Source organism: Ambystoma mexicanum, chromosome 10 (assembly GCF_040938575.1).
Source record: "Ambystoma mexicanum isolate Mex_15411 chromosome 10, UKY_AmexF1_1, whole genome shotgun sequence".
In the NCBI taxonomy this organism is placed as follows: domain Eukaryota; kingdom Metazoa; phylum Chordata; class Amphibia; order Caudata; family Ambystomatidae; genus Ambystoma; species Ambystoma mexicanum.
The window spans coordinates 1,662,622,057-1,662,694,145 of NC_090932.1; positions in this window are offsets into that span (position 1 = coordinate 1,662,622,057).

The window sequence follows — 72,089 nt, forward strand, 5'->3', positions numbered from 1 at the left end:
CTTTCACCAAAAGGATGCGAATTTCCACATGTTCCAACGGATTGTTAGAATCTCATGTTTACTCAGATCAGTTCTTGGTTATGAATTTCGATTGGGATTGGCCTTGTCAGGAAAGGGATACTGGAGTGATTTCTCATTATTTTAGTGGCTCACTCCATAGATTTTATTATGAGTTTTAACTCTCTCAGAGATCGTGGCATTGCTTGGAAGAATTAAGTTGCCCTCTATGTCCAATGTAAATGGATCAGTTGCTAGAACAAAACCCAAGGCAAAGACATCCATCCTTGCCTGCTACAAGGAGTTTCTTATGTAATGGGATTGCAAACATATTCTAGCAATCGAATTGTCACTGCTCTGAACAAAGCCAACTTGGTCGATATCCGCTGAGGTTATACCTTCCGGCGTGCTGATCTCGTCAAAAATCGCTAGAATATTCATTCTGTTCATTGTGTAAGCAATGAAAGGTGGAGGGCGACAATTGAGAATTAAGCGATAGATGTTAGCACGTTTCTTGTTAACCATATTGGTTTTGGCTTGTTTTGTGCTCATTCTCGTTGTCTCAGAGCCTCTTGGAATGTGACTTGCTTTTTGGGAATCAGAGTTAGAACCAAGTCTCAATTTGGTCAATTGTTTCTTGGCCAGTAAAGGGACCCGAGTCAAGGTATCAGAATGTGGCTGGTTGCGGTCAAAGTAACTTTGGACCGCTTTAGCGATTTGGTTGTCAATTTAGTGCCCCACATGTGACTGAACCTCCTGAATTTTGGGCTGGATTGCCCAATCAATATGCATGGAAGCGTGATGCTGCGAAGAGAGGGCTTCAAGATTTGAAGGGCACTCTCTCCTGCATATTACAGGCATGTTAACCTGACATGTCTTAGCTTGTGAGAATCGGTGGTCCACCACAGGTCTATGTACTTCTCTTGTCGCCTGTGCATGAGACACTGCATAAATTGGGATCAGTGTGTCTACTTCCTGATTATAGTGCACTGCAGATGAGTGCATCACATCATTTGTAATGGATGTTTTGACTGGAACTCCCAAAGTATCAACATCAGTGGTTTGTATGGCTTTTGCCGATGTATGGGGAACCTGACTTACCACAGGTATTTGAGGTTGTTTAAATGTGTTGTTCACATGTGTACGTTGGAAATCGATGTATTTCTGAATGGAACATTCAATTTGCTCTCGAATGTCTGTCAGGACGAAGCTACTACTGGCTTCCTGAATTGGTAGTAGCACTCCTTTGTGAAGTGGATTAGGTGTAGTACAATTGTCCACAAAACCAATGGCACCCACCTCCACGACCTTCGGCACTTCAACAGTGCTCAACAATGCAGCGACCAGAGTCTCAACAGTGCTCGCTTTGGTAGCATCTGGAGTGACAGTGGAGGTGAATTTTTGGTCAGAGATGGACATAATGAGCTCATTCAGTGGTTGGTAAACCTCAACTGTGGAGACAGTAGTTACAGTCTGCGTTGATTTGGCAGGTGGACTAGGCAATTTGTTGCAAACATTTGTTTTAAAAGTGGACCCAGTATTTACTTGCGGGATTAAGCGTTTCAACAATTGTTTGAAATTGGCTCTAGAACGCGAGGGGGGAATCGTTTGATTCTTCATTTTCTTAGTTAAACCTAGATTCCCACTCCTTTGCATCGTACCAGTTTTAGTTTGAAATTGTCTATAAGGTACCTTTTTGCTTTTGTCCAAATGCCCTTCTGTATCTCCAGGCAACTTCTGATTTTGATCCATCATAGAATCATCAGCTTCATAACAAATCACAGAATTATCAGGTAACACAATTTCAGAACACGGACTGGTCGCAGGTGGCGTTACCAGGTTGATGACAGACTTATTCCTGCTCATATTCGTTATATCAACAGACATGACCCTCTTATTGTTAATACCATCAACCCTTCATTTTTCACACGCCATAGGTTTATCCAGCTTGATTCCACAATCAACAGCAACAGACATTTGCACAAGAGCATCATGGGCTTTTATATGTTCCTTCATACATTTCATTGCTGTGTCTCTGCTTCAATGATTTACATCTCGGAACACCTTATCACTCATCCAGCTCGCGATTAGATCAATCTGTTTGGGCTGAGCTGAGATTTTGTAGTCTAGCGTTTCAAACAGTTTTACCAAAGTATTACTTGTCGGGTTCAAAGTTTGTTTGGTAATTTCATTCGGCTTGGAAGGTGGAGGCCTCGATGGAAATTGAATAGGAGTTAGTGGTTCACTTGGGTCCCTTGGTGTTTGACCCTCCATAGGAAGTGGTGCAAGTGACAAATTAACTGTTTTGCTAGAATTGTCAAATAAGTTTGGAGAATGATATAAGATGTTATCATGAGCTCTTATTGAAGAAGTAGCAATTACAGAAATATCACCAATACAGACACTGCAATGTCCTGGACATTTGGCTGGAGTGACGATAGATGGAGAGATAGAGACATTTGCACTAACATTGTGTACTGAAATTTCTAATCCGCCGGCAAGGTTTGACACAGGAGTGACGGCAGGGATGCTATCACCGTCTACCTTGTTTGCGGATCGCGGCTCCTCAGAGGGCACCGATTCTAAGTGACTTTGCCGTGACAGACCTGGCAATGGTTCTACCTCCAGTAATTGCGTGTCAGTGATCGAAATGCTGTTGGACACTGTTGTAGGGGCACCATCAAGAGGCGTTGTTCAATTAACAACAGCTGCTTTCATATCAAAGGAGGTCAAGCACATAGGTTTGCAAAAGTCTCGTATGTCCTCAGCACAGGGTTTCTTTTCCCCACAATCAAGCATAGAATCCACCATCTTGCATTTAAGTGCACTCGTCGACGAGTGGCGTACTGGAGTGGACTTTAAAGTGAGCGACATGCTAGTTGTTCTCAAAGTCGGGGCCATATTTGTTTTTAATGTGTAAATGTTGTACACAATGTATTATTATGAGTCCCCTTAGATCAAGCAGAGATTCCAGTAAACGTTGCTCCACTTGAACCGCAGATCACCGGCTAAAAGTGAGCAGAGACACATGGCATGTTGGACTTGGAAGGAAGTAGATATATACACTAATTGATTTATCAATCTAATTCACTGTTGTATTATAAGGTACCAACCGTGAACACAACCACTTTTTAGCACCCCAAGAGGAAGCAGGAAAGGGGGATTGGGAAGTGTAGGTGCTTGGAAACTTCAAAGCCTTAGAACATTCGGTAACACTTACATGCAAGTGAAGGGAGGGGATTGCGAGTAGTAAATCAAGAACATACAAGGAGAGACATAACTTTAAAAAAAACCTGCAGCAGGATAACGGTCTACATATGATAGGCTATTTATTTATATGATAGGTTATTTATAACGTGCTTAATACCCTGAGGTTTCTAAGCGCGGACCCGGGGATCGGACTGTGTTGCTCCGTGTCGTCTTGATTCCAAGGTGACCATGTTGCCACTGAGCTATCCTCCCGAAACATATATCATATATGACGGCAAGATCACAATCTCCGGACAAATGTATCTATAATGCATGGATATGAGTTGCAGGAGAGAGCAAAAGCTGCCAAGTGGGAGTGCAGATAATTGGTGATTTACAGGAAACATTTGGCAAACACACGAGTGCAAGAAAACACAGTTTAAATGCAAATTAATGCAAAAATAAAGAAGAGCGTGGTGTCAGTCTCGTAAGACATGAAGACTGAGAGGCACTTAACTTGCCCTAAATAGATTACAGTATTTAAGGACAAAAAAACACAAGATTAGCATACAATAGGAAATGTTGGTGTGTCACATTTTTTCATCCCCATTGGCTATCACCTATATGAGTAGCTAAACACAATGTTTGCTTTGACATTTCATTAGTTAGTGCAATCCTAGTGACGTGAGTGCATCCCGCACAGACGTGCTAATTGCACAATCAACAGAAAAGGTGAAACGACACAAGCCTTTCCTACCTGCCGCCAATTTCAGAGCAGATGTCCAAGCCACGCTCGTCTCACACCTGGACGGAGGCAGCACCCTAGTCAGAGGGGTCCCAGATGCCACCTTGGCCCCTCTGAAAGGCGTCCAGCCTGATACACCACTCCTCATCACAGGACTAAGAGAATTCAGCCACGTCACCACCACCCTCACAGACCTTACTTCATACATGAGTTCTGGGACGAGGGAGAGGGATGTGGAGGTAATACTGGGCCAAGGGGCTGAGTTTAGGGTTGGAGGAGGGGAGTTGGAGGGATAGGGACGTGTCAGGATGGTGGGGCAGGTGGGGGGTGCACTGTCACATATTGGGCATCCATGATAAATAAAGCCGGCATGATATGTGTTTTGGTACAATGAGTCTAGTTATTTTTTAATATGGTTTGACATTTTTACAGGGCAACTATGCAAAGTAAGCATGATAAGTGTTATTACCTGTCTAGACTGGCATTTGGCTTCGGCAAGTATAGTCATTTCATACTGTGGGGTGCCTGGTAAGATAAGACAGAAGGATGTTTACATGTTACGATATATCAGCCGTGGGAATCTCATCACAGAGGACTGCATCTCCTTATATGTCCCCAAGTGCGTGGTTAGCTCCCTTTCTAGTTTATACAATAACATATATTTCCCCATTGTATAATGTTCATTTTGTTGTACATCTTCACAGAGGTTTCCATCAATGTAAGTTTGGCTGATTCCGTTTCAGCAACAATCAGGTCACAGCACTCTCCAAAATTGCCCAAAGCTTTGTCATAATTAGTGCTTAAAGCTATATTCAAATCTTCAAATAGCAAACACGATGGTGGAACCAATATTGCCTCGGCTTGTGTTGTACTATTGGGTCTAACCCTATTATATCATGACCTCATCCATAGCACATGAGCGCAGCACCCTTGTCAACCTGTGTTTGGGATCTAAAATATTATTGTCTCTTTCAGTATTTGGTATTTTAAAATGTTTACATTTGTGTACTTTTCTTACTCCTGCAATCCACTGTCGATAACATCACCAGGGATAAATAGGAACTGATGCCATCTGGGTCAAATTTTAAGTGGCATCACTTCCTGTGATGTGATTAAGGTCTGCAATGCCACTTATGCTACCTCAGGTATTTTGGTAAATCGACGTCCCTGGTTCCACAGTGTGGTGGAAGTTTAGGGGTTCAAATACAAACCAAAAATCTGTTCAAGTACCCCAGCCTGGCTCACGAAGCACAAAGCACTAGACTGGAGCGCTATGCTCCGCGCCGCCATTCTCCATGTAGGCACACAGAGCAGGTGCGATATGAACACAATTTGAGGTGCAAACCCCTTAAAACCCGAACAGATGCTGTGGTCTTCCACCTTCCTCGTGTTTGATGGTCTAACTCTCAATTTGAGAGGATAGCTCAGGGGCAAGGTGCGCACCTTGGAAGCAAGACAACACGGAGCTACACGGGTTCGATCTCTTGGTAGCGGTTTGTCGGTATTAAGCGCGTTATAAATAACTAATCATATCATAACTGGGACAGTCAGTCCAGGCAGAAGCAGGGAACACAGCGCTATGAACCCAACATAGCGCCATACCTCCACGGCACTAGGTGCGTTTTTCTTGCAACAAAAACGCACAAAATGGTTCAGAAAAGGAATACAGGCACTTTCTCAGAACATTCGTGGCTATTGTGCTTCTGGAATTTTTGATCATGTCGGTAATTGGAGGCCGTGCTCCCCACCTGTAGACACCGCACTTTAATAGCGCCCACAGCCTTGTGGTGGGCACGGCTTGCCAGGAGGTCGCAGCTGAGTCGGTGGAGGTGATGGCTGCTGGACATGAGTGCTGCAGACCCGCGAAGCCCGAGTTGACTCATGCATGAGGTGCGAAGGTGACTCTTTTCGTCCGGGGAGCGACGGGCGTGTTCAGTGGCCAGGCGTGGGCGGGGTGAGGGGCAGCCACATCGCGCGGATGCGTTCTTCTTGGCCCCCTGCCTCCCACGCCGCCGCATCAGAGCCTTTGCCTCTCCGCTTTCCACTTTGCATTCGCTAGAAAACCGAGTTCACTATTGCTACAGATTAATATGCGGTGCTAGCCATGAGGTCAAAGTGCGTTAGTGCAAGCAGTAAACACGCATCATTAAAAAAATAATGATAGACGGCGTTCACGTGGCGAGCACCGGAAACTTGATTGGTGTATCATTGTCGAGCTGGTCAATAATGCGATGTAATGGACGTCAGCTACCGCACGTGGCAGATCATGGCAGATGTCGACGTTAAAGGCTACACATGTTATGTTGGCATTCACACGGACACCTTCTCCCTCGCCCTCGTCTAGTCTTGTCTTTTGGGAGCAAGATTCTGATCCGGGCCTATAGCAGTAGTTACAGACTGCATATAGAAGAACACAAAATACTGTATTTATTGATTGGAATTTTATAAACCACCAGCTACTCTTTCGATATTCCACTAATTTGTAATATTATTAAATAACCTAATGGTACTCAATGTATGAACTAAGGGCGACATTAAAGGTTGAGTGAAAATCAGCAAGTTTAAACTCTATTATGTCTGCAGCTGGGCCTCAAAACATCTGCTTTTGTACAAGAACTGAAAATGGGATTCTGGTTATGCTGTGGTCCTTCTTATGGAAGTAGCGCTATGATGGGAGGCAGCGGCCCTGCACCTGTCCGGAGGAATTACTGCCAAAACGCAAGATAGAGTGCAAATCCCAGCAGCTTTTGGTGACATTTCTGTGGCAGCCTGCTCGAATGGCGGAGTTACCGACTAGTAGATCCTTCAAAAATGGACAGACCTGCTGCTGAGCATAACCTGGGCATCTGTCCATCTTTGTAGCAACACCTTCGCTCATTCTCTTTTGTCCCTTCCGGTATCCCACCCAGTAAGGTGCAGAATGAGACAGGTCTTCTTTGTTGGGATACAAAAGGCTGCAGATTTATTTTCACAACATAATAAACTCAAAACACTGCAAACAAACTTGGTGAAAATAGTTCTGATGGTGCAGCCACTGCTCCATGTCCAAGACTTGCTTCTACCTTTCCCAACCAAGTCCACAGTAGGCCCAGCTCCCCCAAACCTTTTGTGTCTGAGCCACGCCTGCCCTTGTAGGTGTTCCTGGTCTGAGGGAGTGCCATTCATTCGGGGAAGCAGAGCCCTCATTGCTACCACCAGCGCCCCCGCTACTTAGGCCCCCAAGAAGCACTGGTCCAGAGAAGAGCGAAGACCTTTCCGGCTTTCCCACGGCTCATTCGGAGTCTGTATCTTGCCATCGGTCGCCAAAAGACTGCCTCGCCGTTCAGCGACATCAATGTCCAGGCATTGCCCGTCTGCCGCTCTCCAAGCAGGATGGGTGGGTGTAAAACTAAAACCAGGTCCTTCGGTGCGGCAGGCATCCTTCTCCTCACAATGGATTTTCCTGCGGCAGAAACACTGTTATGGGTTTGATGGTAAACAGCTGGTGGCACCGGCAGGTTACCACCAACCTCCTAATGAGGCCCATAAAATGAGACTGGAAGTGGTGGTCATACCCATTGATAAGATACCATTCCTCATAGGAACAAATTGCCTCAAAGCACTGTCACCTCTTACTGATGGGGGTATTGTGGCATTCAGAACAAAACAACCTGAAACCCTAAAAGGTTATGAGCCAGAGTAACAGTGCAAAATAATCTAACACCATTGCTAGATCAGAAAGTGCAGTGGAAATGTATCTTCAAAAAGCTTGTGTGCCCTGTGTCACTGGCATCCTCATGTGCCAGGGTGAAATGGAAGGCGAAAAGGAAAAGCAATATTTAGAGATTTTTCTGGACATCAAGAGAAATTGGAAGACACAGATAGATGACAACACATTGTGTTTTTATCTTAATGATAAAAATTGCAAACCAAACGTTGCTGCAGAGTCTGATCAGGAAACATATATTTCAACAATTGCAGAACTACACATGGAGGAAGGGCACATCTGGATCCTGTTGCATGAGAATGGGCATCGAGAAATGATTGAGGCACTGCTGGCCCTAAAGCAGGAAACCTTTCATTAACGAAAATATGTTTAAACAAATGCTTGACAGAGAAGAAATACCAAGTTTTAAAATTAAAAATCAACACATTTTGGTCTGGATGACTCTGTATTGGGCCAAAGAATTCTGAGAAGGTATATGTTGAGATTCACAATTAGCTCCAAAAGCATTCACCACAATCTTTGGTTGTAAGTGGAACCAAAAAGAAATTATATTTGGGAAATGACATCATGCATAGATTGTGTATGGTTTTAGATTTCTTGAATCAAAGGTTTTGGTCTAGGCTGTGTGGAGCAGCACCTACATTCGAAAACAAAAGACAAGCTTATGATTGTGCCCAGATGATGCCATATGCAGTTGATCTTCAGGTAAAGAAGGATGCCACTATTCCTGTTTTCACCAATTTGCAATAGCATTAAGAGTATGTTTGTCCTTTTTTGCATAGAATTACATAATAGCCTGGCACTTAAGGGGTTTTAAAGTACAGAAAGAAACAACAGATAAAAGGGCCTAATGCATTTGTGTGCCTAAAAGAATCCATGAGACAGCAAGGACTTAAAGTGTGAATATACACCATTAGTCGAGATTGGGGATGGCCCTATTGGAATACTGGTGAATAACAAGGGGTGCCAAAACATTAATTTGGAAGTAAATACAGCATTAGGGATGACAATGCAGGGATCCCACTACACTGCTGATCTAAACAACCAAGTGATCAGGAACATCTCTTAAAGCTAGGTAACTTAACATGGTGAATTGCCTGAGTCACTGGATTCTAAACCAAAGTGGATTTTCAGGGTAAAACCTGTTCCTAAGAAACAAAATATGCAATATGCTGTCATCGGGACAATTAAATCCTGTTCAAAACAGATGAATCTGAAAGAGAAGAACAGTGAGGTGAAATGTAGCATGTTGAAATGGAGGTTAATGTACCAAGATACTTGAGGGTGGCAGCTCTCCAAAGGGACACTGCCACACAACTAGAGGAAAGTACAAATGCCCCTTCTTTGGAGGACTTCCCATAATACACCTTAAATGGTAGAGGAGCACATTCAAGCTGCAGATGCTTGCACTAATGAAGAGGAAAAAGGCCAATTAAGAAAATTGTTACGGAATTCAAGGAGGTATTTGCTAAAGACTCCTATGAATGCAGGCTTAACGATTTGCATGTTGCCACACTACCAGAAGAGTATTGTAGGGAGCCAGTATGTGTGCAATAATATAGGTTACCCTTGGCTTGAATGGAGTCCCTAGCAGAAATAATAAAACATTTAGAATCCAGATGAATCATTAGGCTTATTCATAGTACATCAAATGCTCCCATGTTAGGTGTGCTAAAACCCAATGGCCAATGGCACTTGTGGGAGTCTTGAGAGAACTAAATGCTTCAGGAAGGCCTCTTCTATTTATTGATCAGGGCCTTGCACAGGATCAAGGGTCAAAGATACTTACCACTCTGGATCTTACAGCAGGTTACTGGGTTACTGGTGTGTGCCACTAGCTGAAGACATACACATCTATTTGCCTTCTCCTTTAACCGATTACAGTATGCATGTGTTTGTACCCCTTTGGCTATATCAATAGTGGTAGGGAGTTTGGGATATTCCTTAGAAAAACACTTCCAGATGCAGCAGTGATGTATGTGGATGATGTGCTTATCAAGAATTAAGACTTGAAAAGTTACTTCAATTAAATTATACATACGCTCAGTTTCTTAGAAAAGGCTGGGGCAAAGGTATCCTTACAAAAAGTGCAGTGGTGTAGAAAAAAGGTAAACTTTCTAGGGCATGAAGTAACAGAGGATGGATTAAATCCACAAAAGAAAAAGGTGGAATCTTTATAGGGTGTTTCAACCCCTCCCCCATCAACTGAATATAGATAACATGATAGGCAGATCAAATAAGTTCACTCTCCCATCCATCATTGCAGAAATCAGGATTAGAGTGCCTTTATTAAAGGTAAAAATTGCACATGGCACTGCGCCTAGTTGGGTGGGAGTGCCCCAGAAAATTAAGGGTACTTTTAATGTAACACACACTCCATAAGTGCACAAAAATACAAAGTGAGAGAGGCTTAATTAAATAAATAATAGCTCCCAAATGAAAATACAGTGTCAGACAAAAATATATTTCAAAATAGATAACTCAAGTACAAAATGGTTTCCAGGCCTAAGCTGGGTAGTCAACAGTTTTCAGACAAGCAACAGAGGCTGATACATTGAAGGTAGTCTTTGGTAGCATCTCACAGTGAGGTAATTAGGTTTGTTAGGTTAAAAATTGAAATTGGCATGAAAAGAAGACACACTTGAGATGAGGCCAGATAAGTAAGGGAAGTTTAGATACATTTATCTATGTTCTTATTGAAGAGGGCACAACGTGTGTCATGCACACAATTCTGAGATACCATCTGTATTATGTTGGCACCATATAATAGAGTATATATAGTTATCCAACAGTATAACTGCCACTAACTAACTTGGCACGACCTCACCAATCAGATAAGGATTAGATATCGGTATCTGGAAATGTTCTTGGCAAGAGTTGAGCACTGTCATAGTTGTGTCCAGCCATGTCTAAAATAAGCTTATCAGTTTCATGTGTCAGAGAAAATTGTGGTTGTCAGCTGTGCTAATGTGGGCTTGGTGTACACATAAGATAAGCTATCCAATGATATTGAAGGAATGTTTTTTCTCTGACTAAGGGGAGCTATCAGAAGCACACCATGTACAAGGTAGTCATTTGCATAAACACGATGCATCAGCTAAAAAAGACTAGACCACAGATTCAAGGAAAAATGTCAGCAAAATGTCAGCAAATAAAGGCCATGTTGAAAGGTTGTGTTGAAAGAACTCACAGGCGTCTGATTTTCTCTTGTATCCATCTAAGACATGTTCATAAATGTGTGCTTGATGGAAGATGGTGAGCAAAGCCCCCAGTCCAAAGCTATTCAGAAATTAAAATATCCCACCAACCTAAAAAGCCTGAAGAGTTTGTTAGGAATGACGAGTTACAACAGGAAATTCATTGAAGATTCTGCAGTGATCACACAACCTTTGACTACATTATTGAAGGAAGGGGTACCAGGGATATGGTGAAATAAACAACGTCAAGCGGTGACTAAACTCAAGAACTGTTTGATGAAAGTTCCATGTACAGCTTATCCAATAAAGAATCAGGATTTCGTCATTAACATAGGATTCACCAATCAATGCATGTCAGGGGTCCTGTTCCAAGAACACGTTGTAAATAACAAAATCATTGCATATGCCAGTGAAGCATTGTCACATGTAGAAACTAAATTTTGCAAATGTGAAAAAGCACTTTTGACCACTGTCTGGGCATTATATCATTACAACCCCATTATTCAGGGGGAGCGACTGTTGAAACAAATCATCATCATCTACAATTTTTACAGAACAAAAGAATCAGGTCAGGCAATTTGGCCTAGTCAAGAATCACATCATGGACATTGGCGCGCAGGGGTTCCCGGTAGAAGTGAGATATGAACAGAATACGAAGAGCCCAGATGATCAGGGGCTAGCAGATTTACATGACTGTGCAACTGCTTGTGCCCCTGATGACCCGTGACTAGAAACAAATTTAACCAAATTTGAACAATCTCTACATAAGGCATTCAATGAAGAAACATGCAGGGATCTCCCAACAGTGTACGTCGATGGATGTGCTTACCACATGGAAGGTGATTCTGATAAACGATTTGTGGCAGGAAAAAACAAATGTGTGGGTCAATTGTGGTGGCATCCCAAGGGTAAGCATGTGTTTGGGCCCCAAAAACAGTCAAGTTGCAGAATTGGCTGCCATTTATAAAGCAATATCCACAGCAGTAGTATATAAATAAAAAAAAATAGTTTTAGTCACTGATTATCATTATACACAAAATTGTTTTGTGGAATAGTTACTGGATGACAATTCATAGGAATGGTAACTTATGGAATCCAAGGATCCAAGCCATAGATAAACTTATTTCAGAAAACGAATGATTATTTTTTTGGAGGAAGATACTAGATCATTTGAAAAAACCAGGGGAAGACAAGGAAGGGAAGGACAAGGCAGAGCACTCATCCAAGATTGGGGCTGTGATGGTGGAGTAGTTTGCTATTGAGCACCAACTTGGTGAAATTCAAGTGGATGCTATAAGGTGCTCCAAAGTTCACAGAATAGCTCATCAGCCGGTGGCACAATGGAGTTTTTAAGCCCTTGATGAGGACTTGGTCAAGGCGCAATAAGAAAATCACATTTTAGTCTTATTATGTAATCATTTGCTAGATACAGAGATAAATCCTCTGACTGAAGAGGACTTTAAGGGGAAAGAAGAGCTGAGGGTGCTACTAAAGAACAAAAAGAGAATTTGCTTTTCAGGATGGATTGATGATTTGGGAATCCGTGTCAGGCCAGATTCAGTGGGTGGTACCATTGTCATTTCGGGGACTGAGACTTCATCATGCCATGATGCCATAACTGCGGATCATAGAGGTTCGCTGTAAACACTGGAAATCCTAAAAGAATTTGCTCATCGACCACAAATGTGTCAAGATGAAGAATTATGTACAAGAAGGTGCTTGGTGTGTGCACAGTTTCAACTAACTTAGCCATCACACAGAGCAACAGTAATGAAAAGAGATTTGACACTTCCATGGTCAGATATACATATTGATTTTATAGGTCTTATTGTCATGATCCCTGCTTCCAAGGGGTCAGGACTTGCCCCACGACCTTGGAAGCAGGCCCATAACTCTGATCCCAGGAACCAGCCAGTCCCGATTGGGACCTTTTGGACCTTGTCCTGGCGTCAGTGGCGCCAGGCTCATGATGGTGACCGGTCCCGGCACTGGAAGCGCCGGGCTCATATCTCATATTAGGTAAGAGTGCTTGGTGGACCTACCTGTAGCAGACCATGCTGCTTACTTACCAGCTAACTGGTCTCCTGATCCTTCTCTGCCTGGGACTACTTTTCTGTCTGGGTGGAGCAGGAGCCACTCCCTGGAAGCAGAACACAGGAACTCTTCTAGAAATCTGGAACTCTTTTCTTACCTGGGTGGGGCCGTGGAAGAAAACGTCTAAGCACTATGGAAGGCTATTTAAATCACACCCGATTGGTTTCACGTGCTTCGCGTTATTCTGCATCTGCAGCAGGACGCTCACCGTGTCAGCTCCAGGAAACCTCCAGCTCCAGATCCTGTGAATACGAAATAACCTGCTGGGATTCAACCTTCAGTCTTCTTCAGTCTTCTGCAGCTCCTGCAAGATAAGGGCACAGGTTAGGCTAAAGCAAAGGCAGCGAATCTACTTACCTAATCCAACGGCAGCATCCGAAGCGCCTTTTTCTGCCTTTCTCTTCCGGCATCCGACATCTGCAAAGAGAAAGAACATCGGTCAGTAATATTTAACTACAGAGCCTGCTTACCTGTGTTACGCTCATACCAACTCAGCTCGCGCTGCATTCCGGCACCTGCAAGGCAAGATACTTTGGTTAGTAACGCTTAGTTACAAGACTGCTCACCTGTGTTACGTTTGCTTCCAATCTGTTCGCGCGGCTCCTCGGCACCTGCAAAGACAAAAGAGACATTACGGTGCATTCTACAGCGCTAGAACAGTCTTTCTACTTACGTGCCATTAGAAGGATAATCTTCATCGCCACAGCATCTGAAAAGGGAAAAGACATAGACTTTAAAACTTAAGACTTTTGAAAGAGAAGAGAACAATCTAAAAGGAACTTTATTACTTACAAGGCACGCTCGTGCATTAACGGCGTCTTCACTCTCAGCAAATCCTCTGCTATCAAGAGGCAGAGCTCGCATCCAGTGAAGCAACTGGACCCAGCGCCCCTGCACAGGACGCAGGATGGAGAGCCCGGCAATTACCTATATAAGGTAAGGGCAATATCAACCCAGTTCCACGGGGAAAGAAAGGGCGAGAGGGGCAAGGAACTTTCCAAACCTTCCAAACACTAATACCTTGGTTTACCCTTGCAGACATCTTACTCTCCAGCTTAAACTGTCGGTGGGAAGGGGGCCCAGTCCGGGAGCAAAACGAACCCTGCGCCTAACACTGAAGACAGTATCCTCGCCAGATCAAGACCTGCGCCTCCGGGGGAACCAGGTGAGCGTTACAGAACGCGAAGCCTTACCACATAATTCCCGCCCAGGCGCAATGGAAACCTCAGACACAGACCAGTTGGCCCAATTACTCGGGGAGTTGAGGGCGGAAGTACACGCTGCACGTCAGGAAACAAATGCCCTAAGGAGGGAGTTAGTGGTCTCCAAAGAACGAAAAGACGATTTGGCTAGACAATTGCTGCAAGCCCAAGCTGGACAAACTCCTCTACCAACCCCAAGTGGGGGCCACGCTCCTCCAGCTTCCTCGAATCCGGTGCAAATCAATCTACCAGGAAATATACCTTTGGCTCCGCCCGAACGCTTTTCAGGTGATCCGAAAAGGTTTGCTGTGTTCTTCAATCAATGTCGCTTGCACTTTTTGTGCAGACCCGCCGCTTTTCCAACGGACCAGGCTAAAGTGGCCTTCGTGCTCTCTTATCTCAGTGGCAGTGCCGCAGATTGGTCTGTTCCTTTAGTGTCTCAAGATGACCCCATTCTCCACAACTTCCAGGACTTCCAAGCCAGTATGGAGAAACTGTTCGCAAGGCACTATCAGGGACAGGCCTTGGACAATGAACTTCTTTCACTACGACAGGGCAATCAAGATCTTCTGACTTATATTGCATCATTTAACAGACTAGTGGTGGAAACCTATTGGCCGGAGGATAAGAGGATCACACTGTTTTACAGAGGTCTGCGTGGGGAATTAAAAGACGTTCTGGCTCAAGTGGTAAATCCTCCACAAGACTGTTCCGAATATATCGATCTGGTAGTGCAATTGGATCATCGTCTACAGAATCGGAAAGCCGATCGATCCAGATTTGAAACCCGACTTTTTTCAAGGCCACAAATTTCTACGAAAGGAACTGATTCTGTGGAACCCATGCAAATAGGGGGTGTAAAAGGACCTTTAACCCAAAAGGAGAGAGAAAGGAGGAGACAACTGCAATTATGCCTCTATTGCGGAAACTCAGGGCACTTTCTTCGAGATTGTCCAGTGAAGCCCAAGAAGAAGATAGTAGGGGCGTCTGATAAAGGTACCGAGAATTCTGAGCCGGGAAACGACCTCGCCCGGCAAGTGTAGAGGTCCGCTTGCCGAGCGTGAAAACCAGTTCTTTGACCTCGCATTTCATCATGCCCATGGTCCTCGTGAGTCCTGAACAACCTAATCGTATGCATGCCATTAAAGCATACATTGATAGTGGCGCAATCGGGAATTACTTGGACTGTGAACTGGCCGCCAGGATGAATCTATCTCTTTGTCCAAAAACGGTGAAAGACGTCATTACCACCGTGGATGGGACGGAAATAGCTTCCGGACCCGTAACTCACACCACCATGGAAGTAACGTTAGTAAGCCAAGATGGGCATCAAGAAAAGATTGTGTTTGATGTGATCAAGGCCCCGCAGTTTCAAGTCATCTTGGGAGTTACTTGGTTGGAGAAACACAGTCCTCAAATTGATTGGCGAGCAAAGATAATCCGGTTTCCAGAATGCGCTTCTACCTGCTACCCTCAGCCCTCCACCAAACTAGCTACAACTGTTTCTGAGAGTCCACAACTGCCTCCTGAATACCAGGAATTCCAAGATGTCTTTCGGAAAGACCAAGCTAATTCTTTGCCTCCCCACAGATCATACGACTGTCAGATAGACCTGATTCCCGGATCCACTCCTCCGTGCAGTCGGATTTATGCCCTTACTGAACCTGAAAATCTCCACTTAAGGCAATATTTGGACCAGTACCTGGCTAATGGATTCATCCGTCCTTCGAAGTCCCCGGCCTCCTCAGCTCTGACTTAAGAACGTGTATAGACTACCGTGCCCTGAACCAGATTACAATTAAGAACAGGTATCCATTGCCATTGATCCCAGAACTACTTGACCAAGTCAAAAACGCCTGCATATATACTAAGTTGGACCTCAGAGGAGCCTACCATTTGGTGCGAATAAAGGAGGGCGATGAATGGAAGACGGCCTTTCGTACCAAGTATAGACTGTTCGAGTATCAAGTGATGCCTTTCGGGTTGTGTAACGCACCGGCCGCATTCCAGTTCTTTATGAATGACGTGCTCCGTGAACTCATTGATGTGTGTGTAGTTGTATATATTGACGACATTCTGGTTTATTCGTCCTCTGAGGCAGAACACCAAAAACACGTCACCGCAGTACTGGAGAGGCTCCGCAAACACAAACTTTTTGCAAAATTAGAGAAGTGCGTCTTTCATGTCACGGAGGTCGAATTTTTGGGATTTATTTTGTCACCTAACGGAGTTCACATGGACTCGAGGAAAGTAGACGCAATCATCAAGTGGCCCTCACCAACATCTGTAAAAGGGGTTCAAAGTATGTTGGGCTTCGCCAACTTCTATCGCAGGTTTATTCCAGACTTCTCTCGAGTAGTCCAACCCATTACAGCTCTCCTCAGAAAAAACAAACGTTTTGAATGGTCTACCGAGGCAGAACAAGCCTTTCAGGAGCTAAAGGCTAAATTTAACTCTGCCCCGATTTTAAAACATCCCCGCCCGGAACTACCTTACATCGTCGAGACCGATGCCTCCAGCCTTGCTATGGGAGCAGTGCTTTCACAAAGAGATCCAGAAACCAACCAGTTGCACCCCGTGGCGTTTTGGTCTCGCAAATTATCAGCCCCAGAAATCAACTACACCATTACCGATAAGGAACTGTTGGCTATTAAGTCCGCCTTTAAGGCCTGGCGGCATTATCTCCTAGGAGCCCGACACACAGTCACTGTCATTACTGACCATCGTAATCTACAGTATCTTAAATCAGCCAAAGCTCAATCCTCCAGACAACTTCGCTGGGCATTATTTTTTGCCGAATTTGATTTTATAATCACCTACCGACCAGGCAATAAGAATGGTAAAGCGGATGCCCTCTCTCGAATTGGAGTAGATGAACACATGGTTAACCCTGAGCTCGTACCTATTATTCCTGAACAAAGAATCCTGGGTCTGATCGGCATGCAATCCATTGAAGAAATTGAAGCCCAGGTTAAACAACTTGTAACTCCAACAGACAGACAAAAATGGCAGCTTCAGGGGGAAGACTTCACAGTAAAGAACGACTTATTATACTTCAAGGAACGACTTTATCTACCCTGTACCAGCTTACAAAATCAAGTCATCTCTTGTTATCACGACTCCTTAAAGGAAGGACACCCCGGTATGGCCAAGACCTCGGAAAAGGTCAAGCGTCACTTTTGGTGGCCATCTTGGAGAAAAGACATCAGAAACTTTGTCATGTCCTGTGGAGTGTGCGCCCAGAACAAGAGTCCTAAGGAAAAACCAGCAGGTCTCTTACAACCAATTGAAATCCCACCTCATCCCTGGCATACCCTTTCCATGGACTTCATCACCGACTTACCTCCCTGTTCCGGATACAATACAATCCTGGTAATCGTAGACTTATTTTCAAAAATGGCACATTTCATCCCACTAAAGGGGTTACCGTCAGCAGCAATCCTGGCTCGAAAATTTCTTGAAAACATTGTTCGGTTGCATGGCTTTCCTTCAGTTTTAATCTCAGACAGAGGAAGTCAATTCATCTCCCACTTCTGGCGGAGTTGCTGTCGGTTGGCTCAAATTGATGTGAGGCTTTCCACCAGTCACCACCCACAAACCGATGGTCAGACCGAAAGGACCAATCAGACTTTGGAACAGTACCTACGCTGCATGCTGCAACAGACAGGAGGAACTTGGAAGGACATCCTTTGGATAGCCGAGTATGCTTACAATAACTCAGTCCACTCTGGAACCGGAAAGACCCCGTTTTTTCTTTTGTATGGTAATCATCCTCGAACCTCTAACCTGGATCCACCTCAGGATCTTGGAACACCAGCAGTTGACCACCTAAATTCAACCATCACCCAAGCCTTCAAAGAAGCTACTACCCACCTTCAAAGGGCCAAGGAACAATACAAGAAAGGAGCAGATCAACATCGAAAGGAAGCCCCTCAATACCAAATAGGAGATCAAGTCTGGTTATCCACTAAATATTTACCTCTAAAGGGACCACGCACCTTTAACCCAAGATACCTAGGACCCTACTCTGTCACTGCCATAATAAATCCAGTAGCGGTCAAGTTGGATTTACCCCCTTGCATGAAAATGCACCCAGTCTTCCATGTTTCACTACTAAAACCTGTTCAACCAGAAACCCGATTGACTAAATCTCCTGAACCTATCCTAGTCGACGGAGAACTTGAGAGTTTGAAATCAAAAATATCCTGGATTCCAAGATCTCCAAATCAAAACTACACTACCTGATTGACTGGAAAGGCTACGGCCCCCAAGAAAGATCTTGGGAACCTGCAGAACATGTACATGCACCCCGACTAATCAAGAAATTTCATCGGACATTTCCTAACAAACCAAGACCTCCGGAGAAGTCAACCTTGGGAGGGGCCTTGAGGGGGGGTGCTGTCATGATCCCTGCTTCCAAGGGGTCAGGACTTGCCCCACGACCTTGGAAGCAGGCCCATAACTCTGATCCCAGGAACCAGCCAGTCCCGATTGGGACCTTTTGGACCTTGTCCTGGCGTCAGTGGCGCCAGGCTCATGATGGTGACCGGTCCCGGCACTGGAAGCGCCGGGCTCATATCTCATATTAGGTAAGAGTGCTTGGTGGACCTACCTGTAGCAGACCATGCTGCTTACTTACCAGCTAACTGGTCTCCTGATCCTTCTCTGCCTGGGACTACTTTTCTGTCTGGGTGGAGCAGGAGCCACTCCCTGGAAGCAGAACACAGGAACTCTTCTAGAAATCTCGAACTCTTTTCTTACCTGGGTGGGGCCGTGGAAGAAGACGCCTAAGCACTACGGAAGGCTATTTAAATCACACCCGATTGGTTTCACGTGCTTCGCGTTATTCTGCATCTGCAGCAGGACGCTCACCGTATCAGCTCCAGGAAACCTCCAGCTCCAGATCCTGTGAATACGAAATAACCTGCTGGGATCCAACCTTCAGTCTTCTTCAGTCTTCTGCAGCTCCTGCAAGATAAGGGCACAGGTTAGGCTAAAGCAAAGGCAGCGAATCTACTTACCTAATCCAACGGCAGCATCCGAAGCGCCTTTTTCTGCCTTTCTCTTCCGGCATCCGACATCTGCAAAGAGAAAAAACATCGGTCAGTAATATTTAACTACAGAGCCTGCTTACCTGTGTTACGCTCATACCAACTCAGCTCGCGCTGCATTCCGGCACCTGCAAGGCAAGATACTTCGGTTAGTAACGCTTAGTTACAAGACTGCTCACCTGTGTTACGTTTGCTTCCAATCTGTTCGCGCGGCTCCTCGGCACCTGCAAAGACAAAAGAGACATTACGGTGCATTCTACAGCGCTAGAACAGTCTTTCTACTTACGTGCCATTAGAAGGATAATCTTCATCGCCACAGCATCTGAAAAGGGAAAAGACATAGACTTTAAAACTTAAGACTTTTGAAAGAGAAGAGAACAATCTAAAAGGAACTTTATTACTTACAAGGCACGCTCGTGCATTAACGGCGTCTTCGCTCTCAGCAAATCCTCTGCTATCAAGAGGCAGAGCTCGCATCCAGTGAAGCAACTGGACCCAGCGCCCCTGCACAGGACGCAGGATGGAGAGCCCGGCAATTACCTATATAAGGTAAGCGCAATATCAACCCAGTTCCACGGGGAAAGAAAGGGCGAGAGGGGCAAGGAACTTTCCAAACCTTCCAAACACTAATACCTTGGTTTACCCTTGCAGACATCTTACTCTCCAGCTTAAACTGTCGGTGGGAAGGGGGCCCAGTCCGGGAGCAAAACGAACCCTGCGCCTAACACTGAAGACAGTATCCTCGCCAGATCAAGACCTGCGCCTCCGGGGGAACCAGGTGAGCGTTACACTTATGCACAGATCAGCATGGGGAAACAGATACCTGCTGATGGTCGCGTGTCTAATGTCCAAGTGGTTGGAATGCATTCCGGCACCTGATTGCAGTGCGCAAACAGCAGCCACATTTGTTAGTGAGCCATATTGTCTCTAGTTTTGGTTTGCCCCAAAGGATAGAATCAGACCGTGTGTAAAACCAGATATTATATGAAGAGGCCTGGTATGTTATCATTAGTAATTCATTACTCATTTAGGGATTCATTTATCCATCATTCATTCTGAGTAGTGATATTAGTTATCCATATTATTCAGCCATTTTGTTTGCTAGATTGTCATGACCACTGCCCCCAAGGTGTCAGACCTAGCCCAACATCCTTGGAAGCAGGGTCATGACCCTCATTCCAGGCACCAGCCGGCCCTCGTAGGGGCCTTTTGGACCTTGTCCTGGCGCCAGTGGCGCCAGGCTCATGCTCATAAAGGGACCCAGTCCCGGCACTGGAAGCGCCGGGCTCATATAAAAGGGATTGGTGCTTGGGTGGACTTACCTGCTGCAGACCATGCTCCCTTCCTACCTGCAGGATGAACTCTTCATCCGATCCTGCTGGGACTACTTTAACTGCTGGGTGGGGCCAGCACCACTCCCAAGAACCACATACTGGAACTCTTTTCTTACCTCTGGAGGCTGTGGAAGAAGACGCCTAAGCACTACTGAAGGCTATTTAAACCACACCCGATTGGTTTCACGTGCTTCGCGTTATTCTGCAATAGCAGCAGGACGCTCACCGTGTCGGCTCCAGCTGCCTTCTTCTTCTGCACCTGAAAACAGGACAATCTTCAACTTACCTTCCTGAAATCCAGCTCCAGCTTTCCGTGACATCTGAAAAGGAAAACGAGAACATTAGAGTTCACGAGAAAATACCAGAGCTGCTCTTACCACCCGTTGGCGCCTTCCAAGGCCTCGTGCCGCGATTCTTCGTTCTCCAGCCATCTGCAACAACAAAGAATACAGGTTAGCGATAACTCCATGATATCTGCTTACCTGTGCCACGGTCTCCGCGAGCTCCGTTCTGCGCTATTTGTCCGCACCTGTAAAATACAAGAAGGACATTATTAGAGCTCAGGACTCCATTTCTACTCACGTGCCTCAAGTGGTCCTCCGGCACGATCCTTCGGCATCAGTCTTCATCGCCGGTTGCACCGCGACCTGAAAGAAAAGGGGAAAAAGACATTTAAAAGTGCATTTAACTTCAGATGAACCTTTTGCTTGCCTGCAAAAAACTCCGGACTTTTCCACTTACCGGATCAACATACCGGACCTGCAAAGAGGCAAGATTCTGAAAGGACAATAAAAGACTCAAATAAGGCACTTACCGTTCGTGCAGCTAACGACGGTCTTGCCTTCTGGACTCTACCTCCGCAATAAAAGGCTGAACTATCGTCCAGTGAAGTAACTGGCTACAGCGCCCCTGCACAGACGCAGGATGGAGAGCGCCGCATTTATTTACCTAAGGTGAGCACGTGCGGCCTAGGGGAGTCGCAGGAGTGTCAGGAAGGGGAAAGGGCCGAAACCCCGTCAGGCAGACGTTAACCCCTGTTTCTTCTCTGCCCGCAGACATCTCACTCTCCAGATTAAGATCACAGTAAGGAGGGGGCCCTTCCAGGGTGGTGCCAAAGACCTGCGAGTGACTCTGAAAGGTTCGGAGAACGCCCAGACCAGACCCGCGCCTCCGAGGGATTCAGGTGAGCGTTACAGAACGCGAAGCCTACCACAAATATCCCACCCAGGCGCAATGGAAACCTCGGATACTGACCAATTGGCCCAATTGCTTGGGGAGCTGAGGGCCGAGGTACATGCATCTCGTCAAGAAACAAATGCCTTACGAAGGGAATTGATCGTTTCCAAAGAGCGAGCGGATGACCTGGCCAGGCAATTGCTACAAATTCAAGCTGGGCAAGCACCTTTGCCTACCTCGGGAGGGAATTATCCACATACAACCTCAAGCAATCCGGTGCAGATTAATCTGCCAGGGAACGTGCCTCTGGCTCCACCAGAACGTTTCTCAGGTGATCCTAGACGCTACGCAGTATTCATCAACCAATGCCGCTTGCACTTTTTGTGTAGACACGCTGCATACCCAACTGACCAAGCTAAAGTAGCGTTCGTACTTTCTTATCTTAGTGGCAATGCGGCTGATTGGTCCATTCCTTTAGTGACACAGGATGATCCGATCCTCCAAAACTTCCAAGACTTTCAGGCCAGTATGGAAAAGTTGTTCGCACGGCATTCACAAGGGCAGGCCTTAGACAATGAACTCCTATCGCTAAGACAAGGTAACCAAGATCTCCTGGCCTACATAGCATCTTTTAACAGACTGGTGGTTGAAACCAGGTGGCCTGAAGACAAGAGGATCACGCTTTTCCACAGAGGGCTACGTGGAGAACTTAAAGATGTCTTAGCACAGGTGGTGAATCCTCCGCAAGAGTGCTCCTATTATATCGACTTAGTAGTTCAATTAGAGTATCAACTACAGAATAGAAAGGCCGATCGCTCCAGATTTGAAACCAGGGCTCAAAGACTCAAAACCCTGCTAAAGGAAATGATTCCGTGGAACCCATGCAGATAGGCATTGTGAAAGGACCTTTAACTCAAAAGGAACGAGAAAGGCGAAGACAGTTACAGCTATGCCTCTACTGTGGGAAGTCTGGACACTTCCTTCGAGATTGTTCAGTGAAACCGGTCAAGAAAGCCTTGGGAGCTTCCGAAAAGGATGCAAAACAACAAGAATCGGGAAACGACCTCGCCCGGCAAGCGTAGAGGTCCGCTTGCCGAGCGTAAAAACCAGTTCCTTGACCTCGCATTTCGTACTGCCCATGGTCCTCATAAGCCCCGACCAACCAGATCGTATGCATGCTATTAAGGCATTCATTGATAGCGGATCAATCGGTAACTACGTGGATCAAGATATGGCAGCTAGGATGAATCTTTCTTTGTGTCCTAAATTGGTAAAAGATGTAATCACTACAGTGGATGGTACAGAAATAGTTTCCGGACCAGTCTCTCACACCACCGTGGAAGTGACGCTGCTCTGCCAGGACGGACATCGGGAAGGAATCGTGTTTGATGTAATCAAGGCCCCGCAGTTTCAAGTAATTCTAGGAGTTCCTTGGTTGGAAAAACACAATCCTCAGATCGACTGGCGAGCCAAGGTAATCCGGTTTCCAGAGTGCGCCCAAACTTGTTATTCTCGGCCCGACATCAGGCTGGCAGCCATCGCTTCCGAGAACCTCCAATTGCCTCCTGAATATCAAGAGTTTAGTGATGTCTTCCAGAAAGATCAGGCCAACACCTTGCCTCCGCACAGGTCATACGACTGCCAGATAGACCTGATACCCGGATCCACTCCACCGTGCAGTAGGATATATGCTCTTACTGAGCCAGAAAATCTTCACCTCAGACAATACTTGGACCAGTACCTGGCTAACAGATTTATTCGTCCCTCAAAGTCTCCAGCTTCTTCAGCTTTGTTCTTCGTCCTGAAAAAGGAAGGTGACCTGAGAACGTGTATAGATTATCGCGCCCTGAACCAGATTACAGTCAAAAACAGGTACCCGCTGCCTCTGATTCCCGAACTATTGGACCAAGTAAAGGGCGCCTGCATTTACACAAAACTAGATCTCAGAGGAGCCTACCACTTGGTACGAATCAGGGAGGGGGACGAATGGAAGACGGCCTTTCGCACAAAATACGGATTATTCGAGTATCAAGTAATGCCTTTTGGATTATGTAATGCACCGGCCGCCTTCCAGTTCTTTATGAATGACGTTCTCCGAGAGCTTATTGATGTTTGTGTAGTCGTCTACATTGATGACATCTTGGTATACTCCTCCTCAGAAGCTGAACACCGACGACATGTCACCGCAGTTTTGCAGAGGCTTCGCCACCATTGTTTATTTGCTAAGTTGGAAAAGTGTACCTTTCATGTAAAGGAAGTCGAATTTTTGGGGTTCATTTTATCACCCAACGGTGTTCACATGGACACAAGAAAAGTGGATACTATCACCAAATGGCCGTCTCCGACTTCGGTAAAAGGAGTACAGAGCATGTTGGGCTTTGCTAATTTTTACCGAAGGTTTATCCCCGAATTCTCTCGAATAGTCCAACCTATCACGGCTCTCCTAAAAAAGAACAAAATATTTGTGTGGACTCCAGAGGCCGAACAAGCCTTCCAAGATTTGAAAGCCAAATTTATTTCTGCTCCAGTCCTGAAACATCCTCGTCCAGACCTTCCTTATATCGTCGAGACCGACGCATCTAGCCTTGCAATGGGGGCAGTTTTGTCACAAAGAGATCCTGAAACACACCAATTACACCCTGTGGCGTTTTGGTCCCGCAAATTTTCGGCCCCGGAAATCAATTACACAATCACGGACAAGGAACTTCTGGCAATCAAGTCCGCCTTTAAGGCCTGGCGGCATTATCTCCTAGGAGCCCGGTACACTGTCACTGTAATTACTGATCATCGTAATCTCCAATATTTGAAGTCAGCCAAGGCCCAATCTTCAAGACAACTCCGTTGGGTTTTATTTTTCGCGGAATATGATTTTGTGATGACGTTTCGGCCGGGCGTCAAAAACGGAAAAGCGGATGCCCTTTCACGAATAGGTGTTAACGAACTCGCAGCTAATCCAGAACCAGTACCCATAATCCCCGAACAAAAGATTTTGGGAGTCATCAACACAATGTCTCTTGACGACATAAAAAAGAAAATCAAGCAAGTAATAACTCCCGAAGATTCCTTGACTTGGCTTCAGAAAGGAAAGGATTTTACAATAGAACAAGATCTATTATACTTCCAAGGCAGACTTTATTTACCGTGTGATGACTTACAGAAACAGGTCATCACCTGCTATCATGATTCCTTAATAGAGGGACATCCGGGTGTAGCCAAAACCTCCGAAAAAATTGAAAGACATTTCTGGTGGCCGTCCTGGAGAAAGGATATCAAAGACTTTGTGGCATCATGCGGCATTTGTGCACAAAACAAGAGCCAGAGAGAAAAACCAGCCGGGCTACTGCATCCGATAGACATTCCACCGTGCCCTTGGCACACCCTCTCAATGGATTTTATCACGGATTTACCCCCTTGTTCCGGATATAATACAATTCTAGTAATTGTCGATCTTTTTTCAAAGATGGCTCATTTTGTTCCACTGAAAGGATTGCCCACAGCTTCCATTCTAGCCCGAGAATTCCTTGAAAACATCGTTCGCTTGCACGGGTTCCCTTCAGTCCTAATCTCTGATCGAGGGAGCCAATTCATTTCCCATTTCTGGAGGAGCTGTTGTCGTCTTGCACAAATTGACGTGCGACTCTCTACCAGCCACCACCCTCAAACTGACGGACGGACTGAGAGGACTAACCAAACTCTGGAACAGTATCTTCGTTGCATGTTACAACAATCAGAGGGTACTTGGAGGGACATTCTTTGGATTGCTGAATATGCGTACAACAACTCAATACATACCGGAACAGGTAAAATCCCTTTCTTCCTGTTGTATGGGGTTCATCCTCGGACCTCTAATTTAGATACGCCTCAAGATCTAGGAACACCCGCTGTGGACCATCTTCATGCGACCATAACTCAAACATTTAAGGAAGCCATCGCACACCTTCAACGAGCCAAAGAATCTTATAAGAAAGGTGCTGATCAACATCGGAAAGAGGCCCCTCAGTACCAAGTAGGAGACCAAGTCTGGCTGTCTACTAAACATCTATCTCTAAAAGGACCACGCACCTTTAACCCAAAGTAATTAGGACCCTACGTGATCACGGCTGTGATAAATCCTGTGGCAGTTAAATTAGAATTGCCCACTCGGATGAAAATACACCCTGTATTCCATGTTTCACTCCTGAAACCTATGCAACCCGGAACCCGTCTGACTAAACCTCCAGAGCCAATCCAAGTAGACGGAGAAACCGAATACGAGGTTCAGAACATCTTGGATTCTAAATTTTTCAAGTCAAAACTGTATTACCTGATTGATTGGAAAGGGTATGGCCCCCAGGAGAGATCTTGGGAACCTTCAGAAAATGTCCATGCTCCTCGTCTAATCAGAAAATTTCATCGGTCCTTCCCCAACAAACCAAAGCCTCCGGGGAAGACCAATTTGGGAGGGGCCTTGAGGGGGGGTGCTGTCATGACCACTGCCCCCAAGGTGTCAGACCTAGCCCAACATCCTTGGAAGCAGGGTCATGACCCTCATTCCAGGCACCAGCCGGCCCTCGTAGGGGCCTTTTGGACCTTGTCCTGGTGCCAGTGGCGCCAGGCTCATGCTCATAAAGGGACCCAGTCCCGGCACTGGAAGCGCCGGGCTCATATAAAAGGGATTGGTGTTTGGGTGGACTTACCTGCTGCAGACCATGCTGCCTTCCTACCTGCAGGATGAACTCTTCATCCAATCCTGCTGGGACTACTTTAACTGCTGGGTGGGGCCAGCACCACTCCCAAGAATCACATACTGGAACTCTTTTCTTACCTCTGGAGGCTGTGGAAGAAGACGCCTAAGCACTACTGAAGGCTATTTAAACCACACCCGATTGGTTTCACGTGCTTCGCGTTATTCTGCAATAGCAGCAGGACGCTCACCGTGTCGGCTCCAGCTGATCTTCTTCTTCTGCACCTGAAAACAGGACAATCTTCAACTTACCTTCCTGAAATCCAGCTCCAGCCTTCCGTGACATCTGAAAAGGAAAACGAGAACATTAGAGTAGCACAAGAAAATACCAGAGCTGCTCTTACCACCCGTCGGCGCCTTCCAAGGCCTCGTGCCGCGATTCTTCGTTCTCCAGCCATCTGCAACAACAAAGAATACAGGTTAGCGATAACTCCATGATATCTGCTTACCTGTGCCACGGTCTCCGCGAGCTCCGTTCTGCGCCATTTGTCCGCACCTGTAAAATACAAGAAGGACATTATTAGAGCTCAGGACTCCATTTCTACTCACGTGCCTCAAGTGGTCCTCCGGCACGATCCTTCGGCATCAGTCTTCATCGCCGGTTGCACCGCGACCTGAAAGAAAAGGGGAAAAAGACATTTAAAAGTGCATTTAACTTCAGATGAACCTTTTGCTTGCCTGCAAAAAACTCCGGACTTTTCCACTTACCGGATCAACATACCGGACCTGCAAAGAGGCAAGATTCTGAAAGGACAATAAAAGACTCAAATAAGGCACTTACCGTTCGTGCAGCTAACGACGGTCTTGCCTTCTGGACTCTACCTCCGCAATAAAAGGCTGAACTATCGTCCAGTGAAGTAACTGGCTACAGCGCCCCTGCACAGACGCATGATGGAGAGCGCCGCATTTATTTACCTAAGGTGAGCACGTGCGGCCTAGGGGAGTCGTAGGAGTGTCAGGAAGGGGAAAGGGCCGAAACCCCGTCAGGCAGACGTTAACCCCTGTTTCTTCTCTGCCCGCAGACATCTCACTCTCCAGATTAAGATCACAGTAAGGAGGGGGCCCTTCCAGGGTGGTGCGAAAGACCTGCGAGTGACTCTGGAAGGTTCGGAGAACGCCCAGACCAGACCCGCGCCTCCGAGGGATTCAGGTGAGCGTTACATAGATAAAGAGGCCCTGTTATATGAAGTGCCTTGTAGAAACATGTTTAGAAATATGTTATTATATATGCAATTAGACACACACATGTGTGCACTTAGAAGTATGCATTGAGCCATGGTATAGCGCTTGGGTTGCGAGAGAATAAGTGACACATTATAAAGCATGTAACTGGCTCCTAAGCCATTCTGAAGAGACACACAGAGCAGCTCCACGCTTGGTTCTGCAGATACATTGTAATGGTACACTGTGAATCGAGGAATGTGTAAACAGTTTCTTGACAGAAGAGGTGACTCTTGCCCGAGTAGAGAAGGAGACGGGAGGATTATCAGCATCCCTGGCTTGCTCGCAGACAGGAAGGTGGGACATTCACAGGGAGTGAGGTGTTTTGCACAGACATAGAGGAGAGAGGGATTTCAGGGAAGCTAAGAGCTGACAATAAAACACAGACTGGAGAGGGCAATAGAATACAGACAAGATATGATGTACAATGTCACGCTGACTAAGAACACACAGGACATAGAGATAGAACAAGACATGCATACACAGACCTCCAGGTGCTGTCCGGATTTAGAAATGCTGGTTTGACAGAAGTGAGTGAATGCTTAATGTAACCATGGAGAAAGAGTGACGTGATTTGACACTATAACTGGGAACCTGAAATGAGCAGTAGTTGTATGAGAGGGAGAGTCATTTAGGTAGCGTTTTGGATGCAGCTTGGAAGCAGTTTGGCATAGAGGCTTTTGGAGAATGGGATGGCTTTGGCTGACATGCAGCTTGGGAAGCATTCTGGGAGAGCTGATGAGAACAGATGAGATTGAGATGTTGCAGAGGCTTGAGGCAGTTCGAGTGAGCAGATCTGGCAGAGGGAGCTGGAAAGGAGAAAGGGGCACGGTGCCAGGCTTAAGATCAGCCCGATGCAGATCAGTGGGGGCTGCCTGCATTCATGCAGAAAAGTGGCGTAAAGGCCTGTTGAGCGGGAAGCTTTGCTGTTGAGATTTGCACACACTAGAGATGGGTTGTTGACATACGGGCAGAAGGGGAGATAGGCACACACATATAGCTTGAGAAGTGTAGTGTGGATTGGAGAGGAATGCTGACACTTTGTTGCTATTAGATTGCTTGCATTAGAAGCCTGTAAGGATTACATTTATTGCGGTTTGAACCCAAGAATAAGGGGTGCAAAATTCATATTTGCTAGAAGTGTTTATTATGCCTTGCTATGTATGAATTAATGTATTCCATTGTTATAATTGAGATTGAGTCATGTGTTTTCTTTGGGTCGTATATCTATTCTAAGCATTAGGGTATGTTTGTGTGTCCATGGCAATGTGACAGTAACACAGTGCACAGCCGTCCTGAGATATATTTGCATGGGGTGCCAGAGTGGTCCACCCCCCTGAAGCAGATTCTTTGGAAACTGAAAAATGGTGCCCGGCCGTGTGGCCCTTCCTTCCACAGCTGTTATTGATGATGGCTGGAACAGATGTGTAGTCTTCAGATTTTTGGCATCTGACTTCTGATCCACTGATCATCGACTTGGCTGAAGGCAAGGTTCAAATACGATGTTCTCGTGTCCAGCTGGCTGTGTTATATGTTTTCTTTTAGCTGTATTTTCTGTCCATGTTTATTGAGTTTGTGGGAGTTTGTTTTTGTTTATGTTTGATGTTTTGTCTTGGGGATCCTTTTGTGTTAAAAAGAGCATGTTCTGAGTCCGCAGCTTTGTCTGTCTGAATGATGTGGTTGTCTGACTCCTTTGTTTTGAGAAATCCGGATTGTTTTTGCATTGATTTATCCAGAGCAGTTTTTCATGACTGGCGATTATTTTTGAACTACATGTACATATATTTGTCAAGCTAGTGAATTATTTTTTCTTGTAGATGCTTTCTGACCTTTGTTGAAGTTCACGGACATATTTTAATTGGAAACCACCCTTTGCTTTGGATTAATTTGTTGTTTGGGAACTTGTGCACAATTTCACAGCCGAGCTTTGGCTGTCATCTGCATTGTTTACAGATGTTGAAGGCTTGTTTGAAAACTTACACCACGAGATGTGTGATTTTGTTGACGATTGAGAAACCCGAATGGTTGAGAGTGAATAATGAAGCTTCAGGAACAGAAATGACACCATATATTGTTGACTTGCGAGCAATAATACATTGTCTCAGGAATATAATTGATAACTGGGAAGATGTCCCAGAAGCACCTGCAGATGCATTGAAAGACCCATTGAAACCACTGACAACCTTAGTGATGGGAGAGAACAGAGTTCCTATGAGAAACCCAGCAGGGGTAATGCATAATACAGTGCATGGAGACGATGTGAATATTGTCTTTGGGGAGAAAGAGTTACCTCAGGGCAATAAGAGAAGAGTGTGACCCAGACAGTTTGTTCCACTGATTGAAGAGATTGTCATAACAGCAGGGCAACAGAAGGAAGTGATTGTAGAGAAAACAGACACGTGCAGTTTGCCTAGATAAATGCATAGAGGGATTGCCTGTGAGGATTTGCATTGTGAAACTGTATCATTGGAAACACTGTTGCATGGAAACAGTCATGTGCATGAAGACAGTTTTCTGAAGCATTTGCATTCTAGGTTTGTGGGAAGAGATGAGATGGTTAAATTCTTTGATTTGAATGATAATGGCATTTGTGGTGGCATTTTTGGCAGAATTTGTGACAGCAGTGTTTGGCCTGTGTTTGGGACGGAAAATGTTGTTTTGTCTAACGACTTTGCAACTTGGTTAGGCAGCAAGAGGAGAATTAATCGACTGAATCGTACTATTTGAAGCTCTTCTGAGATGTTGCATCCTTTGAATATTTTGAGTTTTCCGAGTAGACACATGGAGAGAACAAATGTTTATGAGAGATCAGCAATGCCAAGACATTGTGCGTTTTCAGTATCAGCGACATTAGCAGACTGCTGTTTTGAAGAAGGAGTAGGCCGAGAAAGGAAGGGATGTTTACTGAATCTCAATTCCATTACACATGCAGGAAGCAGTGTCCATTTGAATGAAGTGCATTAGTTTTTTCAACATGGAATGCAATTGAGTGAAATACATCTGTTTTGTGAACATGAATGGATTCAGAGTGAATCATTGATGTCCGAAAGGGAGATGAATTGTGTGACTGGAGAAGGCTTTGCCACATAGAGTAACACAGAAAATAATGCAATTTTGCAATTTTCAAATATGCATTTTTTGGGCTATGTGAAATGGACTGTCTTGTTTTGTTTTGAGAAGGACAGAGATGGAGGCTGGACAAATGCATCATGCAGCATGGAGAGACAGGCATGGTTAGACAGAGACAGGGACACACTGATACACTGGAATTGATACATGTACACTGCATTGGGCAGACACTGAGAAATTAGCATTGATGTCTTTAGAGAGACATTTGGAGTTTAGAACTAGCTATGTGCACTGAAGCACAATGAGAAATGCAGTTTTGTTTTGGCTTGAATACACCTGAAATCTGAGAGAACTAATACTTGCACTTTTGGTTTCCTTGCATGACACCTGGGGAGAGACACCTTGACCAGACTGAGACTTGCAGATCATGAGACCTTGATTGACTAGATCGCATTTGATGAATTGACCTGACCAGGTCAATTCATGAGAGGGAGAGGCGTTTAGGTAGCGTTTTGGATGCTGCTTGGAGGCAGTTTGGCATAGAGGCTTTTGGAGAATCGGATGGCTTTGGCTGACATGCAGCATGGGGAGCATTCTGGGAGAGCTGATGAGAACAGAGGAGATGGAGATGTTGGAGCAGTTGGCAGGAGATCAGATGAACTTTGCAGAGGCTTGGGGCAGTTCGAGTAGGCAGATCTGACAGAGGGAGCTGGAAAGGAGAAAAGGGCCCGGTGCGAGGCTTGCCCGATGCAGATCAGTGGGGGCGGACTGCAGTTCAAGCAGAAAATGGGAGTAAAGGCCTGTTGAGTGGGAAGCTATGTTGTTGACATTTGCACACACTAGAGATGGTTTGTTGACATACGGGCAGAAGGGGAGATAGACACAACACATAGAGAGTCTGAAGTGTGGCGTGGATTGGAGAGGAATGCTGACACTTTGCTGCTATTAGATTGTGTGGATTAGAAGCCTGTAAGGCTTACATGCATTGCAGTTTGCACCCAAGCATAAGGGGTGCAATATTCAGATTTGCTAGAAGTGTTTATTATGCCTTGGTATGTATGAATACATGTATTCCATTGTTATAATTGTGATTGATTCATGTGTTTTCTTTGTGTCTTATGACTATTGTAAGCATTAGGGTTTGTTTGTGTTTCCATAGCATAGCAATTTGACAGTAACACAGTGCACAACCGCCATGCGATGTATTTGCATGGAGTGCCAGAGTGGTCCACCCCCATGAGGTAAATTCTTTGCAAACTGACACGTGGAAGTCATTTCACCAGTGCAGTGATGCCAAAGATGTGGCAAATATTGGAGTGAAGAGAAAACTGCACATTTCATATTTTCCATCTTCTTCTGGAGGTGTAGAATGTTTAAACAGATAAATCATTGATATTTTGAAAAGGTTTGTAGCTGATGCAGGACCCAGCTGGAATTTGCAACTCCCACTGGTGCTGATGGATGTTTGGTCAACCCCATCTAGATTCACAAACCTCAGTGCAGACAAGATTCTAACAGGCAGGGAGATGGTTTTGCCACAGCATTTGTTATAGAGGACAAACAAACAGGTTCTGGTAAATGCAGCTATGATTCACAACTATGTACAATAACTGAAGAAGCAGTTGCAGCATGCATTTGTGCAGCATGCATTTGCATTCGCACAGCAGTTTGAAGTTTGAAGTTTAGTTTATTTATAAAGCGCAGACAGGCCCCTGGGCAACCGGGTGCATATTCTTAGATGCAGGTTACAATAAGTGAAGGAGCCTCATGGAATCTGCGTGAACAGGCAAGATTTGGTATTATTCTTAAAAGTTAGGAACGACGGCTCGGTTCTGATGGAGGTAGGCAGTGTGTTCCAGAGTTTTGAAGCTAGGACAGGGAAGCTCATAACACCCACTTTTTGGAGTTTAAATCTGGGCAGGATTAGGCTGTGAGTTTGAGCTGATCTGGCAGGTCGTGAGGAAGTGCGGAGTGTAAGGAGAGAGGAAAGGTAAGGTGGGGCATTGTTGTCCAAGTCAAGGCTAGTGTTTTCAAGGCAATTCTTTGTTTTACCGGAAGCTATCGTAGATCAGATCTGACGTTGGAGATATGAGACCGTCTAGGGATATTGAGAGCTGCCCTTATGTCATTATTCTAGATAGTTTGCAGTTTATTGAGGTTAGACTGACTGGTCCCTAAGTAGAGGGCACTGTAGTAATTGATTTTGGACATAATGAGTGTTCTTGCGAGGGTAATGCAGTTATGAGGGTTCAGAAAAGATCTGCAGGCGGTGATAAGTTTGCATGTATAGGCCGATGCCGACCTTACTGCATTTGTTTGTCTGTTTAGTGAGAGGGTGGAGTCCAGATAGACGCTTAGAGTTTTTGTGTCTTTGGAGACCTTGATGTCATTACCGTCAATGATGAAAGACTTGTAGACTTGGTCTAATTTGTTAAGACATTGAGATGTTCCTAGTAATAGGAGCTCTGTCTTGTCATCGTTGAAGCATAGTTCGGGTTGTGCCATCCAGGCCTGAAGGACCAGATAGACATCATTCAAGGATTTGGTATCGGCTGTGTAGTCACCAGTGATGGGAATGAGTATCTGGGTGTCATCCGCGTAGTTGGTGTAGGAGACACCCAGATAATCGAGCACAGCGAACAGGGGTTTGGTGAACATGTTGTAAAGTGTGGGCGATATACATGAGCCTTGAGGGACCCCGCAGTGAATAGGTGAGGGGTTTGCCAATGCTGTGGATGAGAAGACTCACATGAACCTGTTGCTAAGTAAGGAGTGGATCCAGGCATTAGCAGAGTCTGAGAAGTGGGCCGCAGATTTAAGATGTTGGCAAAGTATTTGGTGGTTAACCAAATCAAATGCTGCGGAGAGATCAAGGAGAAGGAGTAACGCTAGCTTCCCATTGTCCTTTAGAGTCTCCATCTGGGTTTTCAGATCAATCCGAGCTGTTTCGGTGCCATGTTTGGGGCTGAAGCCTGATTGTTTTAGCCGCAGGAGATTGTTGGTTTCAATGTAGTCTTGGATCTGCAAGTATGCTGCACGATCAAGGATCTTGAGCAGGAATGGGACATTAGTGATTGGTCTAAAGTTGGTTGGTATGTTGGGGTCAAGGGATGGTTTTTTGAGTAGTGGCGTCCTTGAGGTTGTCAGGGACAATACCCGTTTTGAAGGAGGCATTTATGAAGGCTGTGATAAAGGGGCCTAGATCATGTGAGGCTTCCTTGATAATAGGCGCCGGGCAAGGGTCACTTTGGCAAATAGAAGGCTTGAGGTTATTTATAATTCCTTCTAATTCAAGAGTGGTGAGGGGGGAGAAGGCAAATGGTTTATAGGTCAGGTTGGCTTGGTGGGTACTGGATGTGGAAGCGGTCAGAGTTTGGTCTGACTGTAAGGACTTTTGTTTTTCTCTAATTTTGGTTTGGAGGGTGGCGATTTTGCCCAGGAGTGCTGTCTGTATATTAGTACACCAGTTGCTATCTTTAGTGCAGGACTCAGGGGGGGCTGCAGGCATCTCAAGTTCCTTGAGAATTTTAAATAATTCCTTGGTGTTAGATTGGGCTGACACGATGCGGTTGTTGTAGGATTCTTTTTTGCGTGGAGTATAGCTTCTTTATAGTTGAATGTGGCTAAGAAGAGACTATCCCTGTGGGCGTCTGAAGGGTGACTTTTCCAGCGTGACTCTGTGCTGCATTTCTCTTTACGTAGCACTCTGAGCTGTGGTGTGAAACACGAGTTGAGGTGTGCATGTTGTTTGGGTCTCCTAAGTTTGAGCGGATCGATGGAGTTAATGGCTGAAAGCACTGTCTGTTATAGGTGTCGGGTAGGATGGTAGGGTCTGAGCAAGAGTCAGTGGCGTTATTAAGGGTAGGAAGGATGAGGGGGAGTAACTTTTCAGTGGTTATGTTCTTTTTATTTCTGGTAGGGGTGGCTGGAGCGACGGGAGGCGTAGGTGGAAGTGCTGCTTCAATGTTGAAGGTGATGATGTGGTGATCAGACCAGGCGCAAGGTGAGTTCGAGAGCAAGCTGATGTTGCAGTTAGTGTCGCTTAGCCATTGATGTGGGTAGGTTCATGTATATGGTGTGAGAAGCCTAGATCAGTAAGGGTGTTGGCAAAGTCAAGGGCCGAAGGGTCATTAGGGTCTTTGTAGCCTAGGTTGAGGTCTCCAAGTATGATAGTTTGAGAGTTTGTTTTCGCTTTGTCAAGTACTAAGGATGTGATGTCATCCACAAATGATGTGGCGGGACCGGGGGGGTCTGTATATTAGATGAATGGTGGCCGTTTGGTTGGTCGTTAGAGGAAGTTTGACCGAGAGTAGCTCAGCAGATTCCAGGTTAGATTTCGGAAGGGTTCTAAGTCCTAGTGAGTTTTTATGGATGAATGCAATTCCGCCGCCTCTAGAAGTGCGGTAACACCTAGTAATGGAAAACTCTGGGGGGATGGCCAAGGAGAGTTCCGGGCCCGAGGCAGGGTGTAGCCAGGTCTCAGTGATGGCAATGAGGTCAAGCTCCTGGGTCTTAATGAGATCAGCAATGTCCAGTGCGTGGGCTGCTAGGAATCTTGCGTTGACGAAAGCCGCCTTGATCAGACCAGCGTTGCTTGGTGATGCAAGGTTAGTCTGGGGGCACTGAGGAGTGGGTGAGTAGAGGTCTGGGGGGTCAGGCTGGGTGTCAGGGGGTTCAATTATGCGCTAGGGTATGTGGGGTGTACCTTCATGCCCATGAATCTAGAACCTAATCTTTTGTTTCTAATGAAGGTATTGCATGGTTGGTTAGGTGTGGGTTTTTTAGTGAAGTGGTCAAGCCATAAGGCAGGGGCGTTGAGGTAGATATTAGTATGTTGAGGCTCAGTACTCTGGTAAGTGTACAAAAGTTTGTAGGTATGGGCCATGGTTCCAGTGCACAAAGCGCTAGGTGTAGTTAGACTGGCTGATGATAAGTGGAGCACACAGGTAGATGCCCACAATAAGAGGGGTACTCTCAGTAAAGAGAGCAAGAGCCTTTGGGAGGAGGGGCAAAGTAACATGATACCAGTGTTGAAATAATTGGGGGGCACCAAGCAGGTGTAATGGTCACTAGCTAGGGTTACAGTCATTAGGGTTCGCACAAGGCAATAGGGGTCACCTAGATTCAAAATCACAGTGGTAGCTAAAAATGCAGTGTGCAAAGGAAGTAGGTACAAGTAGGCAATGGGGTCACCTAGATTCAAAATCACAATGGTAGCTAAAAATGAAGTGTGCAAAACAAGTAGGTACAGGTAGGTAATAGGGGTTACCTAGATTCAAAACCACAGTGGTAGCTAAAAATACAGTGTGCAAAACAAGTAGGTACAGGTAGGTAATAGGGATACCTAAATACAAAATCACAGTGGTAGCTAAAAATACAGTGTGCAAAACAGGTACTATATAATATCAAATACCATTTGGTCTCCAAACCAGGATATGGGATGAATACTATCACTTTGTGTGAAACCTGGTTCAGTTACCTTGGTGTAAACTTTGGCAGTGCTTAGCACGGTACAGCGGGCAATTAGCAGGCAGTAGCCACATTAGGTAATCAATAAGGCTGGGGTGCAGAATAATGTCGCAGACAGTTAAGGCTAACATGCAATATGGGTCTGGCGCTGATTCTGAGTGTCAATATATTGACATTGCAAGGCCCTTATAGGCAGGCATGGCAGGTTAATTGGGGAAGCATACAGTTTTTCTTTGCAGTTTTCTCCAGGTTATAGGATCGCCGAGTACTTAGTATCAGCCAGGGATTATAGTGTGGGAGCAGGGGAAGTATGGATCAAGAGAGTTTGATGAGTATTGTTGTAATGCTTACCGGTCTTCAGAAGGGGGTTAGAGCAGGGGTTCTGGCCTCTGCCTCTGGACATTCTCGGGACAGGCTCGGGACAGGCACAAGCCTTAGTGCTGCTGCCTTAGTGCTAGATGACGGTGTGCGCCTGACGGCGCGTGATTGGTGGCAAGATAGGCAGCCTGGGCCAATCAGACCTCAGCATAGGGGCTGGTAGAGATGTTCGGCAGGGGCACACACTTAGGACAGTGAGGCAGAATCCTGAGAAAGCCGCTGACAGTGCCAAATAATACCATGATAAGAAGACATCTGTGAGAGTGTATTAACCCCATTAGTGCCAAGGACAAGCTATCTCCTCCTTGGAATTACTTTCACAGTGCCAAGGACGAGATAGATCGTCCTTTTTGGCACTCTGTTTTGAGCGATCCCTGTAAAGCAGGGATCGCTCAAAACAGTAATCCAACCCCCGGGCTATGTGAGAGGGAGGTCCCCCCTCACTGCCAAGGGGCTGGATTACCTTCAGTTTCACGTTGGTGTGCGTAAAGCACGCCGACGTGAAAGTGAAAATAAAAGGTGAGTGTTCACCTTTCTCCCCCTCGATCACCGGCTGTATTTAAAGCCGGAGATTGAGGGAGGTGTCGTTGGAAAGGGGAAATTCTCCCCTTTCCAACGACACCCTTTGTGACAACTTTGCTGCCCGCGGATCGGACGCAGGTGCTCAATCAGCTGGCAGCAATGCCCACTAGACACCAAGGATGTCTTTGAATGTGGGGGGGTGGGGGCTGCTTACAGTAAGCAGTCCTTGCCCCCTTGGCCCCCAAAGCATGGGGGCACATATGTGTACAACCCTGGGGGCAGATGGTTGATCTGTTGATCATCTGCCCCCAGGGAAGGGGGCAAAAAAAAAAGAAAAAAGGAAATAACGGGGATAGGGCGGCCCAGGATTGTTTTGCCCCTCTGAAAGAGTGGTGGCCCTCCCACACCAAGCAGAAAGGGGGGGCACCCCTTGTAGCCCGCCCCAGGGGCAGATTTATGCCCCCAGGCACGGGTACATGAGGTGGCCCCCCCATCCAATTGGAGGGGGGGCACCAGGAATAAGTGTGCAGGCCCCCCAAAGGATGGGGCCTGCAGGTTAGGCTCCCCCCCTGGGGGCAGATGGCTGATCATCTGCCCCCAGGGGAGAGGGCAAAATGAAGAAAAAAAAAGAAAAAAAAAGTGAATTTTGGGTGGGAATGGGTGGGCCACTTGCCACCAGGGATTTATTTTATGGAAAAGGGGGTGGCCCGCTCCCCCTCACCCCACGGGGGAATGGGGGCACCCCTTGTAGCCCTCCCTCGGGGAAGATATCTGTTCCTAGGAAGGGGCATCTGACCCCAGGGAGGGCTGCATGAGATGCCCCCCTCCTATCTGCACCCAGGGAGAGCTGAATGAGATGCCCCCTCTTGCATTTGGTGTGGGGGGGAGCGGGTCACCCCCATTACATATGAAAATTACCTGATGGTTTAGAGTGCGCCTCAGCCCGCCCTAAAGTGTAGTGTACCATTTCCATTTTTTTCTTTGTTTATGAAATTTGCCTTGGCACAGAGGGGCACATTGGTGTGCCAATCTGGCCCGGGGTGCCCAAACCTTACTGCCCCACCCACTGGGGGACCTGTCCCATAATATGTGGGGGCCCTCTTCTCCCCCACCCCAAATGGAGGGGGGTGTACCTCACGCAGCCGTTTGTAGGAGGCCCAGGGAGGACTGCATGAGGTGCCCCTGCCACCCATTTGGGGTGAGGAGGAGGAGGCCCCCAAAAAGTGTGGGACAGGTCCCCCAGTGGTTGGGGCAGTAAGGTTTGGGCACCCCAGATATGCCCCTCTGCTCCAAGGGGAGTTGGGTTACCAAAGGAAAAAAGGGAAAATGGTGGAACGCATTTTAGGGGGGGCTGTGGGGCACCCCAAGGGGACAGGGAATTTTCTAATTGGATGGGACAGTGACCCTCCCCACCACTCGCCCACAATGGAGTGGGTGCCATGTCATGCAGCCCTCCCTGGGACCAGATATCTGCCCCTAGGAAGGGACACCTGAGCCCAGGGAGGAGTGCAGGACAGCCCCACCCCTTTTCTGCCCCTGGGGAGGGCTACATGAGATGTGCTGCCCATCCAATTGGGGTGGGGGTGGAGAGGTGCACCCTCCTTCACATTCGAAAATTCCCCAGTGGTGTAGGGTGCCCCTCTGCCCCCGATAAAGGGCAGGATGCAATTTTGAATTATTTTCTTTGTTTACTAAACTTGCCTTGGCACAGAGGGGCACATTGGTGTGCCAATCTGGCCCCGGGGTGCACAAACCTTACTGCCCCACCCACTGGGGGGCCTGTTCCACAATTTTTGCAGACACTCTTCCCCCCACCCCAAATGGAGGGGGGTGTACCTCACGCAGCTGTTTGTAGGAGGCCTGGGGAGGCCTGCATGAGGTGCCCCAGCCACCCACTGGAGGTGTGGGGGGAGAGGGTCCCCACAAATGGTGAGACAGGCCCCCCAGTGGGTGGGGCAGTAAGATTTGGGCACTCTGGGGCCGGATTGGCACACCAATGTGCCCCTCTGCGCCAAGGGTTACCAAAGGAAAAATGTGAAAATGGTGGATCGCATTTTCGGGAGGGGTTGCTGAGGGGCACCCCAAAGGGTCTGGGAATTTTCTAATGGGATGGAGTGTTTACCCCCCACCCACAATGAAGTGGGTGCCATGTCATGCAGCCCTCCCTGGGACCAGATATCTGCTCCTAGGAAGGGATGCCTGAGCTCAGGGAGGAGTGCAGGACAGCCCCCCCTTATCTGCTCCCAGGGAGGGCTACATGAGAAGCGCTGCCCCTCCAATTGGGGTGGGGTGGAGAGGTGCACCTCCCTTCACATTAGAAAATTCCCCAGCGGTGTAGGGGGCCCCTCAGCCCGCCCTAAAGTGTAGTGTAGCATTTTCCATTTTTTTCTTTGTTTACGAAATTTGGTGTGCCAATCTGGCGCCGGGGTGCCCAAACCTTACTGCCCCACCCACTGGGGGGCCTGTCCCACAATTTCTGCAGACACTCTTCCCCCCACCCCAAATGGAGGGGGGTGTACCTCATGCAGCCGTTTGTAGGAGGCCCAGGGAGGCCTGCATGAGGTGCCCCAGCCACCCACTGGGGGTGAGGTGTGAGAGGGCCCCCAAAAATTGTGGGACATGCCCCCCAGTTGGTGGGGCAGTAAGGTTTGGGCACCCACGGTGCCAGATTGGCACACCAATTTGCCCCTCTGCGCCAAGGGGAGTTGGGTTGCCAAAGGAAAAAAGGGAAAATGGTGGAACGCATTTTAGGGGGGGCTGTGGGGCACCCAAAAGGGATAGAGAATTTTCTAATGTGATGGGGCGTTGGCCCCCCATCCCCCACCTGCAACGGGGTGGGTGGATGTCATGCAGCCCTCCCTGGGACCAGATATCTGCTCCTTGGAAGGGACGCCTGAGCTCAGGGAGGAGTGCAGGACAGCACTCCCCTTATCTGCCCCCGGGGGAGGGCTGCATGAGATGCGCCACCCCTCCAATTGGTGTGGGGGTGGAGAGGTGCACCCCCTTACCATTAAGAAAATTCCCCAGTGGTGTAGGGGGCCCCTAAGCCCCCGCTAAATGGCAGCCTGTCATTTTGAATTATTTTGTTTGTTTACTTAACCTGCCTTGGCGCAGAGGGGCACATTGGTGTGCCAATCTGGCCCTGGGGTGCCCAAACCTTACTGCCCCACCCACTGGGGGGCCTGTCCCACCATTTTTGGGGGCCCTCTCCCCCTTCACGCAAAAAAGGTGGCAGGGGTACCTCATGCAGGTCTGCCTGGAGGCAGATATCTGCCCGTAGGAAGGGGCAAATTGGGTTTCACCGGGGGGGGTGAGGTTCAGTAGACCACCAGGGATGGCTTGCAAGGGGGGGGGGGCATGTTTGAAAATGATTTATTTGTTTATGCTGGTGTGACCCTAGGTAACACATGTTTTTTGTTTTGTTTACAGCTTTTTCTATGTGAGCAGCTGCAACGTTATGTGAGTACTGTTTTTTATTATTCTATGGTTAGGGCCCACTGTCAGTGGGGTGGGTGAGACTGGGGCTGGATTGTTGGTGGTGTGGGTAGGAATGGGCCATCTGGGCAGATATGTTGGTGGGCAGCGACACAATTGCAGGGGCAGGCCACAAATTGCCCCCCATGCCAGCAGAAAATTGGTGTTTCCCTGGGAGCGGATCCCTCCCATGTGGGTTGCCCATCTGCAATCCCAGGGTCCATCTCTGGCTTTGCTACATTACAGATGTCACCTCTGGGGAGGAATGGGGATCCTGCCGGGGCTCCCTGGAGCTGCTGCTGTGCTTAGGGGACAGAGTTGTGGCTGGGCTGCATTACAGCTTTTCCCTTCGGGAAGGTATTGGCACACTGCTGGGACTCCCTGGTGGGGAGAAGCTGTAACGCAGGGCAGCCAGGCCTCCAGAAAAGTCAGCGGTAATATACAGATTTGGGCCTAGGGTGTCGAAGCCAGCAGGAAAACAGGGAACCCCATGCATTTCCCAAAAGAGTACACCCGTGGTAATGCACAGAGGTCTGACTTGCGCGAAGTGGCCCGAAATTTATTACCCAGAACCCCAGACAAAGTGAACATTGTGTTTTTCCCCCACCAAATATCACGCTTTGGGCCTCATTACACAGAATGCGGTAAGGGTTTACCGGTACCGGTAAGGGCACCGGTAGCAGTAAACCCTTACCGCCTTACTACGAGGTCCCTTTGCGGGACCCGACCTCAACGGCTGGTTTAACCAGCCGTTAAGGAACGGTCCCGCAAAGGGACCTTGGTGCAAATTACGGTACCGCAATTTTCGGTACCGTAATTAGCTCCTGCCCCATTCCCATTGAGCCCTATGGGGGCAAAAATGGGAATGGGGAAGTGCCTTGGTGAATGGGGAATTGCCACCCCCGCTTACCTTGGAGTAGGGCGGTAATTCCGCCATCCACCAAGGCAGACACGGTAAAATACTGGTGGCAACCATGGCGCTAATAGCGCCATGGTTACCGCATACCGTGTAATGAGGCCCTTTGTCAGATATTGTGGCTAATAAAAACTAGGGCTATTTGCTTGTTTCGACACTCTAGGTCCAAATCTGTAGGTTGCCCACAAGAACAAAATGTGCTGTGCCGAAAGGCTTGGGGTTATCAGTGGGTTACCCATTTCCTGTTCTTGAAAGCCAGGACATTGGGGAATTCAGCACAGCAAACCATTTGTTCCTATCTCTTACAAGGAAAAAAACATAGGCTTCTTTGTACATCATTTTATTGACATTTTTTGAAAAAACACAACATTTTCGCCCTTTTTGCTTATTTTCTCTCACCCCCTACATCAACCTAGGATTCCTGGGTGGCGTTATGACCGCTTACATGTGGGAAAAAAGAGGCAAAATTTGGCCGAGATATCTCATGTAACAAAAAGTTACAAGGCATTGAATGGCGAAATGCCAAAATCACCAAAAAACGCCTTGGCACTAAGGGCAAATACCCATGGCAGTTAAAGGGTTAATGCAATGTCATCTGCATAAGTGAGTAGATGAACTTTACTCTTTCCAATTGTAGGGGACGCAAATATAACATTTTGTAGGAAAGGTTTCAATCAGTCCAACCTACTTATCTAGCTTCAGACCCCCTTGCTTACTAAAAGGCCTGTGGAACACAGGCCTTTTAGTAAGCAAGGGGGTCTGAAATCCCCAAATCCCCAAATCATTCCAATGTTTCTGTCTGACTTCCCAACATAGGCCAAAGGAAGGGGGAGAGGGGTCTGAAAAACAAACCGCTAAATGTTTATTTTAAACCAAAAGTGTGGGTGAAATTATAATTGCCATATGTATCTGTACCAATTTTTAAATCTTACTGTTAGCCTTTAAGCCCACAGGAAAATCCAAATCGCACATTACACAATAATTGCTTTCGTTATTGATCAGTGTAATTACTTATTGTAGTGAAATTTACAGAAAGTGAAGAATTGTGATTGTGTTCTTTTCAACTGATTTTTGTGATTTATTTATGCTGAGAGAAGTTGGTTCTGTTGTGCCACGGACACAATGCTGTTTGATATTTTGGTGCTAATTTCTATTACTTTTAATTTAAATAAATACCAATATATTTCCTGTACACTGGCCTGACTCTTGGCTCATTATTAGCTCAGGCGAGAGGGAACTAAGGGGCATGATATCGGTCTGAGATAGGGCTAAAGAAAAGAATCCGTAAAACAGTGTGTTGCATCACACCGTAAGTGGGGAAGGAAGGAACTCCCTGTGTTGAGGGCGGCTTCTCAATAAACCGTTGCACTTGCTGTATCCCCAAACTCCTCTGTAGGTTGTTGAACTTTAGGAGATTGTGGATGCCCTTGTTCATGTCTAGTCGGAGCTTGTTTGTTATATGGATGTGTGCTTTGTGAAGGTGTGGTCTTACTCGTTTTGTAGTTATCAGATGAAACTGTGGCGTATGTCTTATCACCTGGATGCTTTTACCTCCACCTCCGAGGTTTTAGAGGAATTACCACCTGTCTTTGCTATTATTGTGGCAGTTTTTTGGTTTGTCATACTGTGGAAAGAACGTTGACATTTTGGGGGCTAATTCTGCTGTGGCAATTATCACTGGGAGAATTACTCCAGTGTTGCATCAGTAAGTGCTCTGGTATTAATTCCTCCAGTGGATGCTCAGTTTCCATTCTTGTAATTTAGCGGAACAGTAAAAGTTGGGGTCATTTCATTAAGGCCACTTTTTGTCGTTACCGTCAGGCTCTTACTGAGGCCCTGTGTCTTCTAAGTATGCTTCACAAGCTTGTGGCCTGTGCACACTGACTGTATCCAGCAGTGCAGAGGGTCGTCGCCCATTTTAAAGTGAAGAGGAGGAAGGATTTTTGCTTGAGCAACAAAGGTCTTCTTTTTCATTATATATGCAGGCTCTACTTGGAGGTACTGGGTCCTACCAAGTGATATTGGATCTGCGTGAAATGACAGAATGGAAAAAGTCTGACTTATTTTTTTTCTTCACATTTGTTCACAAATATATATATGTGGGGGAGACCCCCCACATCACCCCACCTTACCCCTATACATTTTTATTAAATTAACCCCCCCACATATATATCTGCAAAGAAATAGGGGTCAGACTTTGGGCCTCAGACTTTTGCCCTCGGTTATTTTGTCCTATTCCGTGTTATTGACCAGAGTTCTGGAGACCATGGGATTCCATCTTGCCCCTCAAGAGAAGTCAACATGTGGAAAGCCTCTGCACTGTTTTGCTTGGCCTGAGGCAGAACAAGGAGAATATTCTATTTTTTTAACATGAAGATGTGGCAGTGCAGGTACCCCACAATTTGATGGTGAGTTTGCAGGTGCCTGTAGATATGCAGTCATTTTGCTAAGGACTTCTGCTTGGAAGCAATGGAACTGCACTAAATGTATGTATTTTATTTCATAATTAACTTAATACCGGCGAGTGGTTTCGAAGCACGGGATCGGGTTTCAAACCTTTGATGGGCCACGTTGTCTTGCTTCCAAGACAAGCGTGTTGCCCCTGAGCTATCCTTCCTCCTAAGCAATGCGAAACAGGGTGACAGCGGAAGCCCTTCGGTCAACCAAACATATCACAATGAAGGCACCGAGGCTCAAACCCCAATAAGAGGAAATTTTCATCTCTTGTGACTGTTAGAAAGTGTAGAATTTGATACAAAAGGGGGTGCCTGCACTATAATTCCTGGTCCCTCAGGCAAAAGAGCAGAACAAATACGGAGGTGGACCAGTGAATGAAGCATGACAAGGTCCCACTACATCAATATATTACATGAACATTTTTATTTTGTCAATACGAAAATATATGTTAACTTTATTATAATACAAATGTGTATCTATAGCTTAAAAACACAGTCATTCGGCAAAGATGCAAATATACAAAACATCAGGCTCATACCTTAATAGTCTCTACATTCATTCCAATACATTCTCACAAAATAGCAATGGCTTTCCTTTTTGTTCGTGTAAATACAAATTCATATTACACATAGCTCATGAAAATCATTGTGATACATATTCCGACCCCATCTCTGATACTGGTGTCGTAAAACAGTTTGTTATGATTTCAAACCCTTTATGTAGTTGACATGTGTTTCGGTCTCCTGGAACAGATAATATAGTCCCTTTCTTTCTGTAGACCTTCCTCAGGACGTAAGGTCAAGTTTGAATGTCTTGACTCTCATGGACTGGAATAAGCCTCACCATCTCCAGGTGCTTAGTTTGGAGGTGCAGTTGATGTAATAGAATAAATCCCTCAAAGGTTCCAGAGTACTTCTGGTCAATTAAAAAATCCGGACCCCAACTCGAGTCCCGTTCTTGCTTCTTTTAAGATTGGAAACAGCTCCCACCGGACCCCATTGGATATGCGTCCTTTATTCCAAGTTTTCCGCTGTGCGCGAGTCTTCAGACAGATGTTTTATCTCCTTTGTTTGGATTGAGGTCGTTGGTGTAATCACTAACTGTTATGAGTCATTAGTCTTCCGGTCATCCGGATCCTAGTACAAGATTCCCCATGGCGCGTGGTTCCGGCTCTGCTCCTGAAGCTATAGATACGCATCCAAAAGTGTAGAATGCCGGCTCTAGCCTCCATTAGCTCCTTTTGACCTGAAACTATTGACCTCAGCCCACATGATTTTAGCGAGCTGTGAGTTCCAATCATATGCCCCCATTAAGTGACCTCCTCTGAGACCTCGCGTTTCCCCATCCTCAACCTCCCACATTGTCCGACACTGCGTTCTCCCCATCGTAGCCACCTCCTTTCCTTGGGGTCTCTCTACCACCTTGTTCAGCTGCCCGCCAGCCCCGCCTCTCCCTTAAATCCTGCCACACATCCGCATTTCGCCATGGGAGTGAGCGGCGGCCTCTGCAGCAGAGCCCTTTGCCCATTGCAGACATTAATTTCACAGTATGACTTTTGGGTCTTGTGAAAAACAAAAATATTAGCATGTTGATGGTTGCCCCAGTCTGCCAAATAGCAATAATACCCAGAGCAGGCAGTGGCTTGGTCACTTGGTCTGCACATTTCAGGGGGGGCTGCACAGTAGTGCAAAGATGCGCTGTGCACCCTACTTGCGTACATCAATGTACGGCTGGCTGCCTGCAACCACGGGCTGGCTGGGAGCACACATCATTTTCCGCCCCGTGTGGTGTATGGAAATGGAAGTAGGACAGCTGCGTTTCGAACGGAACCTATCACGCTGAAAGAAACATGCATGGCAGGGTCAGACATCCCCCTGTGTCGTGATTTGCGTCTCCCGCAGCAGCTGCTCCTAACAGGCACACGGGAAGACCTTCATTTCTCTGCATTTATAATCCCATCTGCTTTGGGAATGTAGGATGTGTTTTTAAATGTGCAGAGACAACACACAATTTGCTGAATTGCGCAAAGGATGGAACGGGCTTCTGGATGCGCGCATCTGCTTTTTATTTTGGGCAAAAGAGATGAAATGCGGTCGCACATCTCATCACTTGCATCAACGCAAGTTTTGAGAATATGCTCCAGTATGTTTTGAGGCTAAGGGCCTGATTCACAGAAGTGTTTTAAAATGGCAAAACTCCATTAGAAAACACTCTGAAACAGGGCCTTATTAGTGTTCCCTGAGGAGGAAAACTGTTGCAATTTGGCGTGTAACATGTCAAAGGTATGTTTGCTTTGTGTAAATGTGTTTTATTAATTGATCTACAAGCTATTTAAATTCCGCAGCTTTTCTGTACTCTCTGTAAATGGAGGTACTATTTAGACATTTCAAAAACTAAGACATGGGATAGTCTTTGACATTATGCAACGAGAATTAGAGATATTTATACTGTGCCTGTACAACACTCCTGATGGAGTTATACCATACGGGTATATCAGTTTGAATGTAGGCGCCCTGATGCCTGCGTGGTCCGGTGCGGTAGAAATACATTAATAAATTAATAAATAAATAAATACACCTGCGCTGCCCGTCAATCTGAGCTGTCAGCAATATGACTATGACATCTAAATGAAAGGGGCCGCTGCCAAATGAGTGGGCCAATATGGTGTGCCACAAACGGTATGGGGGGAGCAAACACCCTAACCCCCCCAAGACTACCACTATGGCTTCAGTCCTCTATCTGAGCACTACAGAGAGTAACTGAGAGGGCATCGCCAGTGGAGGACCGCCCAGGCCAAGTTGCTACCCATGCAGGTCCATGGCCTTTGATCAGGTCTCTGGAGGCTGGAGCCGCCAGCCAGGACAGAGAACCACATGTTGACGCTGTGTCAGAGGCAGTGTGCGTGTAGTGGGTGCTGAAAGACAGTGTGGGGTACAGTACAGAAACCTCATTCACTTCACGGCGTGGCTGTGTCTTGTGGAGACGCTGGCATTCAACCACCTCCGCCATGATCCATTGCAATCCGTAGGTGCTTATCCAGTCTTGGTTTCTTCTTAGCATTCTGGGACTTGTAGTTCTGCTTTTCCATTATAAAATTCAGAATTCAAAGAAAAAACCCAGACTAGATAAGCACCTACAGATTGGAATGGATCTTGTTGGCTCTCCCCCCGCCACCCGCCCATGCTCCTGGCACACCCTGTTGCCATTCCAACCTCACTTTGAAGGAAACTTTCATAGAGCCCATGCTATCAGGACAAACACACACCCAGAAGTATCAAGCACTCATACAGTGCCACAATCTGTGATGTGTGATGGGAAAGCAAGCCCATGAATGCTCACACCAGAGAGAATACAACCCGCTAGGGAAGAAAGGCCCAAGTCGAACTTGTAGGAATAACAAGTTTAATCTCATGCGCAGATGAGAGCAACAGCAAAGAACTCTGCTGCTAAGAACGTTCTGCCTAAGAGAGGTACAAGCAGAAACATTTAAAGGTACACAGTGTCATAGTGACGCGACAACATACAGTAAACACCTTTGCAGCTGATTGGATGGACCTTATACAGGTACTGCCTTTATCCATATGGGATGACAGTTTATTGGAACCAGCCCAGTCCGTCCGTCTTCCATCACGTGGGTGCTAAGGAACTCATCTTCTTCTCACGTTGAAGGTCAGAATTTTTTTTATTATACTCCTACTATACAGCTTACTTATCCCCCATGCTTTGCACTTGGCAGGCCTAAAAAACAGACACATAGGAAGTTCCAGAACCCTCTACCCTTCACACACAAATTTACCCACTCCCTCCACGCCATCCAGCCCCAAGATCTCCAGAATCGTTTTTAACTAAAATGTATCCCTTGCAGCACCTCGCAATGAAAATCACATGATTGTTGCTTCAACAACACATCCTGTCCACCTTCTTTGAACATTTCACGACTTGTTGTTTTGATGTTAGTGGTCAAAGGGCACCTGTTTTCATGGAATTTGGGGATTTTAGGGTTTTGTCAGTTATATAGGTTATAACTCATGGTCACTCGGGAATGGGCCAGGTCATGCTTTGGCTAAAGTGAGATAACATGCCCACTACGTGCCAAACTCTGATCGCAGCCTTGCTGGGCACGTTCCTCTTGGGCAAGAGACGCATCTTTGCAAAACTTTCAAGAACACTTAATAAACTGTGTGGCGTGTGTGGGTGCTAACTGTCCTCATGAGAGCTTGGGCATGACTGGAAAAGTCTGTGGTCTCATGGATTTGGTCCTAGTACATGTACTGCTGCAATTTCCACGCAATCCTTCTCTTCTACTTATGATTATTAATATCTATGCAAGAATATCGATGCCACCCGCACCTTGGATCACACCATATGATTACACTATAATTGATAATATCACCATAGAGACCGGCTGCACGGGAAGGCGTCCCTTTCACTGTCCTCCCTCTGTCCTGGCTCATCACTGTGCCTAGAATGCATCTCTCCATACTTTAAGGCACATGGGGGGGCTGCCCCTTCTCAATATTCCCCCTTTCGTTACTACTACAGTGATAAATTCTGTAATAGTTTTGTGCTCCCACTCCCCAGTTTCCACATATGGCTTATTCCTCTTTACAGGCATCCACGCCCTGGACACGGATTACAAACTCTCCCCTCAATGCGCTTATTCTTCAGGTGAAAAAGTCATGTAAATGCATCCCCTGATCCCTACCAGGTCCACCCAAACCTCTTTGTAATTCTCTGGATCAGGGGGTGGGGAAATGACAGTGTGGCATAGAGGATCTACTTCATTTCCATATGGGATGGGGAACATTTCATACTTCGTGTCTTGCTGTGGGACATTAGTCTGTACCGCAATGTTTTTTGTTTTGTGAGGTGATTTTAAACTCCCAATTGATTCCATCATTCTTGTGCTATCAGATGACACAGAGGCAGAGCATCCAAGAACCAGCTGACAAGTGCAAAAGATGACCAGGTTTAAAACAATGATGGGCATTAACATTTTCACGATTGCACCTAGCCACGACACAGCCCAGTTAAATGTAATTGTCAGCCAATCACTGTCCTGAAATCTTCCCTCCTCCTTCATGTGAACATCCAGGCCATGGCCAGCTACAATGATGTGAGATGATGATGATGATGCATTTTCCATGTCTTCTGGAAGTGCGAATGTGCAACAGGAATCGCCACATTTTTTTGCAAACAACCCCATCCTCCATTTCTGTTAACATGTCCAGTACATATTGATTCTGCATGGTCATAAGTCTTAACACCAGCTACTCAACCTTGATCACGTTGAACCGTTCTCTGTGTCGTTGGCGAGCTGGACTAGTTCCCACCGCACTATTTGCAGCCATTTGGCGTTAGCTGCAGTCTGCACTACTGGTACGAGTAAACATGCAAAATAGGATTCTGCTGAACTGAAAAGCTTATATTCTTCTGGGATCTCAGCAAGCAATGTAGAAGAGTCTTTTGATATGTAGTTTGATCTTTTAATCCATTGTGGTTGTTGGAACTGTCCGTTTCCTAGCTGGATGTGGGGCTCTTGTGTGGGCACCAAGCTCTTATCTCCAGGTTGCACTGTGGGGAAGCTTGTTGGCCCCTCTGCAGGCAGCACTCTCCCCTTCAGGTGTTCTTCTGGGATTACTGATAGCGCTGAATGCAATGTGGCCAGCGAACAACAGGCCCTTCATGATTCTGGGAGGTGCAAGCAAGCTTGCCGGCCACATACCCAGCAGTAATTCTTCAGCGCCGCTGTTCCTTTCTTCATGTCTGTGATCAAGACAGTTTTATTACAATATTCATTTGTGTCGACAAAGACTGTACCCTTGCTGTGGAAACAGAGTCTATATTCTTCTTCTTTGTGCATTTCCACCAGCTTTTCCTTTGTTAGAATCCACATCAGTTTTGTGATATGCTCTACCCAGATTTGCGCACTAGTGCTATCCTTTCCTTGCTATATGTCATCAGACCTTCTGCCAAGCAAGGTAGTGTGTTGTCCTGCCAATTGTTATTGGCATACTTTCGCCCCTTCACCATCGGATATGGTAGCTCCACAGACTTGGTGTTTCTTGGCTCTTCGGTGCATTTAATGAAGTCTGGGCGCACCATTTGTAGTTCCACACTATGTGCTTGGAACCTTCCTTTTAATATGCATACCGCAAGATGAACCAAGCATTGTGCTTCTATAATTGGGACTGCTTGTGGCACTAAAACCGTGGGAGCCCCTGACACATGCGGAATGAGTGAACACATATAACAGCTCCCATTCACAGCTTTTCTCCCCACACCACTCATATCAGAGCACCATGAAATAGAAAATACGGGGGGGTGGATATCCAAAATGACATCAAAACCCAACCCTTGATACGTATCAAACTTTTGTCGTACTTATACACGTTCTCGAGGATGGCCGCTTTATTAGTACTGTCAGAAATACTATTATATCTTTTCATAGTGGCAGACAATTCCCTTTGTATAGTAAACAACTTGTTCTTTGGTCTCTTCACAGACGTAACCTGCATAGTGGAGTCATTGAATCTGTTTCCATTATTATTATTCGTATTCACAATAGCACTGATATATGCAACTCCACTCGTGCTATTGAAATGTATATGTTTCTTTCCTTTTGGATAATAAACAATCCTATTTACTCCATTCTCCCCCTTTAAAGGTCCTCCTGCTATAATAAACTCCCGCCAAAACACTTCGAGTAGTACGAGCAATATTACATACAATTCTCAAGCGAGTGCTGACCCACAATAATAGATATCTGGCCACACTCTCTCATTTGTGTACCTAATCCTCGGCTCCCTACTTAACAAACTATGTCCATTAGTTGTGTCCATCTTCTTTTTTTCCGGAAATAGAAGCACAGCCACACAAGACAACGAAAAAGAAAACGACGTACGAGATGTACACTGTAAAAAAAGACAAAAGAAACAGGAGGGGGAGAGAGGGCAAGAGAAAATGGAAAGAGAGAGGTAGAGAGAAAGAGAAAACAGAGAGAGAGAGATAGGAACAGAGAGAGAGGGGTAGAGAGATAGAGAGAAAAAGGGAGAGAGAATTGAGAAAGAGAGAGAAAAGAGAGAAAAAGTGCTCTCAGGAAAAGAGAAAAAAGAATGCAGAGCTAGCAGCTGTGCTTCGGCCTGCCACTCAGATGTGCTACCACACCTGTGTCTCTTCTGGACAGGCAAGTAAGGTACCCAGGGTACAGATACTGTTGCCCTCAGTTTTAAGAGAACTGATGCACCACTGTGCTTTCTGGTAGTGCCCTACGAACATGAGAACGGTGGAACCAATAGCGCAGCTCCTTCACTTTGACCACGGGGGGAGGGGAAACTCCACCTTGCACGCTCCCTGAAACCGAGCATTGTTCCAATGATGAACAAAATTGCAAACGTAGATATAATCCCCCAGCAGCAGTGGTTGAGTCATTATATGTTCAGGATCTGTCCCCGTTGTCTGTGCAGCCTTGGGTGTCCCTATATTCACGATCCTGGCAGGTGCAAACTGTTAGGATAAACATTTAATGGCCCAAATGAGTGTCATCAAATACTCCATGAATTCATCTCCTATCACCACTGCAGTCCTATGAGCATCTGTGCATCAGAAAACCTTCTCAGAGGGGATATGGGGTATGCATACGCCGACCAGTGACTACCTTGTGAGGTGACAGATGATGGTCTTTACTTGTCTGTGTGAGTAAACTAAACAGGGCCGGGGGCAGACAGTAGACACATTTTTTTCTTTAATGTGGTGCACAATTTAGACAATATGCTCTTAAGGAGGCCATTTATCCTCTCCACAACACCACTGGCCTGTGGGTGATAAATCAAACAGATCTGATGCTTGATGCCAAGTAGTGCTGTGATGTGTTGGAATCACGCATTAAAAAAGTGCGTGCCATTGTCTGACCGCATAACCTCGCACACACCCCAGCGCGGGAAAAATTCCCATACCAGGAACCCTGCAGTACACTTGGTGTCCGGATGCGCACACGGCCCAGCCTCCACCCACCTTGATAAAGGGCAGACCACTACAATGAGGTTCCTAGATCCATTACAACTCTCACCCATATTAGCGTAATCTATGTGTAGTTCTCAGAACGGCTGAATAAGGTGGGGAAAAGTTCCCCATAATGTTCATAGTGTCATCCCTGTACTAAAACGTTGCATGTGGTGCAGCGGACAACCATACCTGTGATGTTTTCCTAGATATTTGGTATGAACTAGTGCTCCTGTATGTCTGTGGCTATATGTTGTTTCAAACTATGGGACAGGTAGTGCAATTGTTCAAATGCTACTGCTAGCAGTTCCTGGGGCATTACTGTCTTCCCAGAGCTCTCTTGCTCCATAATATATCTTTCGGAGACTGCCTATACCTTCTCCTTAACCACAACTCCTTCTCTCTCTTGGGGGAGCCTTTCGTTGTAGTTCAATAATCTGGGAAATGGGCAATGCAGTGTAAGGCACTGGATGCTCCTCTGTCACTGGGACAGTCACAACGTTCTCATTGAATATGTCATTTAACAGATAGACCACCATTTTGGCTGCTGCATCAGTGATTTCATTCTCCCTCCAGATTTCGTTTGTCCCATAAGTATGCGGGGCACACTTGACGGCTGCCACAACAGATGGCTGTAATAACGCTTCTATCAGCATCTCTAATAGCACTGCATGCTGCACTAGGAACCCATCCGCTCTCTGAAACCCCTTCCTCTTCCAACATGAGAGACTGGTGTGTACTGTTGTGGTAACATACGACAAGGCAGAAAATATGGTTACATGATTCCCACGCAACACTCTCAGTGCTTCAATTACACCACAAGTTCTACCGCTTGCACAGAATAGTGTGTTGACAACCTTTTCATCAGCAACGTCTTGCTCTCCCCTTCTTGAAGTTGTACCACTGCTGCTCCTGTCCATCTCTGCCCATCCTCCTGATCAATTATAGATGACCCATCAACAAAAGTTATCTCATCCTCTGTCAGCGCACAATCCCTTGCTTTGGGGGTATCATCCTCTTCTCCCTCATATGTGGCACAATCGTGTGTCATCAGGTCCTTTGCAGTAGGCAAAACTGTTAAAAACGTGGCCAGAGTCACTGTCTTACACCTAACCACATGAATATAAAGTTCAGAAATAATGATCTCATATGCCGATGACCTCTGCGTAGTCAGGGCAGATTTCAATCTTTCTAAAATGGCAATCAAAGAATATTACACATACAACATTACTGAACACCCCATCATGATTGTAGAACTATTCTCTATAGCAAAGGCAGTAGCTGCTAATGCTTGATCGCACACAACCTGCCCTTGAATCACTGCATCCAGTGTGCCACTCTAATAGGCCAATGGCTTGTGGCCCATAGTGCTTTTTTGCATTAACACTGCTGCTATAAGCCGATCATCAGAATGTGAAAACAAATATAATTAATGTGTCTAGTACGGGGTGGTTAGTCGGGTGCCGAACTAATGAATTCTTTAAAGTCGTCAAACTGTTTGATCATTTCTACCGTCCACTGTAATTTATGGTCCTTTGTTTTTTGTGCATGCCCCAGGGCCTGTAAAAGTGGCCTTATATATGCCGCATAATCCAGAATCCAGGCCCTGCAATAAATAAACAGGCCCAGAAACTCCTGCATCCCTTTAACTGAGGTGGGTCTGGGGTGGTGCATACCAACGCTGCCCTATCGGGGAGTATCCTTTTCCCATTTGTTGATATGAACTGTCCCAAACAGATTACTTCCTGCTAGTTAGCCTTATCAACCTGGTACCCCTTACAGGCCACCATTGTAGAAGTGCAATTGAATCCCTCTGGCAATGCTGTTTACAGTCACTACACACTAGCAGATCGTCCACTTACTGGATAATCGTGTCAGGCACATGAATCTTCCAAAGATCAGCATGCAATGTTCTGTTAAATATACTCAGGCTCTCACAGTATACCCTTGAGGTAATCGAGTATGCTAGAACCTCATCTCACCCTGCATAAATGTCGTAAGGCACCTTCACTACGGATGGAGTGGAATCGAGAGGAATGCATTTTTGAAGTCCACTACAGTGAAATATGTAGCTTCTTTGGGGATGCTATATAAAATTGTCACAGATTTGAGACTGCTGGAAACTCTTTCTGTACCACATCATTTAGGGAGTGCAAGTCCTGGATCATTCACCAGTTGCCCCCCTATTGATTTTTGAACCAGATATATTGATGTATTGCACAGGGATGTAGATGGCACAAAAAGCTTCTGGTCCAGTAGGGCCTGTATTGTTTATCTAATGCCCTCTTCCGCCTCTCTTGACAGTGGATATTGTCTTACTTTGGGCAGCACTGTACCTGGCTTCAGGGTTGATAGTCGTCGATAGGACTAGATATGCAAGTGCTCTCTGTGGGCTGTCATAATTGGGATATGTACTCACTTCCAGGGAACGAGAAGGGGTTACCTCAGAGCAGCAGTCCCACTTGGTGCCCTAATTACCGGGGCAACACTTCCCTGCTGTTGCTGTGGCAGTGCTGCACTTGTGTGTCCAGTGCTTGGGGTTGCTGATTATAAGTTTGTTATTGCCCACATGGAAACTCTTGGTTCTGGTACCCTTGACTCTGTTGATGGTACCCTAGTCCTTGAGGTACTTGGGGCCCTTCACCCTGTTGCTGTGGCCTATAAGTATACCCCACCGTAGACCTGCTCCTGCACTCCCTTGAAAAGTTCCCCACCTTAAACAATTCCAACATTGCGATTGTCCGTAACCACCTTCCCTGGGTCCGAACCCTCCTCCACTTCCTCCTTGAAATCCTCCTCTTCCTTGCTGTTGCCCACCTTGCTGACACCGTGGGCCGGGGTACTGTTGAGCCTCTTCCCACTGTCCTTGTCCTCCTTCTGCCCAGAGCACTGCAGTAGTGGCACTCAAACTTTCTGAGCACTCTCTGTTCCGTCCCCCTATACTGGCGCTGGCACAGGCACCTGAACTGTCACCTTTTTTTTTTATTTTAAAAATGTTTGGTTTGCTTTTCAAACCTTTCATTTTATCTGTTTATCTTCAGACTCTTTCTTTCTTTCTCCAGATTTTGTGACATACTAGTTAATATATCTTATCCTGCCCAGTTCAGCAGTTCTTTTCATCCTTTCTTGTCAACCCATCTGTGCCTGTTCCATGATGTTATTCCAGTATGATACCACAGCGTATGTCCGTTTTTTTTTTCCTTCCCATCTAAGATTGAAGCTCATCTGTCTTCAGACGAGAGTGTTGGTTGGTTCTGGACGAACCATCTGACGGAAAGATTTCTTTTCTCGGTTAAAGCTGGGCATGTCATTATTATGTGGTATAGACTTTCTGTTGCTGCTGTCCCATCGCCCCAAAATCTGCAGAATTTTTCGTGCTCTGGTACTATTTTCCGCGCAGCCATGACTTCTCGTGTATGCAGGATGTTCAGTCTCATCCTCATGAAGGTGTCTCTGATTTTTGCTGATGGAATGTATTTTAGGTATTCTGGTAGTTTATTAATTGGTATGATGTCTGTTGTGCTCAGGATATCCATTGCGTAATTAGACCTGTCCTTGATTGTCTTTATCCAATCATTTTCTTTGTGTCTTTTTTTTTGCTCTCTGCTGTCTATTTATGAGTTGGTCTTGTGATATTCCTTGTGCCTCACAGTTTACTGTCACCTTTGCCCATTTCTTTCTCCACCAACTTTGACTTTTGTCTCCTTGTTGCCTTTGCGCTGTCTCCCTTTCCCACTCCTTAATTCTCTTACAATCGTGCACTACTATACTCTGTATTTCTGGTCATCCATTCGCTTCAAAACCCACAATCTTATCTAGTGCCTTCTGCACCTTCTTTGGCAAACCCCTCTTTATGGAAAAATAGAAGAATGGTACTGACTGATCCCACAGCCCTCATGGCTTTGCTTTCCACTTCTCTTGAATGTTAAGAAAAAATCCAGCTGGGTCCTCATCATCATCCAGGGTATACCCATGGTATACTGCATCAAAGACTGTAAATCGGGAGTGTCCAGAAAGGCCCTGCCTAGTGCATCCAATACCAATGCTCTAACTCCACTGAATGATGCTCCATCATGCGCATCGTCCTCCAAGGTTACTCTCAGGTATCTGGCCTTAGGCCATACGTCTCTAGCCTGATCCCTGATTACAGCAACCAATACGCTCTTAAGATCCCCTATTGTTAGGGGCACCCCTGCTGTTTGTTGTATCGAATTCACATATCCACTTGCTCGCCTCTGCTGTGAGCTATGGGAAGGCCTCAATTGCATTATTTTTATCCATGTGCGGCCAAGGCACGTACTGCGTCCTCCCTTCCACCTTATGTATGAGAGGCATCTGCATTTCTGCCCTACTTCCCACAACCTTGTTCACAACCCCTCTCCTTTTTACCAATGCCACCTTGCCAACCCGGTTCCTCAACCTGCCACCTGCCCATATACCTTCTACTTGAGGGGTATTTTCAGCAGCCTCTTCACCCCTCCCTCCTTCATCACTCGAATCCCCTGTGAAGGTAGCAGCATTCCACATTCTCTCCCAACACCATATTTGCCTCTCCCAGGATAATCCACCCCCTCCTATCCCTAGGGCTCCTTTCTTTGTTGACACCTACACGTCTTATACCTTCAGTGTCCATCTTAAGCAATATTTCTACTGACTTCCACTCTCCAGATCCTTCTATCAATGCACTTATATCCCTTTCTGTTCCTGGGGATGTCTTTAACCTTTCAGTTCTGCTAGTAATCCTGTCAACCTATCCTATTACTCCATAGACCTGTAACCCGTCAATGCCGGCACTTCATGTGGGTGGGTGTATGAAGGTGGGGGAGCGGTAACTTGTAGTCTTACTGATACCATGGAGGACCCTACCGCAGCAGAAGGAGTCCCTATTGCGGCGGGTACATAGCTCAGATTAGTGTATCCTTCTGCAGGACATGTTGTCGATGGATATAATCCCCTATTCCCTACTGGCGCCCCACCATCCCCATCTAACTTTCCGCACTTCTTGTTTCTCTGTCTCTACGCCTCCACTACATTCCCTTGATCCTCAGCATCTTCAAACATACGCCAGAGGTCGAGAATCTCTTTTCTCTTCTGTAGCTGTTTCCCCTTATATTTTGCCGCCAAAAATGTGGACACGATTTCCAAAATACTCTTGTTATGCAAACCCTGCCCTGACCATGGGCAGGGCATCCCCACTCCTCCCTTTCCGTCATCCACTGCTTATGATATTTCTACACCCTGTCATGATACAGTGGCAGGGCCTTGTACATGTGCTCTATTGGTGACCCTCCCCCCATGCTGGTGACGTCTATATCTTACTGACCCTGTAAAGCCCCCCAGAGGCACAGCACATGCTGCTGCTTACTTATAACAACAAAAACAATGGAACCAGCCCCCACCCTTCTCTCTGACCCTTTCATACACACACATGTCACTCCAGGAAATCGGGCATCACCACACCATGACTCATACAGTTACTGCCCCTTCTAGGGTCTGTTTTTCATCCATGAGATGCAACTAAACTAACACAACACACTACACTAACAACCACTACTTGTTCCCGGTCTACTACTTTATACAAGACCACTACTTTTTATTTCCATATACCTCCTTTAAAAATGACTCTGCCTCATGGTACCACCTTCCCTCCCCTTCTGAGGAGGGGATCCATGCCTTGCCTTTCCCTTACCTTATATTGCCTTACCTTATAATCCTTTTCCAAACCACTCTATCACTAATACAAATTTTATCAACAATAACCCTAACCTCATCCACGTCACATAAATTACCTCACTCTCCAAGTTCTCACACCTTTCACACTTCCACATGCATCTGTCCCCTACTTGTTATCTCTTACAAGAGTCTACTCACATGTGTGTGCTCACCCGAACTCCTCCATCATGGAGTTCCAACACCGGCATGCACTCTCCTCGGAGCTGCACCACGTATCAAAGAGCTGATAGGACGTTTCTTAAAATGGCTCCTGTTAAACCACTCGGAACACAGATTCTTTTCAGGGATGGTCACTGTAGGGGGGCATAGCTCTTTCTGGAGAAGCGGCCTAGAAGCCTCCGCAGGTACGGGGGAGTGCTGGGATCACGTCGCACCAGAGAGAATACAACCTGCAAGGGAAGGAGGCCCAAGTAGATCATGTAAGGATAACACGTTTAATCTCATGCGCAGATGAGAGCAACAGCAAAGAACTCTGCTGCCAAGAATGTTCTGCCAAAGATCTCCTTTCCTCTTCTTTCCAGATGGTCCCCCTGTGGAATCAGAAAAAATACAATATTACAGCTGTTACACCAAGCAAAGGAAAATACACAGACACGGGCTTGTAAAGATTCCCCGAATCTTTATTACAAAACTGAACAGTATTCAACAAAGTACACAAATAGCTATTTGGCAGTCAATACATCACAGAGACCACCAGCAGGGTTCAATGTGAGCAGTGAGCAGAATTTCCTAGCTGGACATCGACGTATTTATACAATTTGTAAAAATGATGTCCAGCCTCTTACAAGTTAATAATACAACACTGGGCTAGGGTCGCGACAGGTTTACTTTCCTAATTTACATATCTCGTGCATGCGGTTTACTTTTGAATACATTTACTAACACACTCCATTATTCTTTAATTTAACGTTACACTCTTTACGTATTGTTTTAATACAGATCAAACAAATGTTTCACATATCGTATTTGGATAGCTTTACTGTTCTTGTATACTTGTAGTTTAACATTGCTGATTCAAGTAATCCCCTGCTCCCGAGGTCAACAAAGGACAAGGTCTACATGACCCTAACACGTAGCCTGAAGGCAGGTTGGACATTAACTCTCCTACAGAGGTTGAAGAGGTTAAGGCAAGAACAAGAGCACACGAGACGGCCATTTTAGATTACAGGGTGACTTTGTACAATACCCCAAAATGGCAGTTCTGACCTAAAATGGAGGCTTGATTCAAGATGGCGGCTTACATCAATTTCTAAGGTCAAGACCTTGCCGTAGAGAGTTATTCGCATACAATTTTAAGCAACTTGGCGTAGGCCAATATACGTACAATCGTTACAATAGGAGGCATAATTTAATATTCCAGTTTGACAAACCCTCCTTTTGGCCTATGCCAAGTGCTAACACTACTTCTGATCTCCTTGCAAGTAACTCCATACGTCATCGTCCATACACCCTGAATCATTGTCTGACATATCTATTGCCATTAGGTCTGACACCAGAGTTTCTTTTAACACATACTCTTTGGAAACCTTCTCTGGGGCGTATATTTTATGCCCTAGTACACTTGTTGCTTGCGCGCAACATCCCCCTAATACTGAGCATATACCAGGGAGACACTGTATACAACAGCAAAGAAACAGAAAACTTCCCAAGATAATCAGCAGGGCCGAGAACAACTTCCATCCCCATGACCGTAGGAGGTCCCAAAACCATGTACTAAGTTCCCAGTTTCCCTCAGGAACATGTACTTCTGAACTAAGAACATGTAGATTTTGGATAGCCCTAAAAATCGTCGGAGAGGAGTCTGGTACGTAAATGCAGCAAGCTGACCCCACTAATTTACATACTCCTCCAGGCTCGGCCAGAATGACATCTACTGCCATCCGGTTCTGAAGAGCCACTAATCTTATCGCTCTCTGCTCTAACGTCATATTATAGAGTATGTCGGTGGTCTGGTTGATGGTTCTCTCCAATACTCTCGCTAGTCCCCTGATATCTTCTGAATTCGTAATTTGCCCAAAAAATGGCACAAAGGATTTCATAATATCTCCTAGATTTTGCGCTGGAGTATCCCCTTTCACACCTCGTTGTGGACGAGTCTTTGAAATTTCTTCAGTACTGGCAATACATACCCCAGGTAATAGAATCCCTAAATAACAGGTTCCTTGCCAATCCCTGGGCAACCATGGAAATGCCACATTACCACAGACAAAATAGACAGGTTTGCCTACGTACAGAGGTCTGTTTTCACTAGTCAAATTAGCAATGTTTGCGCACTTTCTAAAATTACCCATTGACCGTGTTCCATTCCTCTGTATGCAGAAGGATACTGAATCGGGGCAATGATTAACAGAATAAGATGGAGGCATGGCATCCTTATTGCCTATAGGAGCCATTTTGAAAGAGATTAAAGACTGAAAGGGACGAGACAATCTATCAGAGGGCCTAACAGAAGCAACGTTTGGCTTACTTCTATTTGCAAAAAGCGAGCATCCCATGGGCATCACAACATTCTTTTCAAAGCTATTTAAATTTGTACCATCAAAGTTCCCTGAGATGCTGTCATTCCATCGACCAAAAAAGAGTGCTCTAAGAGAAGAGTAACAGGCAGTTGTCAAAGGTAAGGGATAAATATACCAACCTAGCCCCTTATCCCCATGTTGCGGTAGATGTGAGCAGATCCAGCAATTGGTCTTATTAAAAATTGCATGAGTGGCATTCATTATTAACAAAAGAGTGTTATTCTGATAGTTCCGTCTATGCAAAAAATCTCTAGGCGTTAAAGTATGCAATTGCACGGAAGGAGTGGGAATAACAGATACATTTTCAATAGGTAAAAAGTCCTCTAACGGATATGCTTCCTCCAGATACCATAACCCAAACCCAACAATTACTAAAAATCCAGTAACTATCACAAAAAGGCAACAATACACTTTGGGGTTCCCCTTACATGCTTGATCATTGTCTCTGCTAGTCAAATGTTTATCTAAAAGTTCGGTACGAGCGGTAGTGGGTGCAGGCATTGTCACCTTCAACCGAAAAAACACCAATTGTTCGTTTGCTGGCGACTCCAGACGTGCGTCTTCTTAATGTCTTTCCCACAACCCTTAGCCAACAGAATCTTCCCGTACAGTCGGGCCAAAAGGCTAGCCTTCAAATGATTTTCTCAATCGCACAGTCAGACCATGCTGTACGTTTACTTCCTTGGGCGCAAATTATATTTTGCAGTTTCTGGTGAGGACAAAGTGTCGTCTCTTCCTCCTGGAAGTGGTGAAATGGGATCAGAAAAGGATTGATCCGGAAGTTCCACTGTTGGGGAGTACGGAGACAAGATGGCCGTTTTGTCCGGCCTTGCGGATTCTGAAGCGGTATCTGATTCTCCCTTGTTGGTTGTTGCTGTTTCAGGTACACTAGTTACAACAGTGGGAAGGGATTCTGTGTCCTCTGTATCGTATGGCATGGGCTGTGGGATCCGTTTGGTGTGCGTCGCATGAATCCAGTTATTACGACCCGCTACCCACACAGCAGTCTGGGTGACTAGCAGGACTTGGTAGGGACCCCTCCACCGAGGTGCAAGGCAAGACGACCTCTCAAAAACCTTCATGAGGATCCAGTCCCCCGGTCGTAGACTGTGACCACGACCCTCGTAGCGCACAGGTAATGCCTCTCGCACCTGGTGATAAATTGAAAACAGATATTTAGTCAACTGGTTACAGTTATCTGAAAGAAGCACATTTTCTATGTCCCGCAATGAGCGACTTTTTGGCATACCCCAAATATTAGCAGGTCTCCCCATTACCACCTCGAAGGGAGAGAGCCCAGTCTTAGTTTGAGGGGTTGTTCTCATAGGCAGTAACGCGATCGGTAAGGCATCCGGCCATTTTAGCTTGGTGCCAGCACACGTCTTAGCGAGTTTGTTCTTTATAATGTCGTTGTGCCTTTCCACTAATCCGGCACATTGGGCATGTCTGGCTGAATGGAACCGCTTGTCAATCTGTAATCCTTTGCAAATTTGTAGGATTACAGTGGCAATAAAGTGTGGCCCATTATCTGACCAGATGACTATCGGTAGCCCGAACCTAGGAAAAAACTCTTTCAACAGAGTTTTTGCCGTGGTTATGGCCATTGCATCTCTAACCGGGAAGGCCTCGACCCATTTACTAAAGGCACAAATGACAACCAACAAATATTTCAGATTGTTACAACGTTCCATTTCAATAAAATCAAAATGAATAACCTCAAATGGAAAAGAAGGTGGAGCGAAACTTCCTCTAGGAGTCGAGGTACCTTTTCCTACATTGTGCTGCAAGCAGACCATGCAGCTTTGGAAAAAACGCTCCGCAGTTTTGAAAATGTTATCATTGGCCCATACACTGTGTAGCATTTTAGTCAATTTTCGCGCACAAACATGTGTCGGACCATGAGCCATAATAACCATCATTGTAATGTAGGTGTCAGGGAGTAACCATTTCTCTTCAATATTGTCTACCCAACACCCATTGTTATCCAATCTCCCTGAAGCCTCGATCCATCTCTTAGTTTCCTCTATGGTAGCATCTGGTTAAATATCTTTTACAGCATTGATACTTTCACCCAAAGTGCAAACGTTTACAATTTCTTTTATAGCATACATTTCTGAACTGAAATCAGTGGGGGTTTGTTTAGCTATCTGATCGGCGAAAGCATTCCCTTTTCCTACATCATCTGTAACCTTTTGATGTGCTGAACATTTTATGATAGCTAACTGAACAGGGAGTGCAAGTGCTGAAAGTAATCGCACTATTAAAGTGCTGTGCTGGATTTTCGTTCTGTGCGAGGTCAAGAAACCTCGTTCTTTCCAAAGTCTACCGAAGTTGTGGGCCACCCCAAAAGCATACTGACTATCGGTATATATATTCACTGTAAGCCCTTCATAAAGTTCACAAGCGCGAGTGAACGCTATAATTTCTGCGGCCCGCACAGAGTTATGCATAATTCTTTTAGTTTCCACAATTGTGTTTAGAGTGGTGACGGCATAAGCAGCCGTGGATGCACCGTCTGGAAGTTTAAAACAAGAGCCATCACAAAATAGCTACTTGTGGGCTATTCAGAGGCTTGTCTTTCAGATCAATTCTGCCTTTAGTCTCCTGTTCTGTCATATAAAGGCAATCGTGTGACGTATCATCACCATCAACAGTATCTTGCGAGACAGGTAAAAGTTCAGCCGGGTTTAATACACAACACCTCTGAATTTGAATGTGGGGGGCAAACAAGGTGAGTTCATATCTTGTCAATCGTGCAGAAGTGAGGTATTGCGTTTGAGTTCTATTCAATAAAATATCTACAGAGTGAGGTACCATTAGGGTTAATGCATGACCCAGGACCATTCCCTCACTCTGTTTTACAGACGCAGCAGCAGCAGCAACAGCGCGCAAACATCTTGGCAAAGCGCATAGTACAGGATCAAGGGCGGAGGAATAGTAACCGCACGGTCTATTCTTCCCTCCATGCTCCTGCATTAATACAGCCAAAGCACATCCATCACGTTCATGCACAAACAGTACAAAGGCCTTGTCATAATTCGGAGTTCCTAAAACCGGCGATGAACACAGCGTGAATTTGAGCAAATCAAATGCTGTCTGGTGTTCCAAAGTCCATGGCAATGGCAAAGAAATGCCTTTCTTTGTCAAAGCCAGCATTGGTTTAATCTTTAACGAAAAGTTAGGGATCCACAATCTACAATAAGAAGCCATACCTATCAAGGCTCCAACTTCCTTCTGGTATTTGGGACAGACATGCCAGAAATAGTCTTTATTCGTTCAGGTGTCAACCGTCTTCCCTCCTTTGACAGGAGGTAGCCTAAATAGGTGACCTCCTGACAACAATATTGGAATTTTTTTAAGTGAAGCTTTATGGCCATGTTTTGCTAGATGACAAAGCAACAACACAGTGCCTTCTTTACAGGTGCTCTCAGAATCAGCAGCCAAGAGGAGGTCATCTACATACTGCAGTAACATGCAAGTAGTAGGCAACTCGAGTATCGAGAGTATCGAGCTGCTCTTTCAATGCCCTACTATAAATACTTGGACTCTCAGTGTACCCTTGTGGTGCACGAGTGAATGTAAACGAGCGTCCACCTAGGGTAAACGCAAACAAATACCTGCTATCCTTGTGTATGGGAATACTGAAAAACGCGTTTTTAAGATCAAAAACGCCAAAATGAGTGGCAGAAGCCGGAATCATGGTTAGTTTCGTTGTAACATCAGGTACAATAGGAAATTGAGGGGCCACAATTTTGTTAATAGCGCGTAAATCAATTATAAAACGAAAGGGAATCGCATTATCACCTTTTTTGTATACTGGCAAAATGGGGCTGTTACATATGCTACCCGTAATCTCCTCAATTACTCCACGATGTACAAAATCAGAAACTATACATTTCAAAGCCTGTTCACCTTCAACTGAGATCTTATATTGCGGGATGCGAGGCAATTTTACTCTATGTTTCAAAATAATTTTAACAGGTTCAATTTGAAGAATGCCCACATCATTATCATCAATTGCCCATAAGCATTCTGGGACATTACTAAATTCGGGCGGTAAAGGTTGAGTCAAAAACTGAGAGGCGAGTGATTGCCGAGGTGAAATTGTTAACCGAACTCCGTCCGGAGAACAATGTATTACTGCATGCAAAGCCTTCAACAAATTTAGCCCCAGCAAGTTCTCCCCACAGTTTGTGGTAAGTAGAAATGGACACTGTTCCGTGAAGGGACCCAGTGTTATCGGTACCGGCAAAGAGACCGGACAAACTACAGGTGTGCCTGAAAACCCTATGGAAACGTTGGACTGCCCTGACAGGGGAATATTTGGAACCCGTGAATAATCAATGGAACATTTCTGTGCTCCCGTAACTACTAAAAATAGATGCTTCCTATTTTCCACCGCCATCTCAACGTAGGGGCCTTTCTGATGAACGGGAATAGGCGTAGGTTCCAAATCCTGCTTCGGGCAATCCTAGCGAAACAGAATATTATCAAAAGGAAGCTCTTCAGAGAGGTACGCGGCAGAAGGGTGATCAAAAATGTTTCTATTATCCAGATTCGAAACTTGCTTATCTTGTGAAGGAGGTTGCTGTGATTCTGGTGCAAACTGACCTCTGCCAGGGGCCCCTGCACCTGGGCGACCTCTGGATCGTCTACCCATGTTCCCAAATGACCTTTTCTGCAAGGTCGGACATTGCGCGCGCCATTGGCCTTCCTGCCGGCAATAGGCACACTGGGTAATGGTTACCGGAGCCAAGGGCGCACTTCCCTGTGGAATGTACTGACCTCTAAATTGATTACCCCCTCTAGGGCTTCTAACAATCTGCTGTAATAAAACTTTAGTTTTCAGGTCACATTTCTTTTTCTCAACTTTTTCCTTTTCAGTATTTACACGATTTTCATAGTACTGAGCCATATGCAGTACTTCAAATTGAGAATTCGCCTGCCAAGCGCTTTCAGAAGACATAATCTGTAACTGGATGTCAGGCAGCAATCCACGTACAAATTTGTCAACAAACAGCCTTTTCCATGACTCTGTGCCTAAGTCTTGTCCACTGAAATCTGAGAATACCTGCTCGAACCGATTGAAGAAATTGGTAGCACCCTCAGACTCAGACTTTCCTTGGACACAGGCTGTAAGCTTGTCCCAAATGATTCTTTTTTCAGGAACCATAGTTTTCAATTTTACAATAATTCTATCAGGCAAGGTTAATATCACTTGAGGTAGTCGTTCGCCAGCTGGTCTTTCTCTATCTAGCCTAACCATCTTATCCCATGTATCTCCCAACCCAGGTATGTCATCTATAGTCCTAATCTGTTTCCAAAAATTAACTGGCAGGAGTACGGGAAATAATAGGTCAATATGACTTAAGGTGAATACCGACGACATTAAGACCGACTCTATTTCTTTATAGAATCCGGTCGAATTCTTTCTTATATCGGAAATAGATTGTTTTATGGTGTTTACTTCCTGTCTTGAAAACGGGACGTGAACAAATTGTGATACATAATGTGCGGGAATGTTCACAGCGAGTATACCCTGTGCAGCATCGGCCGCGACCTCAACCTTTGGGACAAATGTCGGAGGGACCTCTCTCATAGGCAACTGAGAAGTAGGCAGCTCCGAACGCTTACTAAGCAACAGAGCCAAATCAAGCGCTAAGGCAGTCGAAGAAGTATCAATAGAAAATTCTCTCTTATAAACACTCAATAATTCTGCGGCACAACAAATCTTTCTTCTTACGCACTCATTCTGCAGGTGCTCTACCATCACCTGTATCACTTTCTTTTGCATTTCTAACGTATACTGACTATATGTGTCATATACTTCATCTGGAGTTATCGACATATCCGAAATCCATCTTATTGCATCCTTTATACAAATTCGCGCTTCCTCTCCTTTTAATTCTCGGCGAGGAGAAAACCGTTTCTGTAAGTACATAATACCTAAACTACCACCATCTGCTTCCTCATTCTGTAACTCTTTCAACTCCTTCCTATACTCAAAAATCCTCTCAACATGCTCACATACCTTCTCAGCAATATCTATGGACAACGCTAAGGCGTTCAAATCCCGTAACCCTTGTGGGAAATCTACATCATTTAGTCTATTCCACATTATACTCAAATGAGTCCCTAATCCTTCAATAAAAACATTTTTCTCAGGAATACTTTTTAAATTTTGGAGTGTGGACAAAATATTGGCTTGTTCACCCTTGTTTAGCCCAAGCAATCAATTCACTCTTTCTGTCTGGGTACACAGTATTACGAGTCACAACCCTTGGTCTCGCTCCCTGGTCTACTATAAATGATGGAGAATCACTTGGAAGAAGACGAGTAGGCACATGCTGAATATCAACAGGTGAAGGCAAGGGGGCAGGCAAAGGAACGACGGCTGGAAGAACAACAGGAGGAACAGCAGGGAGGACCGGAGGAACTATAGGAGGGGGAACAACAACGGGAAGGGGCAAAGCGCCAGGAGGAGGGACATACGGAGGTAGCGCGGAGGCATCGGGCCTTCGTTCATGAAAAAGTTTATTAATCAATTCATCTGACGTATGAAAATCTTTTGAAGGGTAGATTTTCTGAATGCCTAATTGAAACGCCCTGTCCGTGTTCCTAACTGACTCCAATTGTTTATTTTGATCATATAACCGTGCCTTTTCGACACTTGTCATATGTCTACGCAAATGTTTCTCTCTACTCTTTTGTTGCTGCAAAGCTTCTGTTTTCCAACTGTGCAATGCGTCAAATGCTCCAGGCCTAGCCTTTTTCTTTACTAATACAGACTCTAAATATTCTATACGAGGGATTTCAAAACTACCATTGGTTGGCCACCGAAGATTAGAATTAAGTCTGGTCTGTCTCTGCCAAATGTCATTAAATGCTATACTACCAAAGCCTTTCTTACAGTACATAGTACATGCCGGCGACCCCTCCTGTGGTGCGGGATGGCTATCTTCCAAAGATTGTCTGTCGCTGCGGAATAATGCCCTAAAGCAGGCAGACAATTTCCCAGGCATATCAAAGTTCTGGTGTTACCTGGTTAAATAATTGTGCTTGCGAGTACAATGCTCCAAATTCAAATTGTCAGGGTTAGATTAAGAATCGGGACACGATTCACCTGACCAAAGGACTGGGAGGCCCGATCGGGTTACTAATCAGTGATTTTCAGCAAATTTACCCACCTCAAATATATGGACCCTCGTCAAGACGCCATCTCGGGCTACAGCTCACCGTTCAGGGATCGGATCGTGCAGTTTTGTCGAGGAATTCGTTTCTCGTCTAGAATGGCTGTTTCAGTTTGCACCGTCCGATCCCGGTCCGATAGCCAAGTCAACCTTGAACGAGACGAAGTCAATCTTGAGGGTCCCTATTCGGGCGCCATCTGTGGAATCAGAAAAAATACAATATTACGGCTGTTACACCAAGCAAAGGAAAATACACCGACACGGGCTTGTAAAGATTCCCAGAATCTTTATTACAAAACTGAACAGTATTCAACAAAGTACACAAATTGCTATTTAGCCGGCAATACATCACAGAGACCACCAGCAGGGTTCAATGTGAGCAGTGAGCAGAATTTCCTAGCTGGACATTGATGTATTTATACAATTTGTAAAAATGATGTCCAGCCTCTTACAAGTTAATAATACATTGGGCTAGGGTCGCGCCAGGTTCACTTTCCTAATTTAAATATTGTGTGCATGCGGTTTACTTTTGAATACATTTACAAACACACTCCATTATTCTTTAATTTAACGTTACACTCTTTACGTATCATTTTAATACAGATCAAACAAATGTTTCACATATCGTATTTGGATAGCTTTACTGTTCTTGTATACTTGTAGTTTAACATTGCTGATTCAAGTAATCCCCTGCTCCCGAGGTCAACAAAGGACAAGGACTACATGACCCTAACATGTAGCCTGAAGGCAGGTTGGACATTAACTCTCCTACAGAGGTTGAAGAGGTTAAGGCAAGAACAAGAGCACACGAGACGGCCATTTTAGATTACAGGGTAACTTTGTACAAAACCTCAAAATGGCGGTTCTAACCTAAAATGGAGGCTTGATTCAAGATGGCGGTTTACATCAATATCTAAGGTCAAGACCTTGCCGTAGAGAGTTATTCACGTACAAATTTAAGCAACTTGGTGTAGGCCAATATACGTACAATCGTTACAATAGGAGGCATAATTTAATATTCCAGTTTGACACCCCCAGCACTCATAACCATCCTAACCCAATCTCTTGCCCCACAGGCATTTGTTGAATCCTTATTGTGGTGTGAATGCCCTGTTTTTGTGGGTGTGGATGTGTCGCAACTGCAAATGTAAGCCCGGCTCTGTGGGAGTGCATGCGTGGAATGGAGGGAGGTGTTTTATCCTTGGAATGTGCTCACATGGAGTGTATACCAAGGCTACATGGGACATAGTGGAACGTTTACAATATTGCCTGGGAGAATGTTTCCTGAGTGTGCTGAGTTCTCGTTAATTATAGTATGATGTGCCAACAATTTTATCGGCCACGCCACCTGCACATTCCGTAGTTATGGTTCTGAGGCTAAGCCCCCGCCGAGCCCACCCTAGACTAAATATGCTTTAATGAATCTTCAGGTATAAACATATGTTTAATCCCACTAAAATAACTTAATTTATCACAGTGTGTGTGTGTGTGAGTGCAAGATGCAAACCAAGTTTCTGTGTGCAGTGGACATTGTGTGACGGGCAACATAAGTGGGTTTGCGCGTGTGTAGTTTGATGCCAAATGACTTTACCAGCTTCCAGATATTCACAACATGCATTAAACTGGCCAATCCTCATTTATCATTGTGCATGCGTATATGTGTGCCTGCATGCACATCTGGGTGTGCTTTTGTGTATAAGTGTGTATGTGTATGGTGAATCAGTACAGCCATGCTTCTGTGCTTTGCTAATCTATAGGTGTATGCACATACCCACATGTGCACTAGTATTTGAACATACACATTTAAGTGTGCATATGTGTGTGCGCATTTGTGTGAAGTTGTAACAATTCATTATAATCGTTCTCTTATACTTCGCTTAATACTGGAGACCAGTTTCTAAGTGCGCTGTTGTCTTGCTTCCAGGACAAACGCGTTGCCACCGAGCTATCCTCCCAGCCTAGAAGTTGCACATGTGTGCATATATATGTGTGTGAAGTTGTGCATGTTTGTGTGAGTGTGCATTTGTGCATATATGTGTGTGTACTTGTGCATGTGTGCACTAATGTGTGTGTATACACTCGTGTGGGAAAGAATGAACATCTGAGTGTGTGTGTGTGTGTGTGTGTGTGCGCGCTCGGTGGCGGGGATTGGGGGTGCGCCTGTGCATGCAAATACGCTATATCATGCCGCAGTTTGTTTTCCACGGTCTGTAACATCTTCTGCAAGCGCCTTCTCGATCTGCAATCTCCGTGCCCGTCGCTACTTCTCATGAATTCCCGTTCAGTAATTTGGAAGGCGCAGTCAGTCTTTAATAGCTGTAATATGCAATACCATTTCTTTCCACAAACCATTTGAGACGGCTTCTAGACACAGTTCAGGCCCCTGCGTCTCGGAGAAGTTAATAAAAATGCAATGTGACAAAGCACAATAACAATCGCTCTAAAACCCGCTTTCCACATCTCCAGACGCAAGACCGTCGGCGGCTTACAAATTATTAGCTGAAGAAAACAGTGATTGAAACCCCAAATAGCTCCTCGGCAGAGACATTCAGAACATGGAGGGTTTTCTTGCTTCCACAATGGCGCCTGTACCTGAGGCGCTGAGCCGTGCACGCGCACCACTGTGTGCTAACAATAACATGTGTAATGTGGCAACACAAACACTCACCACAATGCCCGGCGGGAGACGCAGCAACATGGATGCTTGCTGGTGAGTATTTAACAGCTGCGGTCTATAATCTGAGAGCCATTGGCCAATGTGACAGCAGTAGGGGATTGGTTGCGCCCCCTGTAAGAAATGTGCTGTTGCAAAGTTGCAGTCTGCTTCGTTTGCTTACATGTCTCTGTTGAGAAGATAGGAACTGAATTGCATCAACGATTATCGCTGCAACCAGGGCTCTAGACAGTTTCATGGATGTTAGATGAGCGGAAGTCTGGAGGCCAGCCACTGTTTTTTTTCTTTTTTTTCGGTCTATGATAAAGTGGAGTGTCTTCATGCAGCACTTTAGAAAGCCCAACTGGATTTCAAAGTCTTCAGGTTGTCAAGCAATGGAAATAAATACCTCGGAACCGTCAACTGATCCTGAACCCTTGCCCCAACTCCTCAGACCATGTAGATCTTTCTCAATTCCAAACACAGAACCACTATCAACTTGAGGAGAACCATCTTCGGTTCCGGAAGCATCTCAAGACCTTCCTCTTTGCTTCTGCCTTCGCTCTTCTTCTCCCCTGCTAATCTGTCTTCTTTGGCACTGGGCACCTGGTTACCCTCTGATTTCGGGCCCTGATCTCTGCCCACCCAGCCACACACCCGCACTACCTCCTAGAAACCCCTGCACTTGGGTCGGTATCTGCATCCCTACTGTCCCTTTCCAGCACTTATCAACCACCGGTTGTCTACCCCTTATTCTCGCACTTACCACCTGCTGGCCGCACTACCTGTTGTTGTTCTATCACGTGTTCAGCATTTTCCACTCCTCCCCTGCCCCTCGCATTTTCCCCTCTCCCCCCTCGTCTGCACTTGCACGTTCTCAATCTCACTGGGCCTAGTAAGATCGTGGTTTTGTCCTCCCTTGTTTCCCCTCCCTTGCCCCGTTGTGCTCTGAAACACTTGTGTACAAGCGCGATAGAAATAAAATATCACATCATATCAAGATGACCTTCCAAGCGCTGATGATGAAGACGGCATCAGACCTGTCTGAGAAACTCGTGATCTCAGGAAATATCAAGGGCCAAGTCAGCTCCAAGTTAGAATCCAAGATGTGCAAGGAGGTCAAGACTAGCCGGCAACGCATCGCCCTGTTGCTCAGTCTGGAATAAGGCTCCATCACTCTGGCGCTTCAGGATAGGGGCACAAACCCTGCCCCTCTAGATACACTTCAATGGCCGGCACAGGGAGTGCATTCACAAGAGCTTGTGGCATTGCATCGCCTACCCCCAACCTGCTACTGTACACTCCCAGCTTTACTTCTATATATGTGTGTGCTTCATAAATCTATCATCTTTCTACACCAAGCTTGACCACCTCAGTCTCCATCTCTCCCTCCAATCTAGTTCCTCTGGTCCTGTCCTTGATCGCTGCTAGTCTGACTCCGACGTTGGTCTCTGCTCTGGATCGGAAAGACACCTGTGACTTCTAGTTAGTTCTCTGATGTCTTAATAATCTCAGTGTAATTGGCACTGTGGTTCTACCTTTACACTGAGTATAACAGTCTCTTTAGCAAGCACAAGTGCTGCCTCTGAAGTGTGCCTATTGTTAAGACTGTTGTGCGGCTCCAATACCAATTATTTCCTTAAATTATCTGGATGCCCATCGTTATTGGTAACTAGTATTCAAGCTTGTTTGATTATATTTCTCCATCTCTTTAGTTAGCCAGCTCCAGGCCCAGAAACCCTAGTGGCTTGCATGCGTTCCTGGAATGGGTCTGGTATGTATTTTGTCCTGCTCTTATTCCATAGATTACAATTAATAAGTCTGCTGCTGCCTGGCTTCCAGTGGTGCTTCACAGAACACAGAAATGAGAAAATACCCATCTCTATTTCATATTGTCTCTAACAAATTATGTGACAAAATTAAACATGTTATGCCAGTTTTGCTACTGTAAAACTCTTTGTAAAGCTAATTTTCACATTACCCCCAGAAACCGTCCGTGCCAGTTAGAACAGTGTAATGGCAATATTTAATGCAGTTAATCATATATGTGTATAGTAGTTGCTATACCATTCT